The sequence below is a fragment of the Cicer arietinum genome, chromosome 8, assembly GCF_000331145.2.
Source record: "Cicer arietinum cultivar CDC Frontier isolate Library 1 chromosome 8, Cicar.CDCFrontier_v2.0, whole genome shotgun sequence".
NCBI lineage: Eukaryota > Viridiplantae > Streptophyta > Magnoliopsida > Fabales > Fabaceae > Cicer > Cicer arietinum.
In genome coordinates, this window is record NC_021167.2 from 13,116,333 (window position 1) to 13,186,516 (window position 70,184).

The 70,184-nt window shown below is 28.6% G+C and overlaps 3 protein-coding genes and 1 pseudogene across 3 annotated transcripts; 1 reads left to right on the forward strand and 3 right to left on the reverse strand.

Moving 5' to 3' along the window:
- The window catches only part of LOC101492526 (probable leucine-rich repeat receptor-like serine/threonine-protein kinase At3g14840), an 11,790-nt pseudogene extending 9,264 nt beyond the window's left edge, over positions 1–2,526 (forward strand).
- Positions 2,527–5,912: 3,386 nt separating this feature from the next.
- Positions 5,913–7,616, reverse strand: LOC101515214 (UDP-glycosyltransferase 1-like). The gene has a single exon (XM_004515355.4). The coding sequence runs from the start codon at positions 7,505–7,507 to the stop codon at positions 6,059–6,061; it is 1,449 nt and encodes a 482-aa protein (XP_004515412.1). The 5' UTR covers positions 7,508–7,616; the 3' UTR covers positions 5,913–6,058.
- Positions 7,617–36,967: 29,351 nt separating this feature from the next.
- Positions 36,968–38,701, reverse strand: UGT88E11 (UDP-glycosyltransferase 1). The gene has a single exon (XM_004515356.4). It carries the CDS (start codon positions 38,595–38,597, stop codon positions 37,158–37,160), a length of 1,440 nt encoding a protein of 479 aa, XP_004515413.1. The 5' UTR covers positions 38,598–38,701; the 3' UTR covers positions 36,968–37,157.
- Positions 38,702–68,290: 29,589 nt separating this feature from the next.
- Positions 68,291–70,004, reverse strand: LOC101488289 (UDP-glycosyltransferase 1-like). The gene has a single exon (XM_004515357.4). It carries the CDS (start codon positions 69,940–69,942, stop codon positions 68,500–68,502), a length of 1,443 nt encoding a protein of 480 aa, XP_004515414.1. The 5' UTR covers positions 69,943–70,004; the 3' UTR covers positions 68,291–68,499.
- Positions 70,005–70,184: the final 180 nt, after the last annotated feature.

Below are 70,184 nucleotides of genomic sequence, written 5' to 3' on the forward strand. Positions count from 1 at the left end.
CAGAAAAGCCAACGGCTATAATGCCATTTGTGGCGGCCTTTGCCGCTAGAAAATCCAACGGTACAATCAGTTGTGACGGCCTAAGCGGCCACAAACGCTAGTTGTATTGGGCCTCCTTTGTGGCGGCCTTTGCAGCCACAAATGCCACGGGCGCATTCCTTTGTGGCGGCCTTTGCAGCCACAAATGCCACTTGTCCCGTCTGCCTTTGTGACGGATTTGGCCCTCACAAAATTGATTTTTTGTGGCTGTAAAAGCCCTCACAAAATCCTTAAATATTTAACTGGATTTTGTGGCTGCCTAAGCCCTCACAAAATCACAATGTTGTGATTTTGTGAGGGCTTAGGCAGCCACAAAATCCAGTTAAATATTTAAGGATTTTGTGAGGGCTTTTACAGCCACAAAAAATCAATTTTGTGAGGGCCAAATCCGTCACAAAGGGTAGTGGTATATCTGATATTTATTTTGCATCAATTAACAGAGGTAAAGTGTCTAGACCTACAAATGAGTTTATTTAACCTTAGACAAATCAAAGGAGCAACAAATAACTTTGATTTGCCAATAAGATTGGAGAAGAAGGATTTGGTCCAGTATACAAGGTACTATTATCAATAATGCTAGCAATACTATTTTCAACACACTCTCTTTTATTAGTTAAAATTCACATGGGTCCCAACAAATTTAAATAGGATCCACACAATTTGGTGGCATCCATGTGAATTTCAATCAATAGAAGAGTGTGGGTTGAAATATGTGTATTAGAGAGTGTGTTGCTAACTCCTTAATATAACAAATTATATCTTGGTTGTCACATATTTATTACAATTTTAAGTATTGTTTAGTGAAAAATCATTTTCAACTTTTAATAACTATATATAGCATTCTTCAAAATGCAGGGATGTTTATCAGATGGAACTTTGATAGCAGTGAAGTAACTTGATGCTAAATCAAAGCAAGGGCATCGTGAATTTTTAAATGAAATTGCATGATATCGGCTTTGCAGCACCCTCGTCTTGTTAAACTCTATGGATGTTGTGTAGAGGGAGATCAGTAAATTCTAATATATGAATATCTGGAATAATAGCCTTGCTCGTGCTTTATTCAATAATTCTTTCTATATAGTCAAACTGTGTAAAGTTTTTTTACATTATCAATCAATTGTTACCATTAAATTATTAAAAATATTTGATTTTAATCATATCTAAAAGATGATTTATGATTGGTTGATAATGTAAAAAGTTTTACATCGACAATGCATCAAAGTTAATTTCTTTTAATTTATGTCCATGACTATATATATATAGTAACTTTTTTTTTATTTCTATCTCCTTCACAAATACAAGGCCTGAAGAGCACCAAATAAAATTGGATTGGTCAACAAGATACAAGATTTGTTTTGGTATTGCTAGAGGTTTAGCATATCTCCATGAAGAATCAAGGTTGAAGGTTGTTCATAGGGACATTAAAGCCACTAATGTGTTGCTTGATAAAGATCTTAATCCAAATATATATGATTTTGGTTTGGCCAAACTTGATGAAGAGGAGAACACTAGCACTCGAATAGCTGGAACATAATAAGTTCCTATATTTTAATTTATTTTAAAGCATTTTCTTTCAAAAAAATAATGATTTTCTTTATTTGAATGGCATGATTCAATTAATTAAAAAGAAACAAAACTATAGCTAGGTATAATACAATTGAGCTATTATTAATGCATTGAAACATAGATCGTGTTAGTTTCTAAACTTAATGTAGCTGATAAACTTTTTTTTAATTATGTAGTGGATACATGACTCCAGAATATGCAATGCATGGTTATTTGACTGATAAAGCAGATGTCTATAGTTTTGGAATTGTGGCCTTAGAAATCATACATAGAAAGAACAATACCACTCTTCGACAAAAAGAAGAAGCATTTCATCTTCTTGATTGGGTAAGTACTTTGGTGTTATGTTCATGCCATGCTAACCATGATTAGATAAATAATTAGGTAAAAGAGTGATTATAAAAATAATAGTACTTTGTTTATCTAACTACCTATTTTAGTAGTCCTTTTAGTCTTCCATTTTTAGCTATACGAATTTATCATTTGTCTAAAGAGTGTAAAATTATTGATACTGTGAATTTACTTAGTCAGACTTTACTTATCTTTCGGTTTATTTACCAGGCACATCTCTTAAAAGAGAAAGGTAATCTAATAGAGCTAGTTGATAGAAGATTGGGTACAAATTTCAACAAAGAGGAAGCAATGGTGATGATAAATGTGACCCTCTTATGCACTAATGTGACTTCAAATCTTAGGCATGCTATGTCTTCAGTGGTAAGCATGCTTGAAGGTAAAATAGATATTCAGGAAGTGTTTACAGAGTCAAGTGAGGTATTGGATGAGAAGAAAATTGAAGCAATGAGACAATATTACCAAGAACATAATATTCAAACGGAAGAGCCATAGACTGCTTCATCTTCTTCAGCAAATGATCTTTATTCTGTACACCTAGATTCTTCTTACTTGGAGAAGAGAAGTTAAAGACAATCAAGATAAATTCTGTTTTGATCAGTTATCTTGTAAAATTCTTCTTTTTCTAGTTTCTTATAAACAAGATAATAATGTCACTGCAAATTTTTATTTTTTGTTATTATGAGTGAGTGTAATACATTTTCCTTTGATAATGGTGAGTAACTTGTAATATATGCCAAATTTTGTTTGTTTCAACTATTGATTAAATTTGTAATTGTGTCGCTTATGTTGTATGTAATTATGTAAATTCATTTATTAATTAATTATCATACAATAATAATTTTTTTTTTCAATTTAATTAAATTAAATTCATTCAACTCATTATATTATTTTCCTACTTAAAATATATAGTGTTATAAAGTTAACGAAACAAATTACTAGGAGTGAGCAAGTAACCTTGCCCCTCTTGATTTTCTTCCATTTTCAGAAACTCAAAGAAGTTAGAGAGTTGAGGACAATGTCGTGAAAACACGCTTTGGAACCGCGCTTGAGAGGACCGTTTTTCTATCAAACATAATTAGTAAAATTAAGGCTTTGGTAAGGCAAAACCAGCTACTACTTTATATTATTTATTCTTTTTTCTTCTTTATTCTCTCTTTTCATCTTTCATCTTTCATCTCTATTCTACTACATTACATTATGTTCTTATTTCGATTACTTCATAACATGTTATCAACATAAAACTCTAAGAACACTAAGTCCAATTAATATATATTTTTCATATTTTTTTAATGTCAATCTTCTATGTATCATGTTTCTTTTTTTAATATGTATATTGTTTATTTACTCCTTATGATTTTGGAAGAATTAAATATTCATGGATCTCCAAAGAATCGCAACACTATTTATCGTTTTATATTTTGTTTAGATATGTTATATAGTTTTTGAAAAACTTAAAAATTCAATATTTATTCTTATTATGAATTTCATAAGAATTCAATACTTATGCATTTTTGAAAGTATCAGAAAAAGTGTGCACAAGCATGGTCGCCGATATTCCCATTATGAATTTGTATGTCACATTTTATAGTGATAATTATACAAAATTCTTTGAAGAGTTTAATTTATGTGAGACATACAATTCAAACTATTGAAAAGATAATTTAATCAAAATGAGTAAGTCTCTTTATATGTTCAAATAATCTATATGGACATTGTGTAATATTCTTGTGTGATTATTTGCTAAACGAGGGTATGAAAATGCCATCATTTATCTAAGTATTTTAAAGAAAATATTTGTTTGAGATTACAAAATAATTATTTGAAAAATCTTTTGTAAATTATGAAACTTATATAACAAATGTTCTAAAATAGTTATATATGAACAAGCCAAATCAGTTGTGCACTTTAAATGTTGTAAGGTCATTAATTGTGCACAAATGTCTTTTTAGAATTCGAGCAAAATGACAATTTCTACTTGGTTCTGAAACACCATATATTAGTACAATCAAATGATAATGTATCTTGCTAATTATTTGTTGCTAAATATTATTTGTTGTTGATATATTAGACATGTGAATTTCTTTACATACACAACATTGGTACAAGGTCAAGTACATATTTTGTTATATTAGATATACATGTTATTTGTCTAATTTTTGTAATGATATAGATTAAAAAGAAGTTATTTGTTTATATCAGGAAGTACAACTATTTCATGGAGATGTGTGAAACAAACCACAAAAACAATATCATCAAATGATAAGGAAATTTTAAAACAACATGAGACAAGTCAAAAAGGTATTTTGGTTTAGGCCTATGATTCAACACCTACAAGGGACTAATAGTGTGTGTTCCATAAATATAATTACATGATTTCTTTATGAAGAAAATATTGCATGCATTACTCAACTGAGACAATGACACATTAAAGAAGATAGAACAAGACATATTCCAGCAAAATATATAATTGCTCGTGACCTTCTACTAAGTTGTGATATAAACATCAACAAAGTCATTTATGTGACAATATACGATACATCGTTACAAATTCATTGTCAAGTTACAAATACAACAAAGGATTGATCTTCATAATTTAAAATATCATTGTCTACACGAGGAGGAGAAATAAATATATTATGAACTAATTTTTCCTTCATCGTGGTTTTGTCTAATTGAATTTTTCTAGTAAGGTTTTTAATGAGACAATTTCCAAAATAAATGATGTTGAACTCTTTTTCCTTTACTAGAGTTTTTTTTTCCATTGTTTATTTTCTAGTAAGGTTTTAATGAAGTATATTCTCGATGGACATTCAAAGGAAAGTGTTATGAATATTAAGTTCATAAGGGTCATTAGTGAATGTTAATTTACTTATGTTCTATAAATAGGGCTAACATTAGAATAGAAACACATAATAATAAAATAATATTATTCACTCTCTCTTTTTCTCATTTATCTCTATTCTCCTATATTATGTCCTTATTTCGATTAGGTCACAACATATATTTAAATTTAATTAACTATTTAAATTATTGTTGAATTTTATTGTTAAATTTATATGTCAAAATATCATTTATGTATTTGTAAACCCACTTTCAAGTGTTTTGGAGTTTACTCTCTAACTTCCATACTTCAGTCATATGAAAAGAAAAAAATGTATATCATTGTTTTGAGTCTTGAAATTGTAAGTGTCGGTCAATTTGAATCTCAAATTTATAAAATATCAAATTATTTATCAAATTATTCAATTGATGTTTGATAATTTGAGCTTGAATAAAAATTAAATAATTAGACCAACATTCTTACATATGAAAACTTTGAAGATATAAAAAAAAGAATAGATTTAACTACAATTATCATCTTTATTTTTTTTATCAATTTATAAAATTAATTCTTTTGATTTAAAATTTGATAACTTTAGTTTTTTATTATTTAATAAAAAAATTATAATTTAATATATTTAAAATTAGATGACGTCATACAATTGTATGATGTAAATTTATTAATTATTAATATTATTAATAAAATTTAAAAAATGAATAGTTTAAGAAGTTAAAATTAAAATAAAAAATATTTCAACTTAATTATTTAATATTATTTAAAATAGTTGAATGGTGAAAATAGAGAAATTAATCGTATAATAATAAAACAATTACAGAGCTGTATCTATTGAAGAATCTAAGGAGAGAATCGTTTTCTATTACTGTTGCTTTTTTACTGTCAGGAATTCAGGATTCATGTGAGATGCTACATAAGATTCTCACCATCACGTGTTGCTCTATATACGCATACAACATTGGTACTATTATTTTTTTAAAAAAAACATCCTATTTTATCATTCGATACAATAATTAAATTTAAATAATGTTAACAACAATGTATTTAACACATTCTCCTTAAATTTTTGTAACACATTGCCACCCGATAATTCTAACTCTAATATAAAAGAAACAAATTCATCAAAGATACGAGTTCGATATATAAAATCATTTTGTGACATAAAATGACACACTTCATTACAAAAAAATTAATTAAAAAAACTCAATAATTAATCACTTACTTTTCTAAATTATTAATGGTACAAACGCACACTTTTTAATTTTATTCCGAACGAAAAAGAAAAGGAGAATTTGGTGATAAACTATTCCAAGAAGCATGTTCCGTCCATGAATTTCCCAACCTTTTCATATCAACAAGAGAAGATCCACCTCCTTGTTTAGCTTCTTTAGCGCTTATTTTCATTTTCAAAATATTTTCTCTAAGTTCTTTTCCGTTATCTGATTCCATCAACACTTTAATTTTCTCTCCTAACTCAATTCCACTCACTAATCCATCTTGTGACTTATTCACTTTTAAACCCACTTTCATTTCATCAACTAAAGTCACTTTGTTTAAACCTTGTTCCGCATACAATGGCCACGCTATCATAGGCACTCCTTCACAAATAGCTTCCAATACTGAGTTCCATCCACAATGTGTCACAAACCCACCCACCGAGTCATGATTTAGTATAGCTCTTTGTGGGGCCCAATTTCTAACCACTAACCCATTCTTCTTTGTTCTCTCCAAAAACCCTTCTGGCAACAACTCGTCCAAACTCAACTCATCTAAGTCCAACTCGCTTCTAACAATCCACAAGAATCTTTGCTCACTTTTCTCTAATCCAAAAGCTATCTCTTTCAATTGAGTCTTGGAAAATCTCCCCATGCTTCCAAAACTCAATAGCACGACGCTTTGACTCGGTTGCGAGTCGAGCCAACTCAAACACAAACGTCCTCTTTCATCTTCCCCCTTACAAGGAGGTGAGATCATTGGTCCAATACAAAATAAGGGAGGTGTTGTTACTCCAGGAAGACACAACCCACCTTTTAAAGCTTTTAACACTCTTGCTTCAATGGCATCAAAAGTGTTTATGATAACTCCATCACTTTCCTTCATGCTTCTTGCCATTTCTAAGAAAACCTTGTAACTTTGACTCTCACGATCCTTAACTTCCTCTGGCATATCCTCTATAGAAATCATAGGTAATCCATGGATTTTAGGATACACGTGGAAGTCTTTAATGGATTTCGTGGTGTTTTGATGAATGGTTGGAAGTTGAAGAAATACAGCAAGAGAAGAAGCTCCTGAAGTGTAGTAAAAATAAGTAGGTATGTCAAGTGTTGAAGTGATTTGGTTTGTGCTATAGTTCATGAAATCCAAGATAACACCTTTGAGGATAGAACTTTTTGAAATGGATTGAAGAATATGATCAACAAGGTGATTACTACGACGACATAGTTCAAGGGGGAGTATGTGAGGTGGAAGTGTGAAGGAAAATGAAATGGAAGGAATGTGATGAAAAGTAATAGAAGGAAAAGATTCACAAGCAAAAGCTTTGACAAGTGTTTGAATATCTTGCAAAGATTGTGGTTTGGTATTTGGTGGTGAAAGGATGAGAATAGTGATGGAAAGTGAAGGATTATGTGTTAATATGAGTTTGCCTAATTCAACCATAGAGTTAAGGTGTCCTTTTCCAAGAGCTGGGTATAGAACTAAAGTATCCTTCATTTTGATGAAAATTGGAAGGAAATGGAATTAGTGAAGTTAAGAGTTTGTTAGTTACTTACTTTGGTAGCTATGGAAAAACAAAGTTGTATTTAAAGAGAGAGTGATGAAGTAGTGTCCAAATTAGTCATAGTTTTAGGTAATGTTTGATATTTAATATTAGATATTGGGATGGGTCATGTATGGACAATTCCGGCATCTCGGTGTGAATTCATATTTATTTAATATTTTATAATATATAGTAACATATAAGCACCTTCCACTACGCTTCAATAACGTGTTTATTAAAATTGCAATTCATTCGTAAAATCATATGTTCAAATACCAATCCTCGGTGAAAAAAATATTTATTTTTAAAATTATTTTCAACAGAAAGAATCTGATAATAAAAATATATACAATTTCATAAATCTGTTCAAATCTGGATCCTCGTTAAGTTTTTCTGGTAGATAGAAAAGAAAAATATATGTCAGGTCATTGTCACATCTCAGTGTACGTGAACGGCTCAGAATAGTTTTGTTTCTCATTTAAAATAATAAATAACAGTAGAATATTCTCTAAAATCAATCGTGTTTTTAATAAATAAAAAATAAATCGTATTTACTAATATTGTTTTGGGAGAATACAAAATTATGTTTGACAGTTAGGACGGATAGGACGGATGGGAGAATGGCTTTTGAAAAAAATAGAATAAAGATAGAACTCCAATTGCAATTTAATGAATTTTATTTTTAAATAATATAAATTTTAAAAATATATTGAAAAAACAATTTTTGAGGAATGTTATGTGTGTTTAGAAAATTGTTCTAATTTTATAAAATTACAAGTAAATTCGTATAATTCTACGTATTAATTTAGAATTGAATTGATTGTAGACTCAAATTTTAGAAAACCTAAATTTACTTGGTTGAACTTATAAGAAATTCATAAACTCGATTAAATTCAGAAAAAAATTCATTTTTATTTTAGGATAAACTAGATAAATGCAAACAAAATTTTTAACAATTTTTTAATCTGAATTTTCTGGCTCAGTTCAGTTTATTTTATTTTATTTTTATAGTTTCATTTTGTTCAGGGTTTATTTCTGTACATCACTACTCCCATGTTTTTAGCCGAAACTGCAGCGCACGTTCTTGCACCACCCACGTCACCACATGTAAGACTGTAATACATATAAATATATATATATATATAGTGGTATATATCATATCACTCTTTTTTTCTTAAAGAATCAAGAGAATATATGAATATACATCAATGATTTTTTATCTTTAAAGTATTAATTTAATTGAATTATCTTATGGTTGAAAAGCTTGGACACGACTTGTCACTCTGCTACAAAATTTTCCTAGCACTCCTCTTTTTTAATTTATTGCACTAGCTAGTTTGCAACAAAAAAAAATTCTTTGTTGAACAGTTTGTAAAACTTTTTAGCAGTATCTAAATTCCCTTTTTAAATATGTTTTAGTAGTAAGTACACTTTTTAGGTAATTCTAGAATTATCACAACACTTTTTTAGTCAAAAAAAGGCACTTTTTAAATTGTGGAGGACTAATCATTTCAAAATTTGCTTTCTATACATCTATTATTTTATGAAGTACCCTTTTTCAAATAGGTTTCTAGACCAACCGATTTAAAATGTTTTCCTTTTCTAATCGATTTTTCCAACAACCAATGAAAGAAGCATTCACTTGCATTAATTTTGTATATTTTGAGTTCGAAATCACTGTAACCATTTAATATGTCGGCAATTGAACATCCAATTTGTGTATGTGAAAAATATCTCGATATTTCAAAACATGACTTGGAAAACTTCACATCATCTTGACCCTAGTCATTAATTATGACCCCAACCAACATGTGCAAAATATGGACCCAATAATATGAAATCGTTTGATCTAAAAGTTTCTATATTTGTATGCTTCATTTTGAGTATTTTACACATATTATTATAAAAAGTTCTGTTTATATAAAAAAAATTATATGAATCACCATTAATTGTGTGCTACAAAAAGCCCCAAATTGATGTAGTGTTTCTACTTTAAATTTATCATAACGAAGAATATATTAATATTTAATAAAAATAATTTAAAAAAATCTATTTTTTAATTTAAACTTTTTTATTATTATCATTTGTTAAATTTTAAAAAAAATTGATTTATATATTATTTTATATTTTTGTTTAAATTTTCTTTAAAAGAATTTTAAAATTAAACCTTCAAATAAAAAATTAATTTAAATAATTTATTATAAAATATTATTTTAAATATTTTGATTACAATTCTTGATTTAAATCATTAATAAGAGAGAAATGGTGAAAAATAAATTGAATAATATTAATAATTGAGAGAATATTAATTATATCAATAAATACATAGACTTATATAATCAACTAGATAAACAAATAATTAATGTAAAATAATTTGTTCAAACATCTAAAAAGGTTTTTGATGCATTGTATGACTTTTAAACATGTTTCTAACATGCACTTAAAGTTGTTAATTTTTGTTGATGAACTTCTCAATATCTTTGAAATAAAAATTCTCTCCTTGAGAAACTCTCATTAGATTAGAGGAATTGTTTTTATCTTGAAGATAGTGGTTTATATTTTATTTTGAAGGGTGTTTTAAGAACTCTGGTTTTGGGTGTTTAAAGATGAAGGGGTAGTGTAGAATCCTTATAACAAATTACTAATGGATTTTATAAACATTCTATCAAATTGTGATTTTCTTTTTCTCTTAACTTTTTATATTTATTTCATATTCGATTAATACTTATTCAATCAGAGTACTTTTCTCTTGTGAAATTGTCTTTTCAATTATTGAGAATAATTAATGGCAATATAAAATCAATTTTAAATAGCCACATTTTGATATAAATAAACACTCCATTCCAACATAATTTTCAAATAATTTAACTACATTATATAAATTTTATAAAGAATCGGTAGTCTATTCAACTCTCTTCTAAAGTCCATGAGACATATCAACTAAGTGGAAATAGTTTATAAACATGAATGACCTATGTGAAAAAAAGAATCAAAGATAAAAGATTTAAGTTGGCAACATTTTTAAAGATGAACGATATATATATATATATATATATATATATATATATATATTGTGGATTTGAACTTAAAAATAATTTTGAAACATAAATCTTGTTAAAAAATTGCCCTAACAATATTAAATATTAAAAATAAAAATTTAATACTAAATATATCGTCTCTAAAACAATTTTTAAATTTAAAAAAATTTGACACATCTCTTTTAAGATAATATTTATATAATTTATTAACATGTGTTTTAAAAATATTTGTTAGCTTCTGACTCAAAAATATTAATATTATATAATATTATTTTGTGAAAGTGGTGAAGCATATAATTAGGCAAGCAAAACATGCATGTATAATGAAAGATTTTGAATGGACATGTGAGGTTCAAGAATTTGGGAGAGTACCTTTTTGTTTTGGTTTCCATTCGGCGGCCAGCTTCCTTTATTTTGAAGCGACAACAACAGCTAGGACAAAAACAAGGGTGGCTGAATGGTCCTATATTTCTCCACATTTCACAATCTGGACCGTTATTTCTTTCTCTCTTCATATCAAATTCAGGTAGCTGTAACCATGATATTGTAATTAAATTTGTACCAATATAGACTTATTCTTATAGATTAGAAAATTTTAATTTTTATATTTAATTATATTATAATATTCTCGTAATATTTTGTTTAAATTTTGTATTAGATATATCTAGCATCTTTTTTTATATTTAAAATTGAAAGAAATAGCATTAAAATTGGATGAATTACATTGACATATAATATAATAATATTAAATAATTAATACTCATGAAATTGTGATAAAATTTTCTAAAATTTTAAGTTTTAATTTTTAAAAATTATTTATTTTTTGAAAATTAATTAATAATATATAAATAATTAATATATTTAAATGATTTTACATCATGAAATTGTATATAAAACTATTTAACATATTCAATTCATTATTTCTTTAGCTGAATTTATTTTTAGAAAAATCAAAATTATTAAATTTTAAACTAGATAATTAATTTTACGAATGTGTAAAAATAAGGACTAAATTGTAATTGAAAGAAAAAAATGTGTTAGATGATACATTATAATAAATAAGATAAATAACTTATGTAATTTTGTTTTTTCTTTTTTTAAGACCTCGTGTTAAAATTGGAGTAAACGTTCGTTTTGTTTCTTCAAAGTATCATGTGTTGTCAAGCTAATCCTTGAAAAAGTATCTGATTTCAAACATTAAGTATCTGACATTTGTTTTCAAGTAAAAAATTCTATTTATAAATAAAAATTAATTTTTGGTGTACACCCACAATAAAATATTTAATATATAAAAATAATTTTATTTATTATTTAAAATTTACTTTCTAATTAATTTAAAAATTATATAAATTAACAATATTAATAATAGTGAGAGACGACCCACCACCGTAGAGTCGTAAAATCTCCGCCACACAACCATTATAGAGTTGCCAAAGATCTACCATCAACCACCATAAGATCTCTCAAATGACCACCATCAATTACCATCAATGATATAATGTAATACGAGTGTACCCATATATAGATCTACACCTATCCCTACTCTAAAGTAAACTAATTACAATCCACGTTTGTAAGAGTTACTTCTCTTGAAATATTTTCAACAAAGATTCTCTTTAGATAGACTCTAGTAATAACTTTAAAAAAATTACACTAATTAACCACAAAATTGGAATTAAATATTTTTTTTAATTTTTTTATTTATATTTAAAACCAAAGATATTTTCTACGATCACAAGATTTTGAAGATAAAATTTAGACACATATATATATAATATATTATTTAGTTATATTATAATTACAAAATATTTATTTATTATTTTATTTTTATAAATATACCACAATCTTGTGTCTAAAAATTTTGTCACCACGCGGTATTTTCTCCATAAAACATACGCAAGTGGCCAAACTAGTGATTATTATTATTAACAAACAAGACATCAATTATTAACTCATTTGTCAAATTGGCCAAACTACTAGTAGTGATTGAATAAAGTTCTAGAAAGTTCATTTTTTTGGTCAACAATGTTGTTAGGAAGTTAATGATAGTAAGTAGTAAGCAAAATCACTCACACCACATGGCTATGACCCAAAATTTGTATGTATTTAAAGCGAGTGATAGCCCTCGCGCGCTTCTAGAAGGAGCTCGTGGGATTAATATTATATTATTAAAATCTTTGATATTCTTTAAAAAAAAAGAAAATGATAACATCTACCAGTAGATCTGGAATGCCATCTGTTTTTAGTGTATCTAGAAGGCATCTTATAATTACAGAATCTTCATAAAATATACTCTCTTTTTAATTCTTATTGTTCATTTATAATAAATAATTTTTGTTAATCATTCATATGTTTTTATTTATCATAAAGATAAATTTGATAATAATAATTAAGATTAGGTACATAACTTTTTCAAAATAAAATATATAGATAACATTTATTAGAAATTACATTTGAAAAAAATAATTAAAAACTTAAAGTGATAATACTTTTGGGATTAATTAATTTTTTATTAAAAAAAATAATTGATAAAAGAAACTAGCCTAACTGACAACTATATATGGTGGTACATTGAAACAGAGAGGCATGTTGACATGTGACAGTTTGTAAAAACAATATCTGATGCATGGCTGTCAATTTGTGATTTTGGACAACTAAAAAGTTAAATGATAGCCGGCTACTTATATTAAAGATCTAAATATAGGAAGACTTGTATTATAAGTAGACTACTTTAATTTAATTTTACATTGAATTTGTTACCTACTATAATTAAATATATTTAAATAATTTATTCTTGTAATTTTAAATGTAAACAAATAACTTATTATATATATATATATATATATATATATATATATATATATATTTTTTTTTTTTTTCTAGACTTGTTATATACTTCTCATATTTCAAATAAGTTTATTACTCTATTTATTCATTAGACAGATATGAATCTAATAAATTGAACACGTGCGGATTCACGACTTTTTAATTATTTAAAATATAATTATATAACATTGAATATAGATAGCATATGTATTATTCATTATACTTACAGTGAATAATAAAAATAATTTAAAAATAATAATTCTTTTTTAAAAGTACATAATTATTATTCAATTTTTTAATGTTAAAAATTTATTTTTGTGATATATATATATAGTTGCATATTATTATTTATTTACAATATTTTATTAATCATTAACTTTAACAACTTTAATATACTAACAATTTAATGGTTAAAGTACTCTTAAATAATTGTTATTTTGTATTTTAATTATTAAATAAAATATAAGTTAAATAAATAATTTAATAGTTAATGAAGTATTCTAATTAATTTCAAATTCATTGTGTTAGAAAAATATTTCACAATTACTCTTTTTAGAAAATAAATTATAGAAAAATTAATGAATCTTTTTTTAAAAAAATATATGTTCAAGCCATATGATAAAGTATTTATCTCATTTATTGTGTTTCAATAATACAATTGAAATTAATATTTAAAAATCACTTTAACATTCTATGATAATTGATGACATATATTATAAATATATATATAAGAAAAAAATTCTTTTATTTTTTTATAATTAAGATCTTGATTCAATTAATGTTGGTTCGATAGAAATAAAAAATCTTTAGAACTCAACTATCGATCGGTTTCGTAATTTTTTAGAGGCATCATAATATTTTTTAGGTTTAATTGCGGTTTAATCTATTTATTTTCATCAATTCATGGAATTGATTCATCTATTTTAAAAGTTGACATATTTGATCTATCCCTCAAATTTTTGAACTAAAAAAAAAGATAATTTGATATATTTTAAATGATGTAACATACGATTTTATAATATAGAACTATCTAAATGTATTATTTATTCATTTATTATTAATTACATTACAAAAATAAAATAAAAAATTCTAAAGTTGAAAAGTATATTTTTAGAGAGTTTTATTGCGTTTTCATGATATTAATTATTTTATATCATCGTATCATATGTCATATTATTTAAACATGTCACATCACTATTTTTTATCAAAAAATTTAAAATGAAAGACAAACATTAATATTAAAACAAAATCAATTTCTTGAATCAATAAAGATAGTAAGACAAAAATTTCAATTAAATTTATTTTTTATTTTTTATATGGTAGACAATATTATAAATATTAAAATAAAAAATGAATTGCAGAATATATTCATTGAAATAAAGGAATTGCGAAGTAGTTATGAAAATGTAAAAGAAAATTGAAGTATGAAGAGGAAAAAATAGACTCGTGGAGAACCTTTACACGTTATACTACTTGGAAGAGTTCTTGTGATATTAAATATGTGAAGGATAAGTAGAGAATGAATTTGAAAGAATTATCTTATTGGTGGGACTAAAAGATTTCATTATACTTAAAAATAAATAAATTACTAATCGAGAACGAAAAATTATCGAATTTTAAATTAATTGAATTTTTTATAATCGAAATAAAATTAGATGAATAAAAAAATATCCAAATATTAATCTGTCAAATATTTTTTTCAAATCTATATAGTTTTACGAAAATCACAAAAATTTAAAAATAATAAAAAAAATCAATAAAACTTAATAATTTGACTCTTACAATCATGTTTCATATTTTTAGCACTATTAAAAATTAATAAAAATGTATAATTAAAAAAAAAAAAAAAAACATGCATGGATATTGGTAACCAAACATAAAGATAGGAAAACTCATTTTTAAGCCAATTAAGCCATGAATCCAGGATGCTATCGACAAACCAATTATACATCTTCTACCGACATAGCTTGGTTGACACTAATATTCAATACCATTCCACAATTACACAATTATAAAAAATTTGGACACTACTGCATCACCATATACTTTTTAAATGTGCAAAAGTACAAAATAAGATCCCAAATCAAATCATAAATTCAAAAAATAAAATAAAATAAGAGAGACTTTTCTATAAGAAATATATATTTAGATATATTAAATGAGATAAGTTTTATAATAAAAGAGTTAAATCTTGATTATATAACTGTATATAAATAATTATAATTAAAAGTTATTAAAATAAAATATAATTATTTAAAAATGATTTTTTTTTCTAATCTTAAATATCTATAATTATGTGGTCAAAATTTAACTCTGTCACTTTTTTCATTGTAAAACATCTCTTTTGTGTGCTTCTTTTTTATATATATATATATATATATATATAAACACTTTTAATAAAATAAAATAAAATAATTAAATTAATCTATGAAGGTAAAAAGTGCACTTTAGTCTCTTAATGTATTACAATTATATCTAGAGGTATTTTTTTATGAATAATTTTATAGAATAAATAAATTAATAGAAATTACAATAATTAAATAATTAATTAGCTAAAGACAGAGTATAAAACTAATATGAATAAGAAAGATATATTTAAATATATTTTTATAATTTTAAACACAACTATAATTAAACCCCACACATTTAAAAAACACTATTTAACCCCCAAAAAAATAGCCTAGTGTTCTAAAGCTATTCTATCCAAGTTCGATTGTGTCGGTGGAATTTAAACTAATAAATTAACCTTTTTATTCGAACAAACCTGAAACAAAAAATTAATATATATTATTATATGTACCACACTATTATGTATATATAGGTGCAAAACACATACCTCCTTGCCTGTATGTGGTATTTGTTTTCCATCTCACACAAGAATTCAAATAAGAATTAGAACCATCAAACTAACAATTATTAAAATGGTATCTTCATTGTACGATACATCAATAATTTTATAAGATAATTTAGTTATAAGTAAAATGCAATGCACGTCACAAATTAAAGGAGAAAAATAAAAATTGTGCCACCTCTCAACAGATTTCTTATGTCGATTTTTTATTGTTCATCCACTTATTTTTTTTCTTCTCATGTCAATCTTTTAAATAATGTACTATGCAACTTCTTTTTATATCTAGTAAACTATTATTTTAACTTTGAATAAGTAGGATATTCTCGTTCTTGCGTATGACTCAATTAAAAATTTAAATTAACTCTTTTCATTTAAATATTTGTCATTTTAGTCTAAAATATTATTTTTTGTTATTATTTATATTAACTGAGTGACGTGTAAGTAGACACCACTGTATGATGTGTCACTCTTTTTCGCACATGTATAACTAATTAGACATAGACTAAAATGTTAATAAATTCAAAATGGTGTTAAAAAACTCTTTTATGTAAAAAAAAATTAAAAAAAACAAAAGTATTCATTATGTTGGTTTTATTTTATAAAAAGAAAAACAAATTCATTAATAATTTAATAATATGTTATTTCCCTAAATACATAGCACAAAAATGAGATCCAAACAAAAAACCAGTTCTGATTCACTACAAAAGGAATTCAAAAATTTATCGTACCCACAAAAAAATAAATATTTTCTAGATGTCTCTAAGATGGAAATGGGTAGTTTGATTTCTAATATTTTAAATTTTAAATTATAACTTCACTCCTCTCTTTTATTCTCTTTGCATTTGCATTTGAGACTCATGCCTTTTTTTTCTTCTTCTCTTTTCCATCTCATATGATATTACAACTTCACAAAATAGGATACGTAATTGAAAGATCAAAAAAGGAGAGAAAAGAGAAAGAGTTTTTTTGGAATTGACTACAATTTGAAAGTGTTGGAAGGAAACAAGGTTGGAGATATTATTAAATAATGAAGCACTCAAACACATGTAATAGAGTAATTGGAGGAAGAAAATGAAGAAAAATTAGAGGAAGGAGATGAAAAAGAAATTGGGGAAAAATTTAGGTTTAGAGAAGATGAAGAATTTTTTTTAAAATCATTTTGAATTAAATATCATTTTTGTCCTTGTCTAGTCTAATAAACACGTGGAAGAGATAGTGACACATTAGATGTTATGTAATCATCCAAAGTTCACAATCAATTTAAGGTTATAGACTAAATTGACAAATGTTTGGATGAGTTATAAACTAATTTGAATTTTTAGGTAAGTTATAGACTAAAATGACAGCGTCATGCACATTCAACACCAAAATAGTGGTTTACCCTTTTCATATCACACATACACCTGTATTTATTCTTGTTCCAATCATGAAACTTTTTAATTCGTACCAATGTTTTAAAAATTGGACCGAAGGTCTAATGACGAGACCTCTGGATCATAGTTCAATTAGTTCAATAGGTTGAACCACGGTTGAACCTAAATAAATAAATAATAAAACAATAATAAAAGACATGAAATATATAAATATATTATGAACTTGGCACCTTATAAAGTAAAAAAATCCATAAAATTTATAATAAATGTTCAATATCTATGACAAATACATTAAAATCTACAACAAAGTCAAGTCTTCGTAATATAAATTCAAATATCAAATCTCATATGAATCAACCAATCAACGACAAATGCCTTGTAAATTAAGTGGAATAAGGGTCCAAGTGAAAAAAAAAGTTTTTTTGTTAAAGTCAAAAACATTTTTTTTAAATTTAAAAACTGTTTTGGTTTTTGCAAAAAATAAAAGTCTTGGTTTTTTAAAAATACGAACGGTTCTCCAAAATTGGGTCTAATTCAGCGACCCAATGGTCTATCCTGGTTCATACCAATTTTTCTAAATTTCTTTTTTGATTTTCCTAACTAACAGTTTTTTCGCTTGACACGACTGAATGAGTTGAACCGACATGTCCAATACAATTTTTAAAACATTGATTCATACACTTTTCACTATACTCCATCACATTTTAGTCAAAACTTCTATTATATCCTTTTTTTTTTCCTTTAAAAAAACAATAAAAAAGCTCTAGTTAAAGAAGAAGAAAAAAAACACCCAAAAATAATAATGGGAAGTTCTCCAGAATAGTAGGTATGCACACTTTTTTACTCGAAAATATAAATTTAATTTTTTGAAAACACAAATGTATTTTGTAAAATTGAAAACTCAAATTTTTTGGACTTTTTTAATGAACTTTTCAAAATACGTTTGTCTTTTGAAAATTTGAAATTTGAGTTTCATAACATAAGAATCATTTTTAAAAACTCACACCTTTATGTTTCGATAAACTTAAATTAGAGTAAATCAACAATTTTTCTTGGGGTTGAACATTTACTCTTGTGAAATTTGGAAACATGCAAATAAAATTTTGAAATTGAAAGACGTCGATATTTTTTATCTTTTTATTAGTTTTCTCGATTAATATACATGACATGAATGAAAACTTCTGACGTGGTAGTTCTCGTGGTAATTCAGATGTGATATGGGGGTAATTTGCCCAAATATATGCATTTTAATGTTCATCAATTTATGAATTTTGTTTTTAATATAGTGTTTTTTTCTTTATTTAATTTCAATATAATTAATCTCTATTTATTTGTTATTTGTAATTAGGATGAATGATTTATTTACTCTTGTTACTTATCATGGATACAACTTTCGTTTTGAAATGCAAGTTCTAAACTGGAATACATAGTGGGAAAAATGGATGTTTGGGAAGAGTTAGACTTGAATAATATTATTTGCTTCTTTGACATTTTGGATTGTATTAAAAATTGTGGAAAGTATGATAGTGTAGATGACTCAAGAGGCGATGAGCTTGATAAAGTTATAGTAATAAGTTATTCCCAAGGTAGTGGACAGAGCAATATTATGTAAGAAAAAAAAAAATTAAAGACGAGCTCAATGTAAAGAAAAAGAATGCCCTTAGGTAATATTATGTAGAAAAAGAGTTTGCATGTTAAGACGTTTGTGAGTAAACACAATCGCAACATATAATTTAAAAAACAAGGAAGATAATAGGAAATGAGTGGTGAAGATATTGGAGGAAAAATTTAGAATACAACCAACTACTACTCTAGTTGACGTTGACCATTTCCTGAAACGTCAGTTTGGAGTGTTAAATGAGGACTATATGGGTGTTCAAAATAACAAAAAATTTAATCAAACTGTAGAACTGAACTGTTTTTGACCTAAAGAGATTTATAAAAATTGAGAATCAAATTGTTTTTTCAAAAATAGTTTATTAACCGAACTAATTTTTAAAAACTAGAATCGAACCAAACCGGTTTTTAGTTCGAAAAAGCTGTTGATAAAACTAAGGTACTTTTAAACTCTAAAGCTCAATTATTCTTATCATGTGCTTTGAGCAGAGAAGAAAATTAAAGAGTAGATGAATGCACAACTGCGAAAGAAGTATGGGATACACTGCAAACTCATCATGAAGGAACAAGCCATGTCAAAGAAACAAGAATAGACATTGGCATAAGGAAATTCGAACTGTTCAAAATGCAAGAAGGAGAAACTATTGATGAAATATACTCAAGGTTCACAACAATAGTGAATGAAATGCGTTCTCTTGGCAAAGCTTACACAGTATAAGAAAGAGTAAGAAAAATCATGAGGTGTCTTCCAATCATATGGAGACCAATGGTAACAACTATAAGCCTGGCCAAGAACCTTGAATCACTTCCCCTGGAAGAATTAATTGGAACCTTAAGAGCACATGAAGTATTGCTGCAAGAAGACAGACCAATCAAGAAAGGAAAGACAATAGCACTAAAAACATCTATAGAAAATATCACAGTACAAACAAATGAGGAATCAGAAGAAACTAAACAAGAAGATGTTGATGAAGAAATTGCTCTTCTCACCAGAAGAATACATAGAATGATGAGATGAAGAGATCAAATCGAAAAGGGATCTCAAAACAAAAATCCAAAAACAGAAGTAGACAAAAGCCAAGTCACATGCTTTGGATGTAATAAATTAGGACATTACAAAGCAGAATGTCCCTTAAACAAGAAACCACCACAACGATTTCCTTTCAGAAGAATTAGAAACAAAAGAAGGTGAGGAAGCTAACATATGCTTGATGGAAAAAACAGAAGAATATGAGGTAACAAATTCTGAACCTTGTTATTTATGTGAACAAATGGGAAAACAATTGGATAACTTGTTAAATGATTCAAATCTTCTCACTCAAAAATGTAGTTCTTTGAAAGAACAATTTCATAAAGAAAAAGAAGAAAAAGAAAAAGCTCAAGCTAGAAATAATGTTCTCAATAATATCATTCAAGAACTATAAGAAACACAACAACAAAATTTTGAAAGTCAAAAGGGTCAAGAATGTTCTGCCAAGAAAACGGAGAACGTTCTCCTTAAAACTGAAAATGAACTTATTAAAATTGATTTGTTAAATTTCATTAAAGCCACTGAAACTTTTCACAAAATCATGGAATCTCAAGTAGGAATCTTTGATGAAGCTGGTCTTGATTTTAATCAAAATCAAATCATGTTTTCAAACTTAGCAAAGCTCATATGGATTGAAACAAGCACTAAGAGTTTGGTATGAAAGGTTAAGTTCATTTAAAATCTATAAAATTTATAATAAATGTTCAATATCTATGAAAAATACATTAAAATCCACAACAAAGTCAAATCTTCGTAATATAAATTAAAATATCAAATCTCATATGGATCAATCGACCAACGACGGATGCCTTGTAAATTAAGTGGAATAAGGATCCGAGTGAAAAAGTTAAAGTTAAAAACATTTTTTTTTTTAATTTAAAAATTGTTTTGGTTTTTGCAAAAAATAAAAGTCTTGGTTTTTTTAAAAAATGGACGGTTCTCCAAAACTGAATCCAATTCAGTGACCCAATCGGTCTATCCTGGTTCATACCAATTTTTCTCAATTTCTTTTTTGATTTTCCTAGCTAATAGTTTTTTTCGCTTGACCGTACTTAGGGATGCCAATTAGATCCAGACCCAATGGGTACCCGCAAAAATAACCCACAATGGGTTGGTTAAAAACCCGCATAATGGGTATGGGCATGGAGACATGTAATTAACCGCAAAGTTAAACGGGTATGGGTGCGGGTACGAGTACTGTAGTACCCACTCCGTCCCGCACTCGCACTTATATAAATATATTATTTATTTATTTGTTATATTAATATTTAATTTAATTAAATGTTTTCTTTTATATTATAACATCTATTAATATAATTGGACCACTACAATATTTATAATTGAAAGATAAACGTTTACAAACTTCTTAAGAATTTGATTATGATGAATAGGTAAATAGTTGTGACTTTATAATTAATAGTTATATCTTATTAATCGTGACTTTATAATTATACTTGCAACTTCCTATCAATTTTTTTACAAATCTCGAATAATATTTTCGTAGGACTTGCAACTTCATAAAGTATTATTATAGATATTTGAATGTGTATTGTAACGAGAGTTCATTTGAAATATTTTGAGTTAGAAAATATTTTGGTTTATAATACTTTATGATTGGATTTAAAATATTTAGATAATTTTTAACTTTAATCACAACAATATCATTTATTTATCGATCTTTTTAGTTAAAGCTCGGGTAATGGGTATGGGTACGGGCACTTAGGTACCTAGAGAGTAAGGGTACGGGTATTAAAGTTAATATCCAAGATGATACGGGCACATGTATGAGTATTTTTTTAAATCACGGGTACAGGGACGGGTACTATAGTACCCTACCAAAACCCTACCCATTGCTATCTCTACTTTCCTTCAATTTAACCCTTTATCTACATAACTATAACATAAAAAGAATAAAAAGAATTAAATTGGAGAGTGTGAGGATCTCCCCCTCAATGTCAAAGACCCCTAACAGACACCACATCTCAATCCAAAATCTTAAGGCATTAGGTATATGGGTCTCCTCCCTTATAAATCCAATATTTACCATGTTTTTTGTCGATGTGGGACTTAACCATTCACACTTAAACCCAACACTTTCTTCATTGCCCTGAAAACCTTATAATCCTCAGGAATGGTGGACAAATTTCAACTCTGAATTAGAACTATTTCAAAATTGAAACAACGCGAATTTCAATTTGAAAAATTGAACCGAACTATATTTCAGTTCAAAAAACGGAACCAAACTATTTTATAAATTGGTGAATCAGTTTATTACTCTAAATCGAACCAAACTAGTTTTAACTTAATTTTTTTGTTCCTATTGGCCAAATTTTACACAATTATCCCTAATAACTTTTTTTTAAATTTTTATACAATTATCCCTAATAACTTTTACACAATTATCCCAAATTTTACACAATTATCCCTAATAACTTTTTTGAAAAACAATTTGGTTCTCAATTTTTATAAATCTCTTTAGATCAAAAACAGTTCGGTTCAGTTCAGTTCTACAGTTTAATTAAATTTTTAGTTGTTTTGAACACCCATAGTCCTCACTTAACACTCCAAACTCGCATTTGAGGAAATCGTCAACGTCAACTTGAACAGTAGTTGGTTGTATTCTAAATTTTTCCTCCAATATCTTCACCACCCATTTCCTTTTATCTTCCTTGTTTTTTATATTATATGTTGCGATTGTGTTCACTCACAAATGTCTTAATATGAAAACTCTTTTTCTACATAATATTACCTAGGCATTCTTTTTCTTTACATTGGGCTCTTCCTTAATTTTTTTTTTCTATTTCTACATAATATTGATCTGCCCACTACCTTATTAAAGTTTTCTGAATTAGTGAATTATCGCTAGTTAGTGAAAAAATTGATGGACTAAATTAATAGTAAGTTATGTAATTCAAGGTCTTACATGTGTTTGTGTGTGTTTTCATGTAGTATAGGGTCTTATACTAGCTATGCAGGAAGTCATTGAACATGCAATACGAGAAGGAGGGGTTGAATTGTGTTTGCCAAAGTTGATAACTTTTTGATAATTTATAAACATTGTTCGGTTTTGGTGACTTACTCGAAGTAGAAGCAATCAGATTCAGAGACAGCGAACAATGAAAGCATAAATAATTTGACACATAGATTTATCCTGATTCATCACTAACTTGGTTACATCCAGTCCCTTCATTCAGAAAGCTTTAATCCACTAATTCAAATACCATAAATTACGATGCACCTGACCCTTCAAGCCTAACAACCCCAGACTTTTGAGGAACTAACCACCTTGACCCTACAAAACCAAGTCTTCTTCTAACAACATGACAACCCCAGATTGAAGAAGGAACTAAACCACTATCGAGTTGGATACAAAAGATTGGAACTTTAAGTGTTTGTTTCTAACAAAGTTGATAATAATAATAACTCTCACACTCGAAGAAAAAGCAATTAGATAATATTTCTCATTCGAACAAGTGTTTCTCTTTCTCTAAGACTAATTTTATTTATTTATATTTTTCTATGATTTTCTTCTTCAGGCTTGAGTGTCTATTTATAGTTAAAATTTGGGTTTCAATTTAGACCTTGTTTAATTTTGAATTGTATTTTGTTCAGACTGAGTTTGTAAATTTTTCAGATTGATTATGTTCCTATTTTGTTTAGATTGAGATTGTAAACTCTTCAGATTGATTATGTTCGTATTTTGTGCATATTGTGTTTGTAAATTATTCATATTGATTCTGTTCATATTTTTTTGTATATAAATATTGATCAAATCTTCTTCAAATCTTGACCATATCTTGTTTCATACTCCTTGAAGTCAAATATATGTTCTCATAAAATACTTTTGTTATCATCAAAACTCTAGGTATAAAATCAACTTGGTTCCAACAATCATGCCAGATTTGGCACATAGGTATTTTGCTATGCATTTATTGAATAACTTTACAAAAAAACTAGAAGAATAAATAGTTGTGTGGTATGGTGTGGGATTGTGCAAAATTCACCACTCTGACTCAACTTAACCGCAAACTAGAGAATGTAAAGAGATTGAATGTTAATGCATGTGAAAACCTTAACATGTGTCCTAAAGAACCTTGGATAATGGCTCATTTCAAAGAAAACTCCAAAGACGATAGAATAACTAAATCCCAATTGTGAAATTTTCGCTGAAAAAATTATGAAGTATATATGGAAGCCAATCTTGACTATGGTAGAGGAAGTCAAATGTAATGTTATGTGTACCATAAGTTTTAAGAAGGTAAAACTTGGTGACATGCCATACTCTCTATGTTCAATGCAACAAAGATATTTAGAGAAAGAGAAAATTCTGAGCAATTCATGGACCTTAAAATATTGAAAAATACAATAAAAGGAGGTTTGAATTTTATTTTTTAACTTAAAAACTTTTGCCTATAAAAAACTTATGGTTAGAAACTTAAGATAAATTTAACAAATTAACTTTAACACAAAAATATAGAGATAAGGAAGAGAGATCACAAAGCCAATTTATCTTGGTTCACTACCAACATGATATCTTAGTCTAGTCCTTTCTCACCAAATGATTAAATCCACTAAATCAAACTAATTTCTTTCAACCACTCAAAGTTTACTAGTCAACTGACTATGTTCTAGTCTTCTCAAACTTCTAATTTAGTACTGTCCAACATTTGAGGTTTTCAACCACTATTGGTCTAGGATACAAAGATAAGATTATTTCAAGTGTTTTTGGACAATCCTTTTCAAAAGGATATTAAAATGAAAATTATTACAAAGATTTTGTTACATAGAAAGTTTGCTTTTTTCTTTAAAAGATTATTCTCACAAAGATGTGTCATACGTTTTTCTTCTCTTCTCTTCGTTTATTATCTTCATTTGCTACACAAACATTTCTTTATATAAAGCAAATTGATTCCTTTAAGATTTTTTGACCGTTGCAGAAAATCATTGCACAATTCTCGTACGTCCATGATATGTATGATTTATATTGATTGTACTATATAGGACAACTAGCGTAAAATTTGAAAAATATTCTTTTGTCTTTTTTTCCGCTTCATTCATTTTTTCAGAAATATCTTTTATCCCACGTGACAATAATCAGATGATGTAACCACGTACTATTTCTACAAGGTTTTTTTTAAAGACTAAAGATAATTTTCCCCACTCAAATGTTTTGAAAGATATAGAACATGTGAGATTTATAAATTATAACTGATTTGAACATAAAACACAACTCCATGTAAAAATCGTGGATGTAAGCTCTAGAGGCCAACTTTTTTACTTTTGAAATTAGAACTTGTATTTGCTGTTTATTTATAATATAAAATATTTCAATTATTATGTTTATTTAATTTAATAAAATCCTTGAGGGAGATTCGTTTTGATAAGATATACAATAAATGACTCAAATTTCAGATGATATAGAACTTCACTATCAAACATCTGTAGTCGATTATTATTAAAGAGGGCCATAATAATATATTCGAGACTATTAAGTGTGTCGATTGATAACTTTATCTCATATGTTATAGATATGAGATATCAAGTAGCAACATAGGACAATTGAGCTTATTGCATAATGTGTTATGTAAGTGTCATAAGTTATTCTCATAGTGATATTAGTATATATCACCCTTTGACTTGAAACACCTACGATCCCTATATGAGGAATTGAGTGTCTTGTTACCGCCAAACGTTGTATGTAATAGGAAAATTAAAAAGTTAGTTAACTTGACATTCAATGAGTCATGCTAAGGGACATGAGTGGCCAAGATGAAATTTTCCCCTCCCACAAAACATGAGTAATATCTATTGGCCTTTTGATAGAGTATGCCTATTAAATGCATGACCATCCAGTCAGTATGGGATATTGATTGTTATAAAGTATACTCGGATATCAAAGAATGAGATATTGAACTATACAAGGGTGACACATTCTACGCATTGAATTCGATTTAGATACGAGGGAAAAAGTAAGATTATACACAAGATCAATATCGTGGAAAATTTATGTTAAATCATAAGACATTCTCGTTACTCGGGTGGCAGTGATGTGTTGCTAGATATCGCTAATTTTTCATAATATTAAATAGATGATTTACCATTATTACCAACGTTTGCGACACCTATAAGGTCACACACACGAGAACATATTAATGAGGGGTTAAAAGCGTAAATAAGTAAGACCTATTAATTCAGTGGTACGATCTTATGATGCACCAACATTAATTAAGCAAGATGCGGAACACCATAAGATACAATGTGTTGTTTAAGTGAAACATGAAATAACATAAGCTACAATGTAATAGATATTAAAGAAAAATCCCAAATTAATATTTTGATGATAATCAAACAAAGTTAATTAACTTCTAATTATGATTCTAAATTGTGTTGCTATTTTACTTGTGCTTTTGAGTGTGTTATTTGAAGATAGGTTTTAATATAACAAATCGAGATCATTATGGTTCATAAAATACAATATTCTGGACAAACTAAGACTGTTATGGTTTTTGATCGCATTTAATCTAGTAAAACCTAGATCATTCTAGTTTGCAAAAGTACCATACTTCTTTACACAAGATCAATTTGGAAAACTTATTCTAAAAATGAAACAAATCAAAAACCAAAATTCAAGTGAGTTAAACATCAAGTCAACTCAAAACTATGATCTAGCACAAAAGATTAAAAGAAGGAAAACAAAAATCAAGAACCATAACAAAGTCAATCTCCAAATTGATGGCTTATGAAACAAGTACAACTAGGACAACAAGGATAAGATATTTATAATACTTCTCTACAGAAAGGCAACCTGCGTACAAAGAAGAAAAAGACAAATACCAAACAAATGTCAAAAGCTCCCAGTCCAGTACTATCTCAAAATAGAAACAAAGAACATTCTAGTAATAAAGGAGGTACATTCTTAATCTAATAAAACACATCTATTAAAGAATAATTGAACAACTGGATCTCTAACGGTTAAATGAGTTGTCATCAACCTTCTTCACGCCGATAAAAGGAACCTTAAGGTCAAGATAACTGCAAGAGTTTCAAGTGTAAGCAATCAATCACTTAAACAATTATACTTGAGAAATCTAAGCTCTTCAATGAAGCGGAAAAACCTAGTTCTTTTTTACTAGATTCAAGGATCTCTTTAATGAGTTTTCTGCTGAAAATCAAACTCAAAGATGTGTTGAGTAGATTCTGATCCATCCACCATCTGTTAGTATTTCATTTGAAACTCAAGACTATAGTCTTAAAGATAGTTTGAGTGAATTGTAAAAATCCTTTTGTGATTAAAAGGTGACATGTAAAAAAAAATATCCTTTATAGATTGAAAGGTAACTATAGGAAATCATTTCAAGGTCGAAGGGTGAAATATTGTAACTGATCAAGAAAGTTTATGTGAAAAGCAAGAACATTCTTGTTTGAGCACATTAGTGAAAAAACTTATAAATTGTGAGGACTGAATATAGCCCACCTTGGGTGAACCAGAATACATTACTGTGTGATTCTCTTTTTCTTATCTTTAATTATTTCTCACTCACTAAGCACATATCACGTAGAAATATTTTCTTTTAATTTCATTAACCAATAACGTTTATGCATTTGTTGTTTCTTGAAGCCAAGATTAATCTCGAGTTAGCTAAACTTAAAAACAAGAATTAATTTTTTAAAAAGGGAATCACAATTCAAACCGCTTTCCTTCTGATTGACATTGTTACTTCAATTGGTCCATATAATGGTCTATAAATAGAACTATTATACATAATTTCAAGTGGGAAATCAGGAAACATTAAAAACCCTAGTCGTTTAAAACCCTAATTTTTCTCACAAGTCTCATTCATTAGCTAACACTATAAGGAGGCTGCTCCATTGGAGGTTTGTTCATGTGGATTACGTAGAAACGTTGCCAATAGAGCATCATTCGTAATTGTGGTTGTCATGAAAGTTCTATCACGCTACAAGAGGTAATCTTTTAAATCCCGATTCATCACCATTTGTAGGGATCCATAAAAGAAAGTTTTATTTTTAATATGTAGCGTTTATCTGTTTTTATTGCGATTTTCCTTCAAAAAATTTGATGTAAAAATGAATTCATTTACAGTTACACAAATATCTTAACACAATGAAGTAAAAGCTCACATATTGAAATTAATAAAATAATTGCCCAATTACAGCAAGGAAAAGAATAAATGACTGATTTGACTCTTACAATTGGGTCGGTGTGATTACTGGTTGGATGTCTTATTATCTAGGATGTATTTCTTATTCTTGATTGTGATCTAGTGTTAACTTCCACTAAAAGAGTTAGTGGAATTAGCTAGGGCCAAAAGCCCTAGGAAAGAGAAAAAAAAACCCGGGAAAAGACACATTTGCAAAGGCCACATGACCTTACATATACTGATGGTCGGAAATCATACCTAAGGTTGAGGTCCTCGCAATTGTTTTTATTTTTTATTTTTTTATTTTTTGAGAATGAAAACACAAATGAGTGATTAAAAAATTCATTGGACCTTACAATTCATACAAGAGATAAATGTTTGTCATTAATTAATTTACTTAATTTAGTATTTTTTTTTATGTCTTTTAAATAAAAAGGAGAACAAATACAATATAGTTATATTTTAGGCACAATTGCTTTTGCGGTCCCTTAACTTATTACAAAAATTCAAAAATATAAAAAATAAAAATATGAGTTTATTTGAAGATTTGAGTTATAAATTTGATGAAATTTACATTATATTGAAGATGATAATTAATTTTATGAGTTTTGTTTGAAAATTTTAATGAATTTTTGTAAAAAAAGGATAACATTGTTAACATTTTAGAACATAAAAGATCAAATTGTTTACTTAAAATTAAATAAAGAATTAAAGCGGAAATAAATAAATAAATAAATGACTGAAGTGTTATTTGAATATTGTTAATATTTTTTGTTTCACTGGCATAAAAATTAGATCAATTATAATTTTTCAACTATAATTTTCTACATTTTATTTTTTGCATTGTTATTTAAAGAAATGAACTACTAGAAAAGTCGTTTTAACGTACATTTCATACATAGAAGATCAAATATATACATAAGAAATTTTAATACAATATAATTCAACTTTTTAACCCCTTATCGTATTTCAGCCATCTTGGATTCTTCAGTGTCAAATTATATTTTATATCATTTACTCTAGCGTCAACATAACTTCAGAAGCACACAAAACAACTTCTATACAGACACCAACTTTTTTATGTGAATATGGTAGACAATGATTAGAAACTCGTCATCCCAGGTAACAAATTACTACTTTAATTGTTTACTACATCTTTATAAGTATAGTTAGTTGATTTTTTTTTTTGGATTGTATTATAAAAAATTAAGTTAGTAGTAAATTAAGGTGTTCCCATTTTCTATGGAAAAATAATATTTAGCAGAAGATAATGATTTTGTAAAGTGTTTGTAACATCCCTCTTTAGCATAAATAATTAGAAGTAACTTTTTTTTTTATGTTTTACTTATTAGTATAAATTTATAACTTTTAATAATAATAATAATAATAATAATAATAATAATAATAATAATAATAATAATAATAATAAAGAAAGAAAGAAAGAAAAAAAAGAAGGGAGAAGCACATAAACTAGAAAGAAGAAGAGAAGGAGAAAAAGAAACATTTGACAAAACTAGACAGAGTTGAAATTATCATCATCTTCTCAATCCTTTTGGAAATCAAGAGGTGGTTTCCCTTTTTCTATTTTCCTTTCATGCATGTATGAGATAATGTTTACCATAAGTTAGGGATTTGGGGTTTAAGGGTTTGAAATGAAGAAATAGATTTTTAATTTTATTTTTGGTTAGATTTAAGGGTTTTGAAATAGATGGTTAAAATAATTTATGCATGTGAAGTTCTATGACTGAAATTGAGAATACATTATTGTAGCATTGAATTTCCTTGATGACATGAAATTATGCTCTTTTGATGTATTTGAAATTAAAGAACTGAAATTTCACTATTGTGAGAAATTAGTTTGAGTAAATTGACATTGTGATGTTGTTTTGATGTATTCATTGCTTGATTTATTCATAATTTTTAGCATTAGTGTTTGCAAAGATTGTTAGGAAATTAGTGTGATTGAATGAGTGATAACTTAAAATTTGCAGGACATATGTGTGATGTTTGGGCCATAACATTTTATCTAGACCTTAGATCTGAATGATTGATAGTTTTTTGGAAACTAGATTCAATTACCTTCAAATTGAGTACAAACTTTGTGATGTTTGATTGAGTATTGATGCTTAAAAATGGGTTACAAGTTAGACAAGGGTTGTTGTCCTGTTTTTTTGACCTTGTGTATTATTTTGATCAATTGCAAGAATTAGGAGCTTAAACTAGACATTATAAGCTTTCTCAAGAGTGTTCCTTTACTCAATTCGGATACTTATAAGTTCATGTCAGTTGACTCTGCAGTTAAACGCAGTTTTGTGCTGTTATAACATAAAGTTGGGGCTGTTTTTGGAAAAATCTATCTTAAGAATGTTCCTTTGAATTTCATTTTACATTATATGATTAGTATGAATGATTGTTAGTTTTCTCTAGAACTTAGTTATAAATGATTTTTAGTTTTCTGGAAACTAGATTCAATTATCTTCAAATTGAGTACAAATTTTGTGATGTTTGATTGAGTATTGATGCTTAAAAATGGGTTACAAGTTAGACACGAGTTGTTGTCCTATTTTTCTGACCTTGTGTATTATTTTGATCAATGGCAAGAATTAGGGGCTTAAACTAGACATTATAAGCTTTCCCAAGAGTGTTTATTTACTCAATTTTGATACTTACAAGTTCCTGTCAGTTGACTCTGCAGTTAAACTCAATTTTGCGTTGTTATAACATAAATTTGGGGTTGTTTTTGGAAAAATCTATCTTAAGCATATTCCTTTGAATTTCATTTTACATTATATGATTAGTATGATATAATTGACTTAATAGTGTATGTTATCGTATGAATTTTCAAAGTTTAGTGTGTGTGTGAAGATATAATTCATGTCAGATTCAATGACAAACAACCTAACTACAAAGGTTATAGCAAGACAATAATTTTGCAGGAACACCAGAATAAGAAAGACCTCAAAAATCAACAGAACCAAGCAAAATAAAAGAAATGAATAAAACCAATGAAATTAATAAACAAGAGGATAAAAGTAAATCGAGGGAAAACATCCTCCAATGCATTGGAGAATAGGAATGACAAGGACAATGCAAGTTAAGAACCTCCATAACCAAGAAATGGGTTAGAAGATTAATCATCACATCATCAAACACTTTTAAATTGAAATTCAAATGATCCTCTAAAGACAAGATCTTCTCTTAAGGACACATCAATTTTTGGCTTACTCTTTGAACTATAATCAATATTAGTGGATGAAGTTCTTTGAGATGAAAGTGGATTTTAGCAATGCAAGAATAACTAAATGAATTCAAAAGAAACGATGTTTGGCATAATGTGCCAAAACTAAAGGATAAGAAGCCAATTGGAATTAAATAGGTGTTCATAAATAAATTAAATGAAAATGAATATTGTTATGTTGACTATGCAGGAGACAAACTTGAAAGAAAAAGCACAAGTGGAAACTGTACTTTTCTTGGTAACAATTTGATCTCATGTTTCAACAAGAGGTTAGGGACAATTGCATTATCAATAACAGAGGCATAATATATATTAGATGTTGGTTGTAATCCTCAACTTTTATGGATGAAACATCAATTAGAGGATTATAAACTCTATGAAAATGAAATTCCCATATTCTAGGACAATACCTTTGCCATCTATTTAACCAAAAATCCAATTATGCATTCTAGAGTCAAGCATATTGAAATCAAACACCACTTAATCAAAGATTTTAATAAGAAGGGCATTCTTGACTTAAAATTTAAAGGGATCGTCGTTTTATTTCATGCTTTTTATTATTAAATTGTTCACAAAAATGAAGTTTTGTCATCAACAAAAAGGGGGAAATTATTGGAACCACGATGGTTTTGTAGAACATTTCCTTGCTAGTTTTGTTGATATTAAAAGTTTCTTTGTGAGATCAATTTAATGTACTAATTTTCTAAATTAAGTGTGGAGAAAAATAAAACAAATAGGTACATTCTAAACCTAGGAACAAATAAGACGAAACATGTAAAAATAAGAGAAAACAAGTAAAAAAAAAAGAAACAATAAAAATTCGAGGAAAAAGGAAAAATCACATGAAACAACAGAATTAAAGGAAAACAACATAACAAGAGGAATTGCAAAAATCAGAGGAAGCAACACGATCAGAGGAAGCAACTAATCACTACAAGAAAATATTTGAATACCTATGGAAAATTACCCACAGACTCCAGTCTGTGAGTACAGTATTTGATATATACGGAAAAATGGTGTGTACATTATTTATAAAATCAATTGATTTTTTTTAATTAATTTCCATGGTTATCGCGTGGGTAAAATTAAAAAAAACTGTGGGTAAAGAAAAAATAATGCAACCCACGTTAAAGTTGTTCAAAATTTCTTCGTGTTGTATTTACCATAACTTCTTCCTAGGTAAATGAATTGAATAATTTTAATTATTCTATGGATTGTTCCGCGAGGATTATGTTAAGACAAAATCTCAAATTAATGTTTTGATGAAAATAAACAAGGGTTAATTAAGATTGTTAATTATGATTCTAAAATGTTATGTCAATTTAATTTATGCTTTTGAGTGAATTAATTCAAAGATAGGAATCAAGCAACACAAAGAAATCAGATAAAAACTGAACATATAAAGAAACAAGAATATTCTGAACAAAACGGAGAATGATCTCCAGGATCAAGACTGATCATCACAACCTCAAGATCAATCAATCTCCACTAGTCCAAAGAAGTATTTGCCTCTGAATTTTATACTAAAGCTATCAGTACAATGCAAGGAACATGAAGGATCTATTTCAGTCAAAGAAGACTTTTGAATCATTAAGATAAAAGGTCTCGAATCAAGCTAGTTGAAACAAGTCTGAATCTTCTTCAGCCAAACTGTCAAGAAAGTTAATCAATCTTGATCTGTACAAGACATCATGAAGTCATCCAAAATGATCAAAACTGAACCTCTAAATTGATCATCAATCTCCAGAAAGTTCAAACTGATAGTTCCAGATTGATAATCAATCTCCGTTTATGCAGAAATTCAGCGTTGATTTTCTTATTTCTGCAGAAGTTCATCATCATTGTCCATACTGTTTTGGACATAATCAAGGCTCCAGATCGAAGATATAACATCAACAATTACATATGAAGCTTCAAGGATCATTAAATACAAAGGAATTTTGATCAAGGACGTATGAAACAACACTAGTCAAATAGGATTCAAGAATGTTCAAAGGTTGGAATATTTTTAATCATATATATTGGTTTTGGTCAAAACCGACAAAGTACTACCAATAGCTCTTTTGACCATTATTAAATGCTCCAAACGCCTATAAAAGAAAGACCGATGCCCAGGAAAAATGCAGAAGTTCAAGTGCTATCAAAAATCATTCACATTCACATACTTGAAATTCTCATTTTCACAAGAAAGAATCAATTCTGAATATTTATATCCTATTGTGTTATTAATACTGAATTCTTTGTAAAGAATCGAATCTCAAACAAGAATTGAGACATCTCAGATTCTATTAAACAATCTCATCATTATTGTAAAACTCAAATGATAAGAGTTTAAGTATAGTTTGAATAAATTGTAACAAATTCTATCAAGGTCGATAGGTGATTAATTTGCTTTCTAGGTGGAAAGAAATAAAGCTTGTAATAGATCAAGGTTGATCTAAGCTAGGTGCTGTAAAATCAAGAAGGTTATTTGTTTTGAAACATTTAGTGGAAAATCTCACAGTTGTGAGGACTGGACGTAACCCAAGTTAGGTGAACCAGAATACATCTTTGTGTGATATTCTGTTTTTCTTAACCAAGATCATTGTTGAGTTAAATCTTTAGACTTTTTCAGAAATTTTTAAATAGGTACATTTACAATTCAAACCCTCATTCCTTGTAAATCGACATTACTACTTTAGATTATACAAGTAATTTTTTTTTATTAGTTTCTTTTTCAGTTAGAAAGTTTTTCTATTGAGTTAAAAAAAAATGTTTGTGTGAAATAACTCATTATTCTCACATAACTAAAAAACTCACTCATTCTCACTTGTCTCTATAGAACCCTAAACCTTTCTTCTTCTTCTTCTTCCAACCTCCTCCAAGTTGCAACCTTCGCCAACTCAGATTGTCATCGCTCCGTCGACTTAAACCACTTCGGTCGCCACCTCGACGTTTGCTCTCACTCGTTCACATATTCTCTTTCGCTGTCCCGTTCGCTATTTCTCGTTTTCTAGTTCAATTTCTCTCTCTCTCTCTCTCTCTTTCTCGTTTCCTCTCTCTAATTTGTTATATTTTCATGATTATTTGTTGAGTAAAGGAAAAAAGAAATGGTTTATTAGTTGATTTACAAACCCTAACTTGTTCTCCCATTTTTTTTGGCACAACTCATTGAAATCCCTAATATCTCAAATCCATTATTTTACAACAATGTGCATTGGTTATGCTATTTACATGTGATTATTTTTTGTCTAAAAACTTGGTGTAGTATGTATATGAAGTGAAATTTGATTTTTTCACTATGCCTTTTTCAACGACAAGTCTTTAGTTTGCTTTAGAGAGCTTCATGTTTAGCTTATGTTGTTAAACTTGGCTTGAATCAAGGATTGCTTTGTGTGACTGTGGATCACAATTTATGTTTTACTCTCTGAATTCGAATGGACAGTCTTTTACTAAAAATCCTTTTTTGATGTAATTAATCAAAATATTCGTATCAGTTATGGTTTTTGTAGGTTAGTATAATTCTATGAATGTAGTTTGTTTTGGAATTGGTTTCTTTTGAAGATATTTGATTCCATTAGAGATTAAAAACCACATTCAAATTACTTCAAACTTCCATTTATGAATATGATTGCATTCTTGGATTGGGATACTTATGATTTAATGAGTCAATACATAGTAAGTTATAATGCTTGATCTATAAATTTATACCTACAAACAACTAAAAATTGTCTCTAGTAATCACTAACGGCTTTATTTCTCTTTTTAATATGATGTTAAGTTTTTGCTTTGTAATGTTGCAGTAGCTAAGATAAGGAATATGTTAAGGAGATTTAGCCATATTGGATTGCATTAAAAATGTATTTTTCTTGCATTACTATTAAGTTTGTGTAAATTAAATAACATTTAGTTAGTGTGGTTCTTTCAAGATCTCGACTAGTGTTGCTATTTTAGTGAATGTAACAAATTTTATGTATTTGAAACCATTGACGGTTACATTTGTGAGTTGAAGTGCATACTTATACTTTTCAATTAATTTGGTAGGTGACTTAACACTAGTTACCTTTCTGTTTGATTGCTTTGATTGGTGCACTTGGGATATACCTCTCTATTGGATTGCTTTGGTTGATGCACTTGTGAGTTACCTCTTCGTTTAATTTTGATTGGTGTATTTGGGATGCTTTGTTGTTAAAAGATACTTTGAAACCAAATACTTGGTGTGATATCAATTATATCAATATATCTTATTACATTCTACTTTTGTAATAGATAACGTGTTGGTTTGCATGTGTGATTAATTTTAGTGGGTATTCCGCGAGTAATTTCTAATTATTTACAAATATTATGTGGGTAAAGTCAAAATGATTCTGGTAAAATGCGTTGAATTTAATATTTAACTATGAAATGCTAACTCTGATAAAATAATTATGGTTGTGATATTCAACAAGTTCTGATACGTTGCCTCTACCTCTGAAAGAAAAATAATACAAGCATTTTTGTTTTTGCCTCTCATACTTCTGACTCTACTTTTGATATTGACACACTCCAAACTGACTGTGACTTTCATGCTTCTGATATTGACATACTCCAAATGGACTTTGAATTTCATTTTTCCGACTTTGACAAAAGTCAATGTCTCGGACAAAAAGTCAACACCCTTGATACACCCCATAGTCCCATGGTGAAGCCTAAATAACTAACATAATATGCATATGACAAACAATTGTGTTCCATGTGACGTACATAGAAGTTTAAGTTTAAAGAAACACATAAAAAAGAACTCAAATTTATTAATATAACATATGTAAGTTACAAATATGAAGGTGTGTACAGATCCATAGGATATGTGTGATACATATGAGTAAGGGTGGACAAAGTTAAGTTTTGAACTAGAACCATTTGAAAACTGAACCGAACTGATTTTTAGTTTGAAGAAACTGAACCGAACTGATTTTCAGTTCAAAAAACCGAACCGAATTGGTTTATAAACCAGTGAACTGGTTTATTTTTGAATCGAACTGAACTGGTTTGTAAACCAAATTTTACATAATTACCCCTAATTACTTTTAAAAAAACAAATTCGGTTCTAGTTTTTTTGAATTAAAAACTGATTTGGTTCAGTTTTTCGAACTGAAAACTGGTTCGGTTTTTTCGAACTGAAAACTGGTTCGATTCGGTTCTAGTTTTAAAAAATCAGTTCGAAAACAGTTCGATTCTCAAATCAGTTCAATTTAAAAACAGTTCGGTTCTGCAGTTTAGTTTATTTTTTGGTTTTTTTTAACATTCCTACATATGAGACCAAATATTCAAAATACAATCATATATAAAAACACTCCAAAGGAAAGAATATGAAAAATACCCTAACTATCAATAAGGCAATTGTCCCCTAACTACCATGAAAATGCAAACTTGTTTGAAAACATTCACTTATATCACAAAGTTTTTATTGGTACAAAGATACTTTATAAATGATATAGTTCTCACTTCTCACTTTCAACAAGCCAAGGGGGAATTTGGTGATGAACTATCCCAAGAAGCATGCTCCCTCCAAGAATCTCCCAACCTTTTCATATCAACAAGAGAAGATCCACTACCTACTCTAGCTTCCTTAGCACTTATTTTCATTTTCAAAATCCTTTCTCGAATCTCTTTTCCACTGTCAGATTCCATCAACTCCTTTACTCGCTCCCCTAACTCAATCCCACTCACACGTCCATCTTGCGATTTATTTACTTTTATAGCCATCTTCATTTCATCAACCAAAAACACTTTGTTTAAATTTTGTTCAGCATACAAAGGCCACGCTATCATAGGCACTCCTTCACAAATAGCTTCCAATACTGAGTTCCATCCACAATGTGTCACAAACCCACCCACCGAGTCATGACTCAATATTGCTCTCTGTGGGGCCCAATTTCTAACCACTAAACCATTCTCCTTTGTCCTCTCCAAAAATCCTTCAGGCAATAACTCTTTCAAACTCAACTCTTCTAAGTCCAACTCGCTCCTAACAATCCACAAGAATCTTTGTTCACTTTTCTCCAATCCAAAAGCTATCTCATGCAACTGAGTCTGAGAAAATCTTCCCATGCTTCCGAAACTCAATAGCACGACGCTTTGACTAGGTTGTGAGTCAAGCCAACTCAAACACACACTCCCTCTTTCATCTTCCACCTTACAAAGAGGTGAAATCATTGGTCCAATACAAAATAAGGGAGGTGTTGTTCCTTCGGGAAGACACAACCCACCTTTTAAAGCTTTTAATACTCTTTCTTCAATGGCATCAAAAGTGTTTATGATAACTCCATCACTTTCCTTCATGCTTCTTGCAATATCCAAGAAAACCTTGTAACCTTTATTCTCACGATCCTTAACTTCCTCAGGCATATCCTCTATAGAAATCATAGGTAACCCAGGGATCTTAGGATGCATGTGAAAGTCTTTAAGGGATTTTGTGGTGTTTTGATGAATGGTTGGAAGTTGAAGACATACAGCAAGAGAAGAAGCTCCTGAAGTGTAGTAAAAATAAGTAGGTATGTCAAGTGTTGAAGTGATTTGGTTTGTGCTATAGTTCATGAAATCCAAGATAACACCTTTGAGGTTTGAACATTTTGAAATAGATTGTAGAATATGGGCAACATGGTGGTTGCTACGACGAGATAGTTCAACGGGGAGTATGTGAGGTGGAAGTGTGAAGGAAAATGAAATGGAAGGAATGTGATGGAAAGTAATAGAAGGAAAAGATTCACAAGCAAAAGCTTTGACAAGTGTTTGAATATCTTGCAAAGATTGTGGTTTGGTATTTGGTGGTGAAAGGATGAGAATAGTGATGGAAAGTGAAGGATTATGTGTTAATATGAGTTTGCCTAATTCAACCATAGAGTTAAGGTGTCCTTTTCCAAGAGCTGGGTATAGAACTAAAGTATCCTTCATTTTGATGAAAATTGGAAGGAAATGAATTAATGAAGTTTAGAGCTTTACTTACAAGGCTAGCTATACGTAACTCTTCTTGGAGAAATGTTTCTTTACTTGTTCTATTTAAGGATAGTGTGAGTAGTGTCCAAATTAGTGATTTGTTTTTTTTGCGTAATTATTTTAATTTGTAAGTCAAGAAATGGCCATGTGTAAAAGCACGTTTTTCTCGAACCATATTTTAAATATTATTTTATATTATACAATTATACAACCCGACAACCTGTAAAGCCAGCCACAGAGGTCAGTAATGAGTGATAACAATGTCAAAGTAACTGTTCTTCCCTTTGTCTCATAATGAACCTCGTTTCTAACCGTTATATTATCATTGTCTTTTGATATTCTTTTCGTCTCATACTAATCAATATATTTAAAGTTTTTGCATTTATAGTAATAAATGAAATATTTAAAAATCTAAAAACAATTTTATTTTATCAAATGAAATATTTTAATTATTGACGTCTATTATTAGTGTAAAAAATGATAATATTTTAATTTTAGAAAAAAATACGATAGTATTTTAAAAACTGTATACGTAATAGTTGTTCAATGGTATGATAGAAAAAAAAATTATTAAAACTTGAGATTCACATTTATTTTGACAATTTTATTTATTAGATTTATATTTTTTATAAAATGAAAATAATATATTATACAATATATAAAATCACTTAATTAACAACCATTTTGAATCCTCTTATCTTCTCATTCTTTTTACTTTTATTTATAAGAGAGAAATAGACACAAAAATAATTTTATAGTAGTTTATGGTTAAAAAATTCAAATCTTTTAAATAAAATCTTAAGTTTGAATGTTATAAGTGAAAAAGAGGAAACCGTTCTAGAAGACAGTCAATCAAATAATTTGACGGAAATTATTCATAAAAAAAGCGCAAGACTATATATTTATTTCTAATAATATATGATTAAAAAATTAAGGATATATGCCAGATCACTGTGTGAACTGTTTAAATTAATTTCGTTTCTCATTCAAAGTAATAGTAGTATATTATTCGCCTATATAAAGTAAAATGTGTTGATTAAATATTATTTATATAAGTTCTTGCTAATTTGACAATTAGGAGGAGATGAGAGAAGAATGCATTGGAAAAGAGAAATGTTTTGGTAGTCATATAGTATATTTTTAATTTTTTTTACGACACTTTATTTTATTTATCTCTTAATTTTTATGATATATCACACTCTTTATAACTCTCAGTAAGTGTTAAAGAAATGTGTTGAGTGTTTATTGCTAATTTTTCCATACAAATTGACGTGTGATCAAGGACGGATTTAGAAGGGACAATCATGGGTCTTGAATCATAACATGATTGTCATAATAATGTAATATTTGGGTTTTGTTGTTAAAAAATTAGATCTTTAGTATTATAATGAGTGATATATTTATAAAAGTAATAACTAAAAATGAGTATCAATATTAATATTTAATGAAATATTTATTAGTTTATTTCCAACCGTACTATCTAATCAATTTATTTTATTTTAATTATATTTAATTTATGTATAAAATGATTTAGTATATCATTTTGTGAGTTGAATAAAATTAATATATATGATAATTTTTTAGTTATTTAAATCCGTCCCTACATGCAACACCTATATATGTTTATATGATTCAAGTACAATTTAGATTTTTTAATTATTTTCGTTTACCTCAAATAGAAAATAAACTAATTCAAATGATGTGATCTGAGATATGGTATCACGTTTTGTATGTGCATATAACACTCCTGCAGCATCAACACCAACACGTTGTCGCTCATTAAAAAAAAAAACCTCAAACCAACACGTTATCTTCAATTTTTGTTAACAATAGAACACGTTGTCTTCAATTTTATACCAAACACATGCATGCATGCATGCATTAAATAATACATTAAATAGAGCATTTCAGCACACGCTACTGTTTTGCTCTCAAACTTGAGCTATATATTAACTATTAACTACTTGGGATTGAATCCCTTTTTTACCATGGCCAAAACCATGTCACTATTTCTTTTCTTTATAACTTTGTGTGGTCTGACACATGTAATGATTCTACTCGTCACGACTCGACTCAAGTGGAGCAACACGTTATCATTCGAACAACTACATACCCTAGGTCTCAAACTAATTACTTTCTATTTTGAGATTTTCTCAACAAATCAACTTCACTAAGATATCCTTCCACAATCTACCTCTTAAAAGGTTTTCTTTGATGGATTTTCTTCATGCAACATATTTTAATATTTGATTATATTTATTCATTTTATAATTTTTGTGGCTTTCATGAATAACTCTAGTTGACTGATTAGAAATATCAAATTTTGGATTTCATCTATTCTCAAAAGAAATATCTCCACTGCTATATTTAGACACTAAAATCTCTTTTTCACTATTAATGTTTTTCAAATGTCCATCGTTTATAAACTCATGAGTATCACAAACTTCTGATAAATTTCTTCATAATAGAATCATAAAATATATACCCAACATCATCTAGAAAATTGTCAATAAATACGCATTGCTTACTTTTCACACCCCTTTAAAAATCTTATCTTTAAGGGTATGACCAAATATTTTTCATCCAAAAACACACGGGATCACAAGAAACATTCATATCACACCAATTCATCTCTAGAACTTTCATGTTGCAAGGGCACACATGGCAAAATATTTAAGACATGCACAATTCTACTCAATGTTTCACCTCAAATCAAGATGAAAATGTACCAAATCAAGGATTTTTAATCTTCTACATGAGTGACTCAAAAACTTGTATTATATATGTTTTTCAACAAACACTTTTCATGTTTCTTAAAGTGTAGATTTCTCATGTTATACAATATATCTCTTTTGCTTAGATCAACTATGTCTTTCTCACTTATGTAACACCACCTCCTATATCACAACTTGACTTTTTCATCTAGTTCAATTGTGTGAGCATTTTAATATTGTGTGCATGTGGCACATGAAGGGTACAATACTTCATACATCTACCAATTATCATAGAATCCTTAATGAGTTTTTAAGTGTCTCCCGAGAACATGTCATCATAACCTTCATCATATAGTTTACCCACTTAAAGTAAATTCCACCTAAGTAATTTCAAGTTCAAAACATCACCATACACACATCGCAGTTAATGGAAGAAAATTTTAGGAAAAATGAAATTTCAATCCAACCTACAGACTAGTATTACAAAAGCGTGTAACATAAATATCCCTCCAAATGATACTTATATTAATACCCTAAAGCTGGCCAAACAGTGAACAAATATGAAAGTAGCGCATAAGGCAAAAACTCAAAAACACAAAACACCACTCCTATGAAGTGTTAGAGTCAAGTTCGTCTAAAGAATAATGATCCTTAATTTTAGTTTTTATGTTAAAAAAGGTAAATAGGAGAACAATTTATTTTTTTCGTGTCTAAGTTAGTAGATCCTCTAATGAATATTTTAGAGAATTGTGTGACCAAAGAAACGTATCATCCGGTTCCACTAATGATTAATTAAGTAAATCCTCTAATCAACCTTACTATGTGAAAGTCATCATCTGATCAACACTTTGCTAAAGTATATTGTTTGATTGTCAATTCTTTGATAGAAGTGTATCGTGAACAAGATGTGGATCATCTGTCACTTCATTCCTCTGAAATTATTCAAGACTCCTCTTGAAAATAATAAACATTCTAAAGAAGAACTTATGGCTCTAAAGTGGACAAGTTTAAGGAATCAATTTTGAAATTCATCCAGATTTGTCTATAGTACATGTTCGTACAAATTGTGTGCAACATTCCCTGCTATATGCCCTACAACGTTCAGAAATTTCCAACGAAATCATTCTCATAGTACTATAAATAGTACTCTAACCTCATGGAAGAAAAACAAGAATTTCATTGAACCATTACGTTGCAATAATCAAAAAAGAAAATTTTGATTATGTCAAATGATCTAATATTCTACATCCTTTCTCTTGAAAGCGTTTCACTTGTTGTTTGTGCTTAAGTTTCTACCATATATTAAAAAGTTATCTTGTAATTTCACAAATCTTATTCATTGTAACTTAGTCAAATTGTGGCTTGAATCCTTAAAGGGTTTGACTATACTAAGCCAAACATTTTGAGAAGACTATGTTAAAGTCGGTAGACAATAGTACACTTTAGAGGTTGGTTATCATGATATTATTAGTGGGAATCCTTTAAGTTGAATGGACTAGATGTAGCTACTTGTTAATAGTGAACTAGGATAATTGCGTGTGTATTTCCCTTAGCTATTTTCTTTACATGTTTTTTTTTTAAAGAAACCGTTAACTTTTTGTGTTAAATTTATTTTGTTGAAAAATATTTTAGGTAAAATACTTCAAGGGAAAATGTTTTTGACACACAATTCAAACCCTCTTGTGTTTTTCTCACGTTCGATTGACATCAGAGTTCAGTTTTTTGGTTGAGCATTTACGTATTTTAGAGGAAAAATCCTTTGAGAAATATGGCTAATGCTAATGATGAAACATTTGGTGGACATGTCAATAAACCCCCACTATTTGATGGAGAAAATTTTTATTGTTGAAAAGATAAATTATAGAGTTTCTTCATGTCTCATGGTACGCCCTAAAAATAATTTAATGTTATTCAGTAGTAACAATTCAAGTTGCATCATAAACCCAACATTGAGCAATTCAATTTAATTTAATGTTATTCAAGTCGCATCATAAACCCTTCGATTTAATGTTATTCAATTCAAGCAATTCAAAATCATAACATTCAAATACATTGTTAAATGCAGCAACAAGGATACAACCAAAATTATATATGATGCTCTATGCCTCAACTACGAAGGAAACAAGCAACTCAAAGAATCTAGAACAAATGTGTTGGTAAGACAATATCAGTTGTTTCAGATGGAGGAAGATGAAGGCATTGAAAATACTTAACAAAGATCTACACCACAATTGATCATGTTGAAAAGATCATAAGGAGTTGACCAAGCAAATGGAGACCTAAAGTTACAACTATTTGAAAAGAAAAATATCTCGTTACATTTCCATTTGAAGATCTAATGAGTTCATTTTGATCCCATGAGATTGAGCTAAGTGAAGATGAACCACAGAGGACGTCAAAGTCTATTCCCTTAAAATTTAAAGGCAAGAAAATTAATTCCAAGGATCTTCAAAGCAGAAGAAGAACGAGACGAAAGTGAATATGGTAAATAAAGTGAAGATTCAAGAATGACGAGGTGTCATATATCTCCAAAATAGTTTAGCATATGTGGTGTACAAGAAATAAACAATTTCTCAAGAAGGAGTTCAGACATCCTATATATTCAAAAGATAAAAAGGAGAACTCTAAGAAGAAGAAAATCATATATTATTATTTTTAAAAACGTGATCACTTCAAATTTGAATGTCCAAAGCTAAATAAAGAAAACCCTAAGAAGAAGGCATTCAAAGGGAAAAAGTAGAGTCTCATGGAAACATCAGATGACTTTGACACCTCGTCTGATGAAGATGAAGGACAAGTTAACATGACTCCAGTGTTCACTCTAACTTTGATAGTGAATCCCCAAACAAAGATGAAATGGAGATATTTTATGATTTTACTTGCGATTAACTAATTTCTGTTTTAAATAAATTTCTTAGTAAGGCTCATAAAATGTCTTCTAAATATTTTTTTTTTTTAAATAGTACATTCTATTTTAACAGACAAATACAAATCTCTTGAAAAGTTTTGTGAAACTTTAAGAAGGGAAAATCAACCTCTTAATTGCGATGCTTTAAAATCACTAAAAGAAACTAAATGTAACTTCTTTAAATATGACAAATCCTTTCAATAATTTCTTGCAAACTACATAGAAAGAAACAAACAAGCATCTATGATCTATGGAGTTGCCATAAATAAAAAACATGTAATTGGTTTTCAAGAAACATAGTAAAATGCTAATTTTAGTAATAGGAACAATTTATGCTCTTACTTTTTAAAGAAAGGTCACAATAGAAAATGTTGTTCTATGACAAAAACATGGAAAGAGAATAAACCTTCTAAAACTAACAAGTCAGAACCTTAACTAATTTGGATACCTAAAGTTAAAATAATATAAGTTGAGGATGTGCTTAGAAACAAGGTTGAAACATTAGTCATCATACCTGAACATGGATTCTTACAACAGAAAAAAGTATGCTCCATAGTCTAAACCTCAAAGAAGGTGGATAGATAGGATCTAGAGGACAATAGAAGGGTAAGATCATTGGTACTAGAACAGTAGGTAACATTTCTTTTCCTTCACTTAAAAATATTTTACTTGTTAAGGGACCATTGCATAATCTATTGAGCATAAGTCAATTAAGTGACAATGGTTATGAGGTTGTCTTCAATCAACACAAATGTAAGGCTAGAAGTCAAACATATGAAATAATATTCATAGGATAAAGGAAAAATAATATTTACAAAATAAACTTTCTGATTTAGAAACACAAGAGGTAAAATGTCTTATGTCAAGAACAATGGGTCTGACACAGAGGATTGGCTCATGCTAACATGAGAATGATCTCAAAGTTAAATAAACTCAATCTAGTCAAATGATTATGCAATCTAAAATACAAGTTATATGTTCTTTGTGAGGAATGTCAAAAAGGGAAACAAATTAAAACTTAGTTTTCTTCAAAAAAAAAAGTTGTTTATACTTCAAGACCTTTTGAACTTTCACACATTGATTTATTTGGCCCTTTAAGCACAACCTCTATTAGTGAAAAAAATATAGACTTGTTATTGTTGATGACTTTTCTAGATGGACATAAGTTAAATTCCTAAAGTACAAGGTTGAGTCACATAAAATGTTTTCTACGTTCTACAAACAAGTACAAAATAAAAAATGTTTTTGTATAACAACAATTCGTAGTGATCATGATGGAGAATTTGAAAACAAACCTTTTGAAACATTTTGTGTAAGAAATGATATTTTACATGATTTATCCTCTCCTAGAACACCACAACAAAATAGTATTATAGAAAGAAAAAATTTATCTCTTCAAGAAATGATTCGCACCATGATTCATGAAACAAGTGTTGAAAAACACTTTGGGACAGAGGCAAATATAACTACATGTGATATTCAAAATAGAATATACATTAGACCTATTCTATATAATACTCCTTATGAATTTTGGAAAAGGAAGAAAATCCAACATTTTTTATTTTCATCAATTTAGTTGTACTAGTTTTATTTTATTTTTCTACTATGTGTTGTGAAATTTTCCTACACATGCGATAAAAAACTAAAACAAGTTTATGAAAGACCAGGAAATATAGACCAAACATAATAATATTGATATTATGGAAAAATAATATCATTGAACTATACATGTTGAGAAGATACACTAATATTCTCCACTCCTCTAGAAATTTTTTCATTCGGCTATTTTAAATGAAAGCTTTTAGGGGTAAAAATATCTCTAGAAAAGAATTGAATATTGTACGTTCAAACTCATACTCCTCTGTATATAATCTCTTAATGTCCAAAATAGATTTTGTAAAAAAAAAAAATCCTTTTGTTTTCTCTTGGCACAATATTTATTACGTTTGGGTGCTTTCATTGTTGAACAAAGAAGACAAAAAAAACTTCTTTTTTTCTAGAAAACCCAAATTCAAAAACACCACTAACAAACTTCACATATGTTTTCAACAACATTACTAACTTGAATCATTTTTGATATCAACCAACAATACTGACATAAACTACCAAATTCTTGAGAAATCATACCCAAAATCACACCATAAAGGCCAAACTGATTAGAAACTTAAAATGTGTGAGTCGGGCTTACACAACTTACTAAACAATATATTGAATTTTTTTTGAGAGAAATGGAGAAGACAAAAAATTGTAAGTTTTAGAAAACAGAAATACAGAGGTTTTGATGAAAGAAAAAAAAGGTTTTTGATAAGAGATTAGGTAGAAAGTGACATGCTTGGGTGTTATAGGAGTGGGTGGTTGAGAAGTGACTAGTGGTATGGGAAGAAGGAAAATAGGTTATGACGAGGCTAGAGCAGTAGTTTATTGGGAGCATGAAAGATGGAGTTGTTACTTTCGCTTCCTTGTTGTGAATTTTTTTTTTTTATTTTTAAATTCACTAAAACTGAAAATAAAAGGAAGATTGATGTGAATCGGAGGGAAATGAAGATCGTTCTCTGTATTGACCAGAACATTCTGGTTAGATTTTATCAAGGATGTTACTTGGATTTTTTATGATTTTCAATTTTTCTTTTATGAAATTAAAATTTTCTTCAACTAGGGGTTTAGAGAAGATGTCAACTATTATTGAAGTAAGAACATTTTGTTTTGAATTTATCTTATTTCCTTTCTGGCACACAAAAATTTTCATAGAGTTTTGCTTTTGAGAGTTTTCAAAACCAAGTCTATCTTTATCAGAGATTCTTACTTGAGATCCTATAATTGTTTGAAAAATTTACATGGATTTAATAAAGTTTAAGAATTCATTTTTAAGATTCTAAATTTCTATTTTGAGCAGAACATTACTCTCTTTAGTTGTAGAACGTTCTGGACACTTGTTTCATTTTGATTTTCGAATGTTTTAAGATGGGAATCTTATAGGTTTTGAATGACTTTTCTGAGTTCATCATTCTTCGCTTGAGTTTCTCTTTTTCTTTACAAACTTGTTCATATAATGAACCATATTTTTTAGCAAGAAAGTTAGAGTAATTTAAAAGATGATCAAATTATTTTTCCATGTGTTCGCATAAAGGACAAATTTCATAAGTGGTTACCTCATCGTTTTCTGAGTTTTCCGTTAGGCACATGCTGGCTTCTTCATTATCTTTTGTGTCTGATTCTTCAGAATTGTCCCAAGTGATCATCATGGATTTTTTCTTGAATGGAATTCTCATTGGTGCCTTTTTGTTCAAGGAAGATTCACTTTTATAATATCCTAATTTGTTGCACCCATAACATGTGATTTGAAGTTTATCTATTTATGTTTTAGAGTTTTCTCTTTTGCTTGGAAAACTTCTTTTGAAATGACCACTTATTCTCATCATTCTTTTAATTTTTCTTGTAAGAATAACTACTTTCTTATCAACTTCTTCGTGACCAGTTTCTATTTCATCTGAATCATCTTTTTCATCCTGTTCCGAGGATGAGCTTTCTTGAAGGTTTTGTGAAGCTTTTTGGGCTACTATCTTGCCTTTATTTGCAGGTTTGTTTTGTTGAAGCACTGCTTCATGTCCTCTTAAAGTTTCCATGAGTTATTCTAATTCGAATGTCTCAAGATTTATGGCTTGACTTATGGTTATGACCATTGGTCTTCATATGATTGGGAGACATTTGACAATCTTTCTTACTCTATCTAAGATTGAGTATGCCTTGCCAAAGGAGCGCATTTCATTTACTATAGTTGTGAATCTTGAATACATTCCATCAATAGTTTCTCCTTCATTCATCTCGAATAGTTCAAATTTTCGTACACCAATATCAATTCTTATTTCTTTGACATGGCTTGTTCTTTCATGATGATTTGTAAATATCCCATACTTTTCTGGTCGTAGTGCACTGATCAACTCTTTCACTTTCCTCTCTTGTCAAGGCACTAGACAAAAATAATTGAGCTTTATAGTTTAAAAGTATCTTAGCTTTATCTTATATTATGCAGACTGCTTCTTTCTTTTCAGCAGATGTTAGATCACTTTGATCAATTCTTTGTATGAAGTTTTCATCTGTGATGATTCGTCACATTCCTATATCCTCTAATTTAAGGAACAGTTGCATTTTTGCTTTCCAAAAATACTAGTTTGTACTATTGAAATAAGGTGGTATATTTGATGATCATTCCTCAAAAATACTTGGCTTTTGCAATTGCTTCCTCAATCTTTTCCGCTAACACTTGTTAGGTGCATAACCTTATAGGCAGATGTGTGATACCAATTAAAGTAGCAATATCAATCACAAGGAAAGGGATATAAATTTTGATCCCTTATTAAAATCTTAATACTTGAATCTAATTTAAAATAACTAAAGATCAATCTTGATTTCAAACAAAAAGTCCATAATGTTCTGGGTGAGTTAAAAATGAATAAAGTAGATTATTTCTAGGTGATATGTGATTAGTGAGTGCGAAACAAATACCAATAATGATAAAAGATCAAACAATTATGTATCCTGGTTCACTAAAGGTGGGCTACGTGTAGTCCTCACAATCTGTGAGTTTTCTACTAATGTGATTGGCACAAGAACGTTCTTGCTTTCATACTATCTTTCTTGATCACTCTTGATCAGTTTTAGAATACACCTTTCAACCTTGAAAGGATTTTTATGGTTACTTTTCAGTCCAGAAAGAATTTTTACATGTTATCTTTTAATAACTAAAATGATTTTTACAACATGCTCAAACTATCTTAAGAGATAGACTTGAGTTTCAAATGTTGTGTATGATAAAAAGGTTTAGGATCAAAATCTACTCAACACTTGTTTGATATTGATTAACAGCAATATCTCAATAAATAGATCCTTGAATATAATTAGAGAGCTGAAATTTTGCTTGAGTGAAGAATTTGGTTGCTTGAGTATGATTGTTTAAGTATTGGAATGATTGCTTTTAAAAACTCTTGCAATTGTCTTCTCCTTGATGTTCCTTTTATAGATGGATAGAGGGTCATAAAGGCTCAAAATATCTCTTACTTAACTTGAGCAAAAAGTTTGTCCAGATTGAACTTTAATAGGCATGTGTGCTATTCGATCCATAATGTTCTTCTATAAAACTAGAACATTATTGATTTTGTGTTGTAAGGAAAAGGGTGAGTGATTGAATAGTTGTGACGTGTCAATTCTTTATCTAAAAATCATGTTGAACTTTCTGCAAAAGGTTCAACAACATTGTATCTTTGTCCTTGTTGTCCTTACTCACAACTCATCAATCTGGAGATCAATTTGGTCATCGATCTAGAGTCTGTTTTTCTTCTTTGGACCTTTAACTTGAGATCTTGACTTGATTAGTGATTTATGTATTCTTGATATTTCTTAACTTGAGATTTGAACTATAGAGAACATTTTGTTTTCATTTTGTCCTTAAAAAGAAATAACCAAAATTATATTTTAATAAAAACCAGAATGTTCCTTGATAAACCGTAATGTTCTTTTATAAACTAGAATATTCTTGTAATCAATCTCAAGTTAAAATAAGACATGATGTTCTTGATTTATTTCATTGTGAGAACATTGATTGTTGTATGAATGTACTTAATCATCTATCTTTGAATAAATCATTCTAAAACACAAGTTAAATAGCATAATAATCATAATTATGATTAGTGATTAATTAATTATTTGTTTTTTCTCAACACACTTGATCTGAGATTTTGCCTCAACGGTATTTTTTTTTTCCAAGGTTGTAAATAATACATATGAGTGATATAAAAGTTTCATACACAAGTAATCTTGTAGCTCAATTAGTAAAACATATGTGTTCCTTTGGTGCAAGGACCTAGGTTCAAATTTGAGGTAGGAGCATTTTTTTATAATATCTTTATTATTTGAATTATTCTTATGAGGAGTCCTACAATTATAGTTTAGAAAACCATTGAGAATAGAAAAGGCTATTAAAGTAGCAAGGGAAATAGGTCGCAATACACTTGGGATGTAGAATGCAATAGCACTTAAAAAGTGTTGCGTCCTTTCCCTATTTATTGGTCCTTAGATCCATTTTATTTTTAGCATGTCACATACTCAATCAAAACAATATAGGGACACAACCATCTACGGTTCATGAGTTAAGTATGTGAACATGGTAGAGATATTTTAGAGACTTGCTATCACTAGTAAAAAAAAATCTTATACTTTCATTGTTTATTTCGTCTGTCTGTGTGTGTGTGTGTTACTCTTGTTTAAAAACAAAATTACTAATCCATTTTTTTCACGTTTAGAATTTCATTAACTATTGTTCAAAAAAATTGGGATGTTACACAGGACTTTCTTCAAATACACGTCGTACTCCTCGGATCCTTCATTTCAAACTCCTTATTTAGGTCAACTTTGAATTTCCTTATTTCATCAACGTTGTTGCTTGTTATGAGGATGTCATCCACATTCTACAACAGATTTACAAACAAATTTCCATGAAGGAATTTGAAATAGACACAGGGATCAAATTTGCTCCTTTGGAATTTGATATTTGACATGAATTTATAAAACCTTTTATTCCATTGCCTAGGGGATAGCTTTAGTCCATATGGAGATTTAATCGGCTTACACACATAATCCTCCTTCCCCGTTGCCTAAAACCCCCCAAGTTGCCTCATCTAGATCCCCATACAAGAAGGCAGTCTTAACATTTGTTTGTTCCAATTATAAGTCAAATTCAAAAGCCATAGCTAGGAGGATTCTTATTGACCTATGCTTGACAATTAATGAAAAAACATCAATAAAATATATCCCTCTTTTAGTAAACCCCCTGGCAACCAAACTAGCCTTAAATTTGCTTAGCTCTAACTTGAATGCCTTATTTTCTTTTGAAAACCAACTTGCAGGTGACTAGTCCAGAACTAGCAAGCCTTTTGATCATCTCCCAGATGTTGTTGATGTAGAGTGATCTCTTTTCCTCCTTAATCGCTTATTTCCATTTCTCATTGTCTTTATAGGTTAGAGTAGTCTTATAGCTCTTAGGTTCTATTTCTCATTGTCTTCATCAAGAGATAATCTACCAACTTGAGCTTGCCTTGAGCCTACTGCAAGCTCCATCTCAAAACTTAATCTTCCAGGATCTAAGTCTTTATTCAAACAGACGACCTTTACATTATCAGTCTTGTCAGCTTCAAAAATCATTGTGGACTCATTGAATACAAAATCAAGACTTTTGTCATGGCTTCAAACACCAAAGCTTGTATGCCTTAACTCCTTCTAGATATCTAAGAAACATGCATTTTACAACCCTAGGTTCCAACTTATCTTGCCTAGCATGAGCATTGGCAATACAACAAAACACCTTAAGCCTCTCAAAGTTAGGTGGATGACTTACCACACTTTTTTAGGTGTCTTCATACTCAAGGTAGTTGAAGGACACATATTGATCAAATAAGCTACAATCATGATAGTCTCAACCCATAAAGTCTTCTTCAAAACAACATTTAAGATCATACACCTTACCTTTTCCTGAATTGTACTATTGAACCTTTTTCCCAAGCAATTTTGTTAAGGGGTACCATACCTATTGTAGTCTTGCGGCTTGCTATCCCATGTGTACTACAATAGTTGTTGAAAGCATCTGAGCATAACTCAAGGTCATTGTTAGTCCTCAATTTCTTGACCTTTCTTCAAAATTGGTTTTCAACAAGTGTTTTTGAGGTATTAATATTCTCAAATGTTTCATCCTTAGTTTTATGAACATATATCCACAACTTTCTTGAAAAGCCACAAATACCTTGCACTAGAATGTGAAGGATTTCTTGAGTGTGCCCAAATATCAACATGAACATAATCCTAAGAACTTGTTGTCCTTTGCTGCTATGAATTGAATTTTGATTTGCAAACCTTGCCAAACGCACAATGGTCACATAATCTCAACTTCTCAACCTTATCTCCACATAGTAGGTTTTTATTCTCCAATTCAATGAGGCCCTTCTCACTAACATAGCCAAGTTTCATGGGCCATATTTCAGGCTTTGATAGAGACTTAGACTTGTAGTAGCAATTGAACTATTTACAGTTTTAGCCTTAAAAGAATATAATCCATTTTTCTTAACACCTTGTATTTCCACCATGGATTCCTTTAACACCTTAAATACTCCTTGTTCACCTTTAAACATGTATCCCTTCTTATTAAGCTCCCCAAGATAAATCAGATTCCTCTTAAGCTTAGGTACATATCTAACCCCACTAAGAAGTTTCACTGACTCATCATGAAACATTAATCTAATTGATATGATTTTTGCAATCATGCAAGACTTATTATTTCCATGAAGCATTGATCCACAATCTTTTTTACACAACTCTTCAAACTATGTCATGTTTGGAGTCATATGTGAAGTACAACTAGAATCCATGATCCATTCTTTATCAAAATCATTGTTGGAGGCTACCAAGGCATCTAATGATTCATAACATTTATGTACAACAACTTCGTTCCCATTGTCTTTAAGCTTATCATCACTATTGTCTACTATTTTATACACACCTTTCTTGTGTGACCCTCCTTTTTGCAATGGTAACATCGAATGTTAGAAAATTTTCCACTAGCAGACTACTACTGTGACTTTCCTTTCATTTTTACTATATTTCTGTAAACCCTTACCCTTTGAAGCCAAACCTTCACCAATTGAGGAAGACTTCAAATCCTTTCTTTTTTTTTTTTCAATTATTTTGATTTTAATGTCACTACGCCAAAAATAGGTGCATATATAGCGCGCTTTTTATATTAGTTTTACAACGATTTTCTTAAAAAAGCGCTATAATAGGTGCATTCTTGTACTAATTTTACAGCACTTTTTTGAAAAAAGTGCTGTAATAGGTACATTTTAAAAAGCGCTGTAAATCTATTCTAAAAAGAAACATAAAATGTTGGTTTGTATAAACAGGTCTTTAATGACATTTTTTTGAAAAAGCTTTAAATGAGATTTCCATTTTTTTCCAAAATCATATTCATCAATTTCCAACAACAAGTTCAATTACATCAGTGCTATATTTAGTACGTATTCACAACAACAACATCATATTTACAACAATTACATACTCACAATATCAATTACATATGCACAACAACAATATCATGCCAGTAATTAGAATAATGATTAGCAATTTCAACAATTTACACCATGCCAATTTCCCGACAATTTCTAACATGTCAATTTCCCAGCAATTTCTTACTTTACCCTACTGTAACAAAAAATAAACTAATTAGAATAATGATCAGTTCACACAAAAATACACAATATATAATAATTTACAATTTGAAAACTCACTTATAAACACATTATATAATTTTCAGTTCGATAACATACTGACACCAGTCTTCCTTTATTTCAGTTGGATCACTTTCAGAGTATGTTGAATTCGAGTTGTCAAAGTATTATTCGAGATAATATTTGAACATAAATAAGTTAGAATCAAATATATATATATATATATATATATATATAGACACACACACACACACATAGTTTATATATGAAAATCAAAATATAATTCAAATAATGTACCGTTTCTGTAATTATATTTTGATTCATATCAACAATCTCCTTCATGAATTCCAATATATAGTATCTGTAGTCGATGTTGTTAGTTTGGTAAGGGCACTATAAAATAAAACATGTACGCCAATAAATATTTATGCATTGATTGTAAATGAATTTTTAAAGGCATATAATTAAGTTTCATAAAAATAATTTCAAACCTTTATTGAAATCCATGTGATGTTGTTTGACTTATGCTTTGACACTGTAGCACCCATTTGAGCGCGGATAACTTGTAAAGTACTATCATATAAATGTGATTATTATTCAATTATCAAACACATTATTTATATATGTAAGAAATAAATGAATATTACTTACGTATCAAAGATATTCTTTACATCTGAGTGATTATTATAATGACCGTGCAGTGGATCTAAATAGTATATAATTTTAGAGGTGGCATTAATGACAAACAAAACTCAACGTTGCTCACAACAACAAAAATTTAGTTGAAAAATTTGTCTACACAACTGATAAAGTATCATAAATTAAAAAATATATAGATAAAGAATATCTAATTACATTGAATTATATGGCGCAAGAAACAACTTATCATTCTTTTTATTTTCCAAAAGTGTATCAACAAACTGTTTTTTCACGTTAACTAGATCAAGTTTAAACATGGATAGCTTATGGGAAGATAATAATGAAAATCTATCTGTTAATTTGCGCATGCACACCAACTTTTCATACAAATACCTTCAATAAAAATATCAAATTATATTAATTACCAATAAATATGGTAGTGGTGCAATTAAAAGTAATTTTTATCTTAAATAAAGTATAGCACACAAGATGAGACACCTTAAATCAATGGTTAATACATAAGTATGTGAAACAATTAGGTTGAAAGAATTTCTTATTTCATTAAGTAATTAATTACCTCTGGAAGACTTTTACGACCAATGTTGCAACTACCATTTTCACTCTCTAGTTGTATTTCATGTTGACACTCCGGAATTTGCTTTTCTTTATTCGTTTTCACCGAAAGTAGCTTCCTCATTAGATGGATTTGTGCACTTCTCATGTGAAAAATAGTTTTTTGGAGTTACGCCAAATCATTTACCCCTCACACGATCAGAATATTCATGAACATTAAATGCCTTACAAAGTATGTCCCTGCAACTAACTTGTTTATTCTCCTCTAGATTTTCAAAACATTGTTCTAGATTCTCCTAAAATACATGTAGTATTAAAAAGATAAGTTCAATATCATTTCTAAAAGACAATATTAAAAAATATTAAAGCGATAGTATACTTACACATTGTTATATCACTTGTTGAATATTTTCATTATCAACTACTCTATCCTTATTCAAATAAGCCTCCTATCACAAAATATGACAACATAATGGTTGATCGGATTTTGTCTCTTGAAGCTATTCGTTAAGACATAAAAAAAATATTAGTTATAAACTATAATTTATAATCTACCACATTATATGAAAGTGATGTTTACTTGTAATTTTTTGTTCTAAATGTATGCGATTTTTTGTATCGATGCATTGGATTTTTTGCTCTCTCGCGATTTGCCATACTTATACTCTATATAAAAAAATAATGATCGTGTAAAAAAGTACGCTATGAATATGAATAAAAAACAAATGCTAATAAATTAATATTACCACAAAAGCGGGGTCTGCACGTTTAACTACAAAAGTGCTACATTCTTCATTTGATATGTAGTGTTTGTATATTTTTGGAGTTTCAACATTCAAATTTCCTTCACGATCTCTTAAGTAGCAATTTTACAAATGAGAACTAAATCCTCTGTGTATTTTTACTCCAACTCTAAGCACATAATTTTTTCTCACTTCATCAATGTTAAAAGCCGACTGAAAACCAAATAAAGATAGAATTTGAGTAAAATTATTTCAATGGAAAAAATTCTAAGTAACAAAAAACTGGAGTACAAAATTTACTTGTATATCATTCCACAATATATCTTTAGCATCCTTCAAAGCTTTATCTCTTCAATCATCAATTGTTATTGGGACATTTTGATGAACAACTGCACCATTGTAACTTACCATCATTGAAATGTTGGACTCAATTGGTTGACCACTTTGATTCTATCCCACCTAATAAACTCATAGAGTAAGTGCATCCTTTCAAATAAGATAAAAAAATAAATTTTAAACAAAGTATAGTATACCTCAAATTTAATTCTATTACTTCTTCCTTTGATGACCTTTTGCATAATAGTGGTCTCGCGTTTAACTTCATTTCCATAACTCTTAGTATTGACAACTTTATCAGTATAATTATCTACACAATTCACACAGTATAACTATAAGTTCAGTATAAGTTTATTTATCTACACATTTCACACAATATAATTATAAGTTAAGTATAAGTTCAACATGTAGTAGTCTAAGTTGCAGTATAAGTTCAATATGCAGTTTAGTGACAACAACAAATTAATAAATACAATACCTGACAACAACAATCACTAAGTTTAGGGTTACGACTTCGCCTAAGTAGAAACAGCAAGAAGAGGGCGCATAAATACATATGGAGAGGGTTCGCAGTAGGGTTCATATGGAGAGGGTTCGTAGGGATAATAGTGTAGAGGGTTCGCACTAGGGAGAAAAGGGTAAGTAGAGTTCGTATGAAGAGTAACGACGATGGAGAGTACTTAATGAAGAGGAAACTGAGGAGGTTTCGCATTGTCAAGTTCGTAGGGAGAGTACATAATGAAGAGGAAAATGAAGCGGTTTCTTATTATCAGTTTACTTAAAGACCCTTTTATAGCGCTTGTCTAAAAAGCGCTTTAAAGGATCTAACCTATTACAGCTCTTCCACAACAAGCGCTTTAAAAGACTATATATAAAGCACTTTAAAAGATTGTATAAAAGGCGCTATATGAGCATTTTACAGAGTGTTGTAAATGATTTGTAATTTTATTTTTTACAGCGTTTATGGACAAAAAGTGTTCTAAATGATTTTTAATTTAATTTTTAAAAACCTTTTATAGCGCTTATAGAACAAGCGTTGTAAATGATTTGTAGTTTAATTTTTAAAAGCTTGTTACAGCGTTTATGGACAAAAAACTTTGTAAATGATTTGTAATTTCATTTTTAAAAGCCTTTTACAGCGCTTATGGACAAAAGTGCTGTAAAATTACAAGTTTATGTTCAGTTCAAGTTAAATATAGTAAATTACAATTTCAGTTTAGTTTCTGTAAAATGCTAAATAATTAGTTAAATACCTATATATCAATGCTAAATGTTAAACTACAATTTCAATTCAGTTCATGTAAAATACTTATATTTGAATATTTTTTTTCCCAAATTATTAGTTAAATACCTATATATCAATGCTAAATGTTAAATTACATGATCAGTTCAGATTGGGATCAGTTTAACTTCAAGGAAAATACTCAGTCAAACATAGCTTTTTCAAGTTCAAGTTCGGTATAAGCAAAAAATCAAATACGATTCAAACTAAATGCTAAAATGCTCAGTTTTGACAAGTCAAACACTTAAATTATACGAACTTAGTATAAATTATATGATGAATTCATATTACATGGCTTATGAAACACTTAAACACCTTAAGATTCCCTACTTCTTTTCCAGATGGGATTCACATTTGTTTGTCCCTTAACGATAGGAAACGATGGATTCATCCAAATTCCCTCATCATGATCATCTCTAAGATATAAATCATCGTAAGTTGAATCAATTTCATCATCAGTTCAAATAAAATATCATTACCAACATCTTCATCGTTATTGTTATCATCACTTATTTTATTGGTCAGTAGGACAATGAACCATTTATCACCAGTAGGATCAATGACATAAAACAAGTGTTGAGCTTGCGACACTAAAATAAAAGGGTCATCTTTGTATCCACCCTATTAAAAATGACAAGCAAGAATCCTGGCTCGTCAATTCGAACGCCATTATTAATATCGACCCACTTGCAACCAATATGGGAACACGATACATTGTGTAATCTAACTCTCATATGTGCTCGATAACCTCAAAATATGATAGATTTACATATATTGGATTTTTGTCTTTTGCATTTGAGATATGCATCAGTTCAGCTACGAGGGTGACTCCGCTACTCTGCATAGTGGTTTGATCATCTTGTTCTTTGGTATAAAATACGTAGTCGTTAATTACATAACCGATGTAAGAAAAGACATGTAAACTTAGACCATTTCCTAGCCACCTCAATCTCTTTGAAATTGAACTACGGTTTATATCAAACTTTGAGTTAATGTGATTTTTTAACCATGTTATTAAACTTTGATTGTGCTCTCGTGTTATCCAATTTTGATTCCTATTCATGTTCAAACTAGATAACTGATCCATATGTATTTTAACATATAGTTGAACCTCATCATCATTGTGCAGAACATACAATTTTGTCTGCTCTCATTCTATCCTTGATTTAGTCATTACTCTCTTTCCAATTATCTCTTCTCCTGTTATTCTTCCTGAATGACGAGACATAGGAACCCATATGGATTCAACATTGGATAGATATTGTGTACAAAATTCAACAGCTTCTTCAACAATGTACCGTTTAGCAAAACAACCTTCTGGTCGACTTCTACTTTTTACGTACCCTTTTAAAATTTTCATATATCATTCTATCGGATACATCCATCTCATATAAGCTGACCCACAAAGTTGTGTCTCCTTAACAAGATGAATAGTAATTAAGGTGAACCATTATATCAAAAAATGAGGGTGAGAAATACATTTCAAGCTCACACAAAGTAACAATAATTTCCCTCTGCAATGTCGATAATTTATGAGGATCGATCACTTTACTACAAATTTCCCAGAAGAAGAAATATAATTTAGTTATGGCTCGTCAAACTTTTTCAGGTAAAATGGAATGTATACCAATTGGTAGTAAATGTTCCATTAGAACATGACAATCATGGGTCTTTAAACCTTTTAACTTGAAGTCTTTCGTACAAACTAAATTTTTAATTTCTAAAAAGTATCATTTTAGAACTTTAACCTCGTGTAGAAATTTACATAAAATAATTTTTTCCTTTCTAGATAGGGTATGAGCGACTGGAGGTAGATATGTGTGATTTCATTTCTTCACATGACTCAATTCATTTCTTGTTCCCATATAGACCAAGTTCAATCTTGCATTGATGTCATCCTTAGACTTTCTTGGAATATTGAGTAACGTACCAATAAAACTATCAAATACATATTTTCAATATACATCACATCGAGAAAATTTCTTATATACAATGACATCCAGTATGGCAATTCAAAGAAAAATGACTTTTTCTTCCACCCAATTTTGACAAGCTCTCCCGCAAAAGGTTTGCCAAATTAATTGGTCAAACCTTGTACTTTTTCAAATATTTGATATTCAGTCGGTGATAAAGGAGCAGTACCTTCCTCTGATTTTCTATTGAATGCATTTCTCCACCCACGATACTGATGACTAAAAGGTATAACTCTACGATGTCCAAGAAATATGTTCTTCTTACAATATTTCAATTGCATCCAATATGTACTTTCTTCGCATATAGGATTGCACACTGACCTTTAATTATATATCTTGATAAATTACCATATACTGGAAAATCATTAATTGTGTCGTACAACATAGCCATCAAATTGAAACATTCTTTCTTATACCCATCATAAACTTCCACACATGTCTTCGACATATTTTTTAAATCTTCAATTAAACGAGTCAAGTATACGTCGATATCATTCCCCGATTGTTTGGGTCCAGAAATTAACATAGACAACCTCATAATTTTATGCTTCATACATAACCATGGAGGTAGATTATAAATCAACAAAATCATATGTCACGTGTTGTGTGAGATGCTTTGAACACCAAGTGGATTCACTTCATCTGTAGAAAGTGCAAGTCGTAGATTTCTTGACTCTCTCCCGAAATCAGGATACCCGTGATCAATTTTTGCCCATTATGGAGAATTTGCAGGGTGTTGAAACTACCACACGACTTTTGCTGGAGTAGACATTGTATTTCAGACACGTCTTTAGTAATTCATATCCGTTTCAAAATAAAATACAATCGTTAGGACACGCATGAATCCTTTCATAACTTATGCCAATAGAGCACAAAATTCGTTTAGCCTTGTAGGTTCAACTGGGAAGTTAATTATCATCTGACAACATATCTTTTAAGAGTGTTAATAATTATGAGAAACTTTTATCAGATCATCCATTAATCACTTTTAAGTTGTACAACTTTAATATCACCGACAGTATTGTGAATTTAGTACAACCATTATATAATGGTTTCGCTACATCAATCAAAAACTCACAAACATTTTAGGACAATCCCGAAGATCTTCTTCAACTACTTTTGCAATCTCCTCAACTCGGTTCCGCTCATATGTATCTGTGTTGAAATCATTTGAAGTATATGTCAAACCATTCTAAAAAATTAGTGTTCCCTTTTTTTTCTCACTGTGTCTTATCCAACATGTATATAACTTTGATCAATTTCATGTCATACTAAATGTCCTTCCAATTGATCTTTCCTATCGCATTTTCTAAATAAATATTTTAAACAAGGACAAATGATTCGATTTGGGTCTTTTGTATTCTTCGCTACAAACTCATTCACTCAATCCTCATACTATTTTGACAATCGTTTGGCAGACATCCATTTCCGATCCATTTTATATGACATATATGAATGCAATGTTACACAAATGATAAGCTACTGATAACATTATACCAATCTATAGTATATATAGTCTAATATTGGAAAATGGAAATCAAGGTCCAAAGTTATATATACAAGTCTGATTTCAAAACATAACAGATCAAACATATTTCAAAAAAGAATAGATTTTATATCATTTATCAGGTAACAATTTATTTGATTTATCAAGTAACAATTTATATAATTTATAAGGTTATGTCATCTACTATCAGGTAACATTTTATATGATTTATTAGGTAATATTTTATCAGTTTTACTGACAACAACAAATTAATCACAGTAGAAATACTTGAGACAACAATCACTCAGTAGAAATGGACGCACAGTAGAGGAGGGTTCAGCGAGAAGAGGACGCACATTAGAGGAGGGTTCACATAGTAGAGGAGAAGAGGGTTCGCACAGTAGAGAAGAGGACGGTTCGTAGGATTAGAGAGAGAATGTATTAAATATATTTGTATTTATATAAAGGGAATTATTTTTATCAAATACGCACCATTTTACAACGCTTATATTCAAAGCGCTCTAAAAGACACTATAATTATGTGAAAACGCTATATTTTATTGGGCTTATATACAAAGTGCTCTAAAAACAATGTAAACATAATGTGATAGTGTTATATTTTTCAGCGCCTATATCCAAAGCGCTGAAAACAAAAAATTAATAAAATCCAAAATGCTATGTGACCCTACAACGGCGCTTTCAGCAAAAGCGTTGTAAACATTATGACCCTACAATAGCACTTTTGCAAAAGCGTTTGTCAAAAAAGTGTTGTTGTATCCTCCGTTAATTTTAAAATATTATACAACAGCACTTCTGTAAAATATTATTTTTGACGCAGTGTGTAGCTCAAGGATCTCTCCCAAATAACAGAGTTTCTTTGAAGTGTGCATTAGTCTTTGACAAACCACACAAGAGTAACAAAGCTTGATTATTCATCTTCAATACTAACATCAATGTTCTCCAAATTAAGAATCAATTTATTGAACATAAGAAGTTGTTCTATTAATGATTTTTCTTCATTCGTTTTGAAAGAATACAAAGCTTGCTTGAGATAAAGGCGATTTACCAAAGATTTAGTCACATACAACCCTTCATGCTTGACCGAAACCCCTTCAACAGTCTTCACCTTCAAAACTTGCCTCAAAACTTTATCTCTAAGACTTAGTATTATTGCACTTTGAGTCTTCTCGAGCATTGTTGTTTTCTCCTTATTTATCAAAGTATCATCCATATTTTATGCTCCCTTCAAAGCTTCTAGCAAACTCTATTGAACAAGAAGAGCTTGCATCTTCAAATGCCATAAGCCAAAGTCTTTTAAAACCATGAATTTTTCTACATGGAGAACATTGAAGTTCCATGCTCATTGCACTAGTTTGTTGAGAATTTGATAAGAAAACACCACTTCAATGAATTAATTTGAACTTTTTAATAAAGGTGAAAAATTAACTCAAGAATCAAATTGTATTTTGCTTCGAGCAAGGTGCTCTCACCTTTTGATCTAACTTTATCACCTTTCTATCAATGAGTTTATAAAAATGAATTACAAAAATAATGACAAAATTGAATAGAGTTAACTACTTATAGTACAAATAATTAACTGCAACAACTAACTAAAATAGTTAGTTACTAATTGACTATCATTCAGTTATGAACTTTCCATAGTGACTTGTGTGTTGATTGGAACAAATTATCACTATTGAAGTTTCTTTCATAACATTTTCCTTTATTTTCTTTGTAACTTTGGAAAAATTCCTTATCAATATGCCCTAGTTATCACATTGAATTCACTTTAATTAGTGATAATTTATTTTCATCGGTTGTGTTTGAAATTTTTTATTCCAATAAAAAAGATTTTATTAATGTGTCTATCCCAATATTATTGTGAACAAAAATATTTTACTCACCTTCTATAAAATGTTGCCGAAAATTCACACAATTATTTGCTAACAAGAAGGCAAGAAAAACAAAAGTCATGCAAAATTCTTTTAAGTACACCACAAAAGGCACATGGATACTTGGTCACACCTAAAAGAATAGTCTAAGATAAAAACAACTAGAAGCTTTTCTAAAATAAGTATATGTATTATATTATGTATATACATGTGGTTTTGGGCACGGCATAGACAATGAGAACTTGTAGTATATGTTTGACGTATGCCACATCATCAACTTATATAAAATAATATTGTTCTCTTAGACCATCAAAAAGTGGTTCACGTGTTCTTATTTTCTTATTTGTTCGCATGCGATGATAAGTAGAGGTTGTATTCTATCGAGTAGTTGAAATGTGGTGGAGAAATACTCTTACATTTAGTGCTTTTGCACGTCTCAGCCAAGGTCGATATATCTCGTGTTCTCTAATTTTAGTTTATTCTCAATAATATTTATTTGAAATTTATATTTATTTGTTGCTTAGTATTCATCGTCTTTCTCGTCTTTATGAATAAGATGATGATTGGATTAATGTCGATTAAATAAAAGATACATATTTATTTACTTTTATTTTTATCAAGTCGATATCAATTAAGTTATTATCGAACCGATATCATTGAAATGAAAATAATGATTAACTTTATTTTTAAAAAATGACTTATGTAGTATTTAAAAGTTTAAACATTTTTCGAATATTGTTCTAAGGTGGACCGTGGTTCTTATAAGAATTTTTCTATTAATTTGAAAACACGTGTTTTTCTTTTACCTTTTTTACAAATTTTATTTTATTTTTATTTGAATTTTTTGATTGGTTGTGTCTAAAGGTCTATTTGAATTGTTGAATTTCTATTTTATTTTATATATTTGATTTAAAAGAGGTGAAAGAAGATATTTTAATTATATTTATTTTTTGTTATTTTAGTCTTTTCTTCTCTTTCCTCCAAATTTCTCTAAAATGAAGAGATATATGAGAGATTTTGCTTTACTACTCTTCTTTTTTCTTATTTCTTAAAAACTGGACCAAACAAACAAAATTTAAAATAGGATTAAATAAGTTTTTTTTTATTCTTATAAATATATTTTATTTTTTATTTTTAGTTCCTCTAAAATTTTTGTTCAAACAATAGTTTTTCAAATATTTTTCATCAATAATTTTGATCTCTCCTTTTAAGTAAACTTGTGTACATCATTATAATTTTTTCATACATCTTTATAACATTATAAGTATCTCTCACATAAAAATTTAGATTTTATTCAACATGAAATAAATTAATATGATTTTTTAAGCTTTTAATACTTAAAAATTCATACATAATTGATATTTCATTAAATAAAATTCAAATTTTAATAAAAGAGATTCTTACAATATTCTAAATATACCTAAAAAAATTATTCCAAAATTTTAATAATATTCATGAGTTGGCCAAAATAATTAGAGATCAAAATAATTAATAAAAAATATTTAAAGTAATATTATTTTTAAAAAAGAAAACTTTAGAAAAATTAAAAACAAAACATAATATATTTAAAAGAACTAAATACTTATTTAACCTCTTAAAATATTATCTTCCTTCTCTTTCCTTCTAAACCAACATAAGTATTATTGCATTGTAAGGTGAGTATTCACCCAATAATTTGTCTTTTCTCGTTATTTGTTTGGACGGAGTATGATTCGTGCAGATGTGATTCTAGAAGTTTGGGAACTTTTTTCTTTTATAAACAAATGATGTATTAATCTAGAGTTAAGAGATACACTTAATCCATTACAAATGAGTTCGGTAATCACCCTCCATATTAATAAACCAAATCCACGAAAACTTTTTGATAGTGCTAAGAATTTCTTTCGCATTTGCAACTTTACTGGAGAACATGATTGGATTCTTCTACCAAATACATCAAACTATATATAATCAAATTAAATGGGAAATCAAATTAAATGGGAAATGTAATTTTTTGTCGGAAGCGCGACAAGAATACAGATTGCCGGACGATGTTAGCAAAATATTAGTGATTGATGGATTCCACTTTTTTGAAACATAGCACAATGTATGCTATGTATAATTGGGTTGGTTACACACTTGCTCTTCAAATTGAGGCTAAAAATAATTAGGGTGGTTTTTCAAGATGTTGTTGCCGATTAGGAATGGCAATTGAAAGGATATTTTGCTTTCCCATCACTATACTTAATTATTCCGAGAAAATTCACTTTCGTTCTTATTTTTTAGTAGATGTAAAATTTAGATTTAATTTGCGATTGTAAGATTCTTTTACTCAAACTCGCACCTATTCATATATATAAATTAAAAATTATATCTATTATAATTAATATAATAAAATTATTATTATTATTAGACAATATAAAATTATAAAATATTTTCTATAAAGATGAGATTATAATTTTTAATATTTAAAAAATATTAAGTATATTCAATATGTATATGTATATAGAATTTAAAAATTATAATAATATTATTGGCATTTTTGATTCATGAGCAAGGTAGATATCAAAACCCTCAAATTTGTCTTGGTCTCCGAAGAATTTGTAAAAAAATTGCATTTTTTTAATCTCTCGTCTAAATGTTGGAGAAGTCTTACGGATACAAATTCTATTTGGAAGAGGCTAATAATTAATTACATGTACAGAAATGAGATTTTTTATTTATATATAATCTTTTTTCGAAAAAAAAAAATTAACCATTATACTCCACATTTAAAAATATATTAAAATATCTTAAGTTTTTTCACCTTCTCTCATCCCCATAATACCATCACACGAAGGAATAATTTTCTTTCTTCAATGAGAGGTCGCATCTTGGAGATAGACCATGTATTATGTTTTAATTTTTTTTTTGAATTTAACAAAACAATAATTTTTAATTTAATAAATAAAAAATTATAAAAATATTTTAAAAAAACAAAATAATATTAATAAAATAAAATATATTTAATAGAAAAAATACATCAAACTTGTGGTTGAGTATATGTGCCAAAAGAGACAACGTGTTCATAATATTTTATAGATAAAACAAAAACACGATTTTATTTTGTTAACAACTTCTTCCTATTTTTCCTGCAATCTAATAAATAAAAAATAATAAAAATATTAATAAAATAAAATAAAATACATCTAATAGAAAAAAAAAATACATCAAACTTAATGCGGTTAAGTAGATGTGGCAAAACAAATAACGTATCTCTAATATTTTGCACATAAAATAGCAACACAATTTTATTTAGTTAACAAATTCCTCCCGGTCTAATAGATAAAAATAATAAAAATAAAATATTGTTAATTTAATAAATAAATAAAATTAAAATAATTATAAAAAATTAAAATAATATTAATAAAATAAAACAAAATATATTTAATAGAAAAAAATACATCAAAGTTAAGAGGGAGTTGTTAACAAAATAGAATTAAGTTGCTGATTTATTTCTAAAATAAGAGGGACACTTATTTGTTTTTGCACATCTACTCAACCACCCTAAATTTGATGTTTTTTCTATTAATTGTATTTTATTTTATTTTATTAATATAATCTTGTGTTTTTAAAATATTTTATTATTTTTTATTATATTAACAATATTTTATTTTTATTATTATAATTTTTTATTTACTAGATCGAATGAAAAAAAATAGGAGGAAGTTGTCAACACAATATGCTATTTTATCTGTAAAATATTAGAGACATTTTATTTGTTTTGACACATCTACTCAAACACATTAAACTTGATATTATTTTTTTTTATTAAATGTATTTTGTTAATATTATTTTAATATTTTTATAAATAATTTATTATTTTTTATTTATTAAATTAATAATATTTTATTTTTATTTTTATTTTTATTATTTTTTATTTTTATTTATTAAATCAGAAAAAGAACCTAAGAAAGTTTTTAACAAAATAAAATTGTATTGTAGTAAGTGTTTTTGAAAAATATGATATATAAATAAAAAATCCACAGAAATGTCAAAATTAATTTGTTTATTCTGGAAGGAGTCGAAACCGGAGCACAAGATTCTTTATGGTGGCTTGACCTTTGTTCAATTGGGAAATTGGACAACTTTGAAACATCTTGTCACCTTTTTTCCTCTTGTCCAAAAACTTAGGAAGTTTGGAATTTAATTGTTAAGTGGTTAGATATTCATATTTCCACTGTAGGCAGTTGAAAAAATGGCAACATGCATGGTTCCTCATTTAGTTTGGTTGGCATTAATTAGCTTACTGCATTTGAATGGAAATAAATAATATTATTTTTAATGAAAAGGTTGAAAATCTGTTGGAGGTGGTCAATTACATCAAACGGTTGTCTTAGATTTAGTTCATAAATAGAGAGGGGTGAATAAAAATTTAGTTTTCTTCCATTGGTGGATTAATCCAGTTGCTTGTATTCAATTTGTATGATTTATAGCTTTTGTAATGGGTTTTATACACCTTTGTGCTTTTTTTTTTTAATACTTTTCAAAGGAACCGATGAGTGACATAACCTACTCAACTAGGGAAATAAATTATATGAAATAATATAAATATAATATTTGTAAACGTTAATGAATATTATTTATGTCATATTTAATTCAACATCTTCTACTTTATATATATATATATATTAAATACATCAATATTAATTTAATAATTTAATAAAGTAATATTTTTGTCTTTTATTTAATTATATATTTTTAATATAAATAAAATAGTTAAATAAACCTTTTACTATGTTTATACAAGTTTTTATTAATAAGTGACATAATCGTATTAATGTTTTTGAAGTTTTTAATTATATAGCGTTCAGTAATATTCTTTTTGTAAAGATCCATTCACTAATTTAAAATTCTTGTTAAAATCAATAAAATTTAGTACTAAGTCGTTTCTTTTACAATAAATCAAATTTTATTGGATTCAATATTTTTTTATTCTATGAAATTTTTTTTAGATCGATCCAACCTCTTATATTACTTATTTATATTAAATTTTAATTTTTTTATAATATAAAATATATTACCATATTTGAACTTTTCTTAGTGTATCAGAGGATAGACGGACAAAATTACTAAAACATGTACAAAAACTTAGGTTGCATAGAGCAATCACGAGGCTGGTAAGCGTAAGATGTTTTAAAATCAATTATTTAATAATTGATTTGAAAAAACTAGGTGCTAATCTTACAAATATCTCCACAATTTTTACATTATAATCTAATATTGGTGTCTATTCACCCTGTCAGGTTATAAAAAAACACAATAAAAACATCTGGTGGAGGTACATGATGTTTTATTGTTTATTCATGTGATTATAAAAAATATTATCAAGAACACGGGTTGCTCTTAATATGCACATCTATTGACACTATTATTTACTATACTAAATTTTATTAACTCCAACTGTTTGATTTAATAGTATAAAATAAGACATTAAAATTGTAAATTGTTTAGGACCAAAAAAAATTGTGAATTTAAACTTATTTTTTTCAAACGATCAAAATTATGAATTAATTGTTGTTTAGTGTTTTTTTCTTTCTTCAAATTGAGTTCGAATTTGAATATTAAAATTTTTAAGCAACTATTCACCCAACCTACTAGTTTGAACCTTCTTAATGTTTTAGAGACAGATAAGTTTAAATCTCTTCATAAATGTTGAGTAAATTTTACAATTTTTTGTATCTTCGATTAAGACATTCATTTAATTTGCCTTTAAATTTTATTATATAAAAACAAAAGATCTTTATCGTTCCAGCTGCCACCACTTTTTCGAAACATTGCCATCCGTTCATTATTCTAATATAAAAAACAGCCACATATCTTAGTTTAAATAAATTATATCATAAACAAATTTATTTTAAAGAAATTACATTGGATGCAAAAAAATCATTTTCCATGACATAGAATGAGATACTCATCACACTAATATTTAATTAACTTCTCAACATATCACATGCTTTTCTACTTTTTTTATTAATTGGTACTAACACATATTCTAATTTTATTCTCACAAAGATCTAGTTCTCATTTTTAATGAAGAAGAAAAGGAGAATTTGGTGATAAACTATTCCAAGAAGCATGCTCCCTCCATGAATCTCCCAACCTTTTCATATCAACAAGAGAAGATCCACCTCCTTGTTTAGCTTCTTTAGCACTTATTTTCATTTTCAAAATCCTCTCTCTAATCTCTTTTCCATGGTTAGATTCCATCAACTCTTTAATTTTCTCTCCTAACTCAATTCCACTCACTAGTCCATCTTGTGACTTATTCACTTTTAAACCCACTTTCATTTCATCAACCAAAGTCACTTTGTTTAAATTTTGTTCAGCATACAAAGGCCATGCTATCATAGGCACTCCTTCACAAATAGCTTCCAATACCGAGTTCCATCCACAATGTGTCACAAACCCACCCACCGAGTCATGACTCAATATTGCTCTTTGTGGGGCCCAATTTCTTACCACTAAACCATTCTTCTTTGTCCTCTCCAAAAATCCTTCCGGCAATAACTCTTCCAAACTCAACTCTTCTAAGTCTAACTCGCTCCTAACAATCCACAAGAATCTTTGTTCACTTTTCTCCAATCCAAAAGCTATCTCATTCAATTGAGTATGAGAAAATCTTCCCATGCTTCCAAAACTCAATAGCACGACGCTTTGACTCGGTTGCGAGTCGAGCCAACTCAAACACAAACTCCCTCTTTCGTCTTCCACCTTACAAGGAGGTGAAATCATTGGTCCAATACAAAAGAATGGAGGTGTTGTTCCTTCAGGAAGACACAACCCACCTTTTAAAGCTTTTAATACTCTTTCTTCAACGGCATCAAAAGTGTTTATGATAACTCCATCACTTTCCTTCATGCTTCTTGCCATTTCTAAGAAAACCTTGTAACTTTGACTCTCACGATCCCTAACTTCCTCTGGCATATCCTCTATAGAAATCATAGGTAATCCATGGATTTTAGGATACATGTGAAAGTCTTTAAGGGATTTTGTGGTGTTTTGATGAATGGTTGGAAGTTGAAGAAATACAGCAAGAGAAGAAGCTCCTGAAGTGTAGTAAAAATAAGTAGGTATATCAAGTGTTGAAGTTATTTGGTTTGTGCTATAGTTCATGAAATCTAAGATAACACCTTTGAGAATTGAACTTTTTGAAATGGATTGGAGAATATGGTCAACAAGGTGGTTGCTACGACGACATACTTCAAGAGGGAGTATGTGAGGTGGAAGTGTGATGGGAAATGAAATGGAAGGAATGTGATGGAAAGTAATAGAGGGAAAAGATTCACATGCAAAAGTTTTGACAAGAGTTTGAATATCTTCCAATGGATGTGGTTTGGTATTTGGTGGTGAAAGGATGAGAATAGTGATGGAAAGTGAAGGGTTATGTGTTAATATAAGTTTGCCTAACTCAATCATAGTGTTAAGGTGTCCTTTTCCAAGAGCTGGATATAAAACTAAAGTATCCTTCATTTTGATGAAAATGGAAAAATGAAAATGAAGAATGAAGGTTGGAGTTGTTACTTAATTAGTAGGCTAGGTATGTAGCTCTATTTAAGGAGAGTGTGATGAACTAGTGTCCAAATTTAAATAGTGATATAGTTACGTAATGGACATTGATATTTAATATTTAATATTAAATATTAAATTAAGTCGGTCAAGATATATCATATGTGGTGTTCCTTGCCACTTGGTTTATATATTTATTTTATAGG

Excerpts from the sequence above, each read along its gene's own strand:
- LOC101515214 (XM_004515355.4), bottom strand. The coding sequence starts at position 7,507 with ATGAAGGATACTTTAGTTCTATACCCAGCTCTTGGAAAAGGACACCTT.
- UGT88E11 (XM_004515356.4), bottom strand. The coding sequence starts at position 38,597 with ATGAAGGATACTTTAGTTCTATACCCAGCTCTTGGAAAAGGACACCTT.
- LOC101488289 (XM_004515357.4), bottom strand. The coding sequence starts at position 69,942 with ATGAAGGATACTTTAGTTTTATATCCAGCTCTTGGAAAAGGACACCTT.